Source organism: Sciurus vulgaris (genome assembly GCF_902686455.1).
Source record: "Sciurus vulgaris genome assembly, chromosome: 13".
Taxonomy (NCBI): domain Eukaryota; kingdom Metazoa; phylum Chordata; class Mammalia; order Rodentia; family Sciuridae; genus Sciurus; species Sciurus vulgaris.
The window spans coordinates 27811444-27883532 of record NC_136474.1 but is presented as its reverse complement, the minus strand read 5'-3'; the positions used below and the strand labels follow the sequence as shown (position 1 = coordinate 27883532).

Genomic DNA, 72089 nt, shown 5'->3' with positions numbered 1-72089 from the left:
TGAAAGGAGGAGGAAGAGGAAGGCACCGGATCCCAGGATCCCCTTCAATAGCCTATCCCCAGTGACCCAAAGACCTCCTGTCAGGCCTTGCCTCCTAAAGTCCCACCAATCCCCAATTACACCACCCTGGATACCCAGTCTTTGACCCATACACTTTTGGGGGATGTTCCAGATCGAAATTCATTTAACAACTATTGTCCTGAAAGGGAAAGACAGGATGAATAGAGGGGTGTAGGACACAGATCAGCATGGTAGGCATGATGGACTACGAAACCACAAAGCACAGTGTCCAAAAAACAGTAGCAATGCCGTGTACTGCAGAGCACTTGTTTCCCCTGGTGATCTTCTGGTGACTGGCAGCTGCCACTCACTCACTGATACTGTCCAGCAGCACAACAGAAGATTGTACCACATATCCCTAGCCCAGGAACAGATCAAAATTCAAAATCTGAAATCTAGTTCCTACTGAATGCATCATCATAAAGAAAAAAAAAATCCTAAGTCATACTGTCATTCATCAAGGACTACCTGTATTAGCTTGAGCAGTAGTTAGCTTCTTTATGATAAAGATATTCATATTTTCTGGGAGAAGGATGTTTTTCCTTGAAATCAATTTAAAAAAGGAATACTCACCAAAGATGTAGTTCCATGGTAGAACACGTGCTTAGCATGCGCAAGACTCTGGGCTATGTGTACAGATTGGAAAAAATATAGTGTAAAAAATTTTAAGCCACACCGAAAACTAAATGATAAACAAATGGTTCAATAATTTGATTTCATGCTCTCCTGGGAGAATGGAGATAGCAGAGTGTTGAGAATGTGTACATGCCCCCAGTGAGCTCGCTTCTCCCACCCAGGAACTGTTCAGGCAATTCATGCGAACAGGTCCCAGAGCCCGCTGAGACTGCTCCTAAGGTGACCTCTGATGAGTCCACACTGGTAACCCCACCGCAGGCTCCCACGCAAGCACCTGAGTTCCCTCTTCCTCTTTCCTGCATCACTGCTCTTTCTGCAACCCTCTCTCTTTCCATTTTTAAAGATCTCTTACTATTTGTATCTGCAGGGACAACATGAAGTACAATATTATTGTGACATTTGGGGATCGTAGGGAGAAATACTGAAGTACTTGATCCTGGAGCGGTTGGCATGCTTCTTGGGTCACTGTCCCCGTGCTTCACTTGTGGAGAGCCACAGGTCTATACTGCTTTCTCTCAGAGGTTTGGAACTGTCACTTCCAAAATGTACTTCCCACCCTCCGCCACCACAGTGCTTCACAAAAATTAGAGAACAATGGGTTTTTCTCCAGCAGAGTGGTTCTCAAAGTGTGGTCCAGAGAGGCCTGAGGGTCCCCAGGATCCTTTCAAGGGATTTGTGAAAGCAAAAGTACTTTCATGATAACGCTAAAAGGCTGTTTCCCCTTCCCTTGTCCTATTACGGGTCGACAGTGACTTTTCCAGAGGCTACATGATGAGTAATATTAGAATAGACTGAGCACAGAACGCACATATCTCACAGATATGAGCTTCCAGCTGCACTTCAGTAAGGCAAGTATCAAAGGTATTTGAAAAACGTAAAATCACATCATGGTTCACACTAAGTGTTTTTTAGTTAGCTTTTTCATCACCGTGAACCAAAGACCCAACAAAAACAACACAAAGGAGGAAAAGTTTATCTTGGCTCGTGGTTTCAGAGGTTCAGTACATGATTGATCGACTCCATTTTTCTGGGCCCAAGGTCAGGCAGAACATCATGGAGAAAAGATGAGGCAGAGGAAAGAAGCTCAGCTGTGGCAACAAGGATGCGGAGAAAGCTTCACTCACCAGGATCAAAATACAAACCCAAAGGCACACCCCCATGACCAGCTCCCCCGACCACACCCTACCTGCCTTTTGTTACCATCAGTTAATCCATACTGGTGGACTAATCCAAAGATTAGATTACCCCTATCATAACCTAATCATTTCGCCTCTGAAAATTCTTGCATTGTCTCACACATGAGCTCTTGGGGGACACCTGACATCCAACCCATAACACTAAACATTTTTTATTTTAGAAAATGTAGTTATTTGTATAAAAATGGTATTTATATTAACATGTAATGGTTTGTTATTATTTTCAAATAAACTAATAGGCAAATATTCTTAGATTTGTTGGCTGTAATTTCTAAAATAATATCAATAACAAAGTTTATGTGCATGTATAAATATGCCACAAGGAGACCCTGTTCTGTATAACTAATATGCATTAATAAAAACAAAAACAAAAAATAGCCATAATCAATATAAACAGAACCTCTTTGGGGTCTTCAGTCATTTTTAAGAACATAAAAAAGGACTGAGAACAAAAACTTTTGAGAATCACTCTTCCAGGACAATTCAGACAAATAAATGTTTTAAATGGTCTCATTTTATGTAGGCTTGTCTGATACAATCCGTTTGGAGCTAGGTGTGATGGCTTTGTAAAATGTTCTCTTGGGAAGGCTGAAGTACATTCCCACAATTCCCTTCTTAGATGGTTCTGTGGAGAGCAAGCCACAGAGAGGATCCCCTTCAGTATTTGGAAAGAAAAGAGAAGCAACTGTAGCTCACACGCACCCCTTACCCACTGGTGCACCTCCAGGCCAGCCAGGCATACTGCTGGTCTACCCTTCCTGGAATCCTCCTTCAGTCTCTGACTTCTGTACCATGAACGCCCCAGCTTCTGTAGGGCACACCATCAAGGACAGGAGCAGTAAGAAGGGAGCTGAGTTTCAGTCTCTTCTCGCAGGCTCCATCTTGCAATTGTGGGTTCCGGCTTCTTGTTGTCTCCCATTTTATAACCATCTTCCCTTCCAGCTGCCCTCCCTGTGAACTTCAAGCTTGAGCACCAGACACAGAGATAGCCGCCTCAGCCAGCTCCCGACGGGGTGTGAGGTCAGATTCCTGAAATGCCATACGATACACCAGGGCACTGAATAACTCTCACGCAAGGCTGGGGATAGAGACAAGAGGTCGTGGACATTTACTTTGAAAGGTACCTGACCCCTCCTCCTGGTTGTGAAATCGGCCTTTTCACATGTAAGTGTCTGGGGTCGTCACTCTGAAAGTTTGCAAAAACCAGAGAGAATCACATCCACAAAGAGAAGCCGACTGATGGTGAGATGGTTTTGTTAGTATATATTTAGTTCCAAATTCATCAATGTACAGCTTATTGTGCTTCATCGATACCAAAGTCAAACGGTTCGGTGACTTAGAGAGAGAAAGAGAGGAAGGAGGGAAGAAGGCAGAGCTTGTTTAGGTTGTCAACCTGAAGGACATTTGTTATCAAGTCATGGAAGCTGAATTAGAAACCTCTGTGGTGCCTTCTGGTCACCTAGGCCAGACAAAAACAGCCAGGCTCGCCCAGGTACGTGACACGTGTGCCCGTGTGTATCACACTTGTCACTACTTCTTTCACTTTCACTTTTGTTTTTCAAATATTTGTTGAACTAAGTATCCTTCATGTGACCAGCACTGAAAAAATGTCAAGGGACAATACATATATTTTTGATCTTGGGGAATGCATTCCTCGCCTATGGTTGCATCATGTATTACCCCACACTTAGAAGCTGAAATCAACAAACGTATGAAGCCACAAACCTTTAGAAATCCTGGAGTGACTTAGCTGGCTCTCAGGGGCTCAGGGGCTCATGAGGTTACAGCCCAGTGGTCCTAAGCACAGCTGCCGGAAGGCTTGACTGGGCAGGAAGATCTGCTTCCAAGGAACAGCCACACAACCCTGCTTATTGTCACAGCCACTGGGGCTTCTCCATGGGACCTTTAACCAAGTGACCCCTGGTTTCTCCCAGAATAAGTGATCAGAGACAGGCAGAAATGTCTTTAATAGCCTGATCTCAAAAATTATTTGTCACCAGGCACAGTGGCACATGTCTGTAATCCCAGCAGCTCAGGAGGCTGAGGCAGGAGGATCTTGAGTTTAAAGCCAGCCTCAGCAACAGCAAGGCACTAAGCAACCCAGCAAGACCCTATCTCTAAATAAAATGCAAAATAGGGCTAGGGATGTGACTCACTGGTCAAGTGCCCCTGAGTTCAATCCTCAGTACCTCCCTCTCAAAAAATAAAAATGATCTGTCATCATTCCTACCATATTCTATCAGTGGCAGAGAATAATCCGGAAGGTACCATACAAGGGCAGGAATCCAGAATGTGGGATCATCGAGGACCATCAGGGAGGCTGACCACCATAAGGAATTCATCTCATGTGGCCCAGGGAAAAACAGAATACACAATCCTTGGGCCATGCAATTAATTATCCTTTATATTTATTAGTTCATTCAATTTTCATGGGAAAATTGTGGTATGAGCAGAGGACATATTACCAGCTCTATTTTGGTGAGGAAAAATAAGGCAAAAGAGCTATCTCTGTCACACCAAACAATGGTGCTGTTGTTGAGACTGGATTTTTTTCCCCTCTGCTTCCCCATGACAGGAGGAACTAAGACTCAAAAATAAAGTTGCCTGTGGAAGAGAATGAAGAATGATGGCCAGCAGGAAGGAGATGAGAAGAGGGCTTCTACCGCTTGAGAATTTCCTACAGGATCCTCCTCACTGACCTTCAGATGAGTCCTTGTCAACTAGTGCCCCTTCTCCCTACCCAGAACAAGAGCTCCTGCCACTAAAATTAAATTAGGCCAAATCCTCTTTTGTTTGTATAATGCACTTTGATACATCATATATAATGAGGTATAATTTCACATTCGTCTGGTTACACAGGATGTAGAATTCCCCCAGTCATATAGTTACATATGTACATGGGCTAATAATGTCTGATTCATTCTACTATCATTAATTCATACAGACACAAACATTCAACAACATTTTCTCAATTTTAAGCTTTTGTTCCCTGAATTTTTCTTAAACTTAGGAGAGCTGATGGGAAATAGAATGAAAGAAGAACAACCACTAATGGAGAAGCCCAGGGGCTGAGGTTGTAGCTCAGTGACAAAGCACTTGCCTAGCATGTGTGAGGCACTGGGTTCAATTCTCAGCAGCACATAAAAAATAAATAAATAAATAATGGCAAAGCCCAGACGCCACCAGTATGTTTGATTAATGCCTTGCGGTATTTGGAATGTATTTTCACATGTGCTGGAGGTTATTTCTTATTACACAAATTTATTTTCCTAATTTTGCCTAAGTTGTGCGTTTTGTTAAATGCATTGGTGCTTCCAACGGCTTGCCAAGAAGCATGGTGGTCTGGCCTGAAAGCTGGCCTCCTAAGTGGCATCAAGACCTCTGAAGATGGGACTCCTTCTAACTCACCACCTCTCCTGGTCACCAGAGGGCTGATCATTGGCTTCCATAAAAATATATACCAGGGAGGAAAAAAATTTAATGTTATTCCCCAGAAGTTACAGATTTAGGAAAATGTCTACCTAGAGTAGCATCCAGTCAGTTTAATGTTCTGGGGCTGCTCTCATCTTTGTGAGACTTCTAAAGAAAGAAGAGTCCTTCCTGCCTCCTAGAAATCCTTTCTCTTGCTCTCTGATGGTGTGGTGAGCAAACCTGTCATTAGCAACCAGTGCAAGGCAGTTAGCCTCCCCAGGTAAGAATCCTACATCCTTAGCCTCCCACGCAGTACCTGACACAGAGCACCTGGCATTGAGAGGAGACAAATAATTGTCTGTTGAATATAGGGCCAGTTCAGAAAGGTCGATTCTGCTCCCAAAGCTTTCTCATTACTGCCTTTCTCAGCCAGAGTTCCAGAGAAGAATCAGCCTACAAAGATTTGAGTGTTTTCTAATATTTACCAAGAATGCTTCACACCTGGTACCACTGTAGAGGGAGAAGACAAGAGCTAATTCATTATGTATGTTGGTTGCCTAGGGGGTGGCTCTTTACCAGGAATCCTCATTGAGAAGGTTCAGTTGAGGTTTCCAAGCTTTTGTGGCAGAAGAACACAAGTGGAAGGTGGATGTGGCACCTGTGGTTCTACCTGGGAAGAGACATGGAGCTGTACTTGAGTTACCTCAGTGACACAAAACCTAAACTCCATGAGCATAGAAAGTAGAATAATGGTTTCCAGGGACTAGAGGAAAGGGGTGCTCAGGAAGGAGTGTAGATGGGCAGGAGGCAATGGGAAGGTTCTAAAATCGGGCTGTGAGGATAGTTAAAACTCTCCATAAAAATAATAAAAATCACTAATTTTATACTTAAAATAGCAAACATTATTGTATATAAATTATACCTCAAGAAAAAAACATTTTTAAAAAATCTATTTACCCATAAACATCTACTGTAGAAACAACTAAGGAGACAGGCATGAAAGAGAAGCCCTCAGGCAGAAATGAGCCACAGGCCAACCCACAGATAGCAACGCCACACTGCTGTCAAGAATAAAGATGGTGGACTCAAAAAACACCAAGAATACAAATAACCCAAGCAAAATGGGCCAAGGAACTCAACAGACACTTCACAGAAGAAATACAATTGATCAGCAAATATAAGAAAAAATGTTCAACATCTCTACCAATTAGAGAAATGCAAATCAAAACTACTGTAAGATTTCATCTCACTCCAATCAGAATGGCAATTATCAAGAATACAAGCAACAATAAAAATTGATGAGGATGTGGGGGAAAAGGTACACTCATACATTGCTAATGGGAATGCAAATTGGTGCAACCACCATGGAAAGCAGTATGGAGATTCCTCAGAAAACTTGGAATGGAACCACCATGTGACTCAGCTATCCCACTTCTCAGTTTATACCCGAAGGACTTAAAAATCAGCATATTACAGTGATGCAGCCACATAATGTTTATAGCAGCTCAATTCACAATAGCTAAACTATGAAACCAACCTAGTTATCCTTCAACAGATGAACAGATAAAGAAAATGTGGTAAATACACACAAAGAAATATTATTCAACCTTAAAGAAGAATGAAATCATGGCATTTGCCGGTAAATGGATGGAGCTGGAGACTACCATGCTAAGTGAAATAAGCCAATCCCAAAAAAACCAAAAGTGGAATGTTTTCTCTGATATGCAGATGATAATTCACAATGGAGTCGGGGGCTAGGGAAGAGTAGAGGTGCATAGATTAAGTAGAGGGGACCGAAGGGAGCAGAGGGGTATGGGCATAGGAAGTAGAGTGGAATGAATCAGACATTATTACCCTAAGTACATATACAGATATATATAACTATATGACCAGTGAGATTCTACATCATGTATAACCAGAAGAATGAGAAATTATACTTCATTATATATGATGTATCACAGTGCAGTCTACTGTCATGTATAACTAATTAAAACAAGTTTAAAATAATTTTTTAAAAATGATACTTTTGAAGAATATAAAAAAAGGATGCAGGGGATGAACACACCTGTGCTCAAGTGGAGCATTTTAAGCATTCCCTCTGCAGTGGTTTCCTTCCCACATCCCATGAACGTATTCCATGTAAAACTCCTTTAAGCTGCGCATGCTCAAGGCGCCACACCTCCTCCCTGAAGGGCCAACGCTTCACAAAGATAAGTTCACACTCAGCTGCCTCTGTTTTCAAGGCTCGCTGACTAATGCATCTAATCATGTACAAAATATTGAACGAAACCTATTATGTGACCAATAGTTTGCTCAATGAGTACTAAGCAAAGCACAAGATCTACGTCCTCAGGAAACTCACTCCTGAGTGGTAACAGCAAAATGGCAGCTGGGCCAGCCCCCACCAGTCCACCTGAAAGCAATGGAAAGGGATAAAAGGCAGAATTGCCCTTTTCTGAACTTTGTAAATGACCTCAAATCTTGCCATAACCTGTGGAGTGCTTACTTATTCAGAACATATATTGAATCTAAGAAAGTAAGAAGAGTGAGCATTTTGGCATTTTTTTTTCAATCCACAGCAACAAAAAAAAATTTTTTTAATATCAAGTAGGTAAAAAAATTGGTGCATTTCGGCATTTTAACTTACCTCATCCCATCTCCTGCAACCGGGCTGAGCAGTAGCCCTGAAAATAGCAACCTGCATTCCAGTACAAATACCAGAGGGATTGGAATGGACCTTGTTGTCAAAGAACTGACATTACTTAATCTCTCTGGTGGTTGCCTAGAAGACATGTTCAAAAGGCTTGGATTTATTTCTCCTGCCTGTGAAATAAATCCTGAACTGGGGTAGAGCTGGTACCCTAGGACTATTTGTCAAAACCTTTACAGGCAGATATTTGAGTCACTGCTGCATGAGGCAATGAATAATAGCACACAACAGACTAAGCCACAAGCGTGGGAGGAAAAGCCAGGAAATGAGGAGCTTTGGGGATCATGAACTTGGAAAAGCTCCCACATATTTCTGACAATCTAGAGAGCCACGAGAATGCCTATGGATGTCTAATCACATGCTCAGGAAAGACTTGAATGTGTTATTAATTTATTTTTTGTTTTTATAGTGCTGGGGATTGAACCCAGGCCCTCAAGCATGCTAGGAAGGTGCTCTACCACTGAGCTACCTCCCAGCCCTCTGAATGTCGTAAGCTCTAACTTCTGACTGACCTTGAGGCTCTGCAAAGGGAGAAAGTGAAAGCTAAGTCATAGTTGTCAACTGGTTGAGTATTCAATGTGCACACACACCCACACACATACACACACTTTAGCAAAAACCAGAAGGTATTTTGGTCCCAGTCATTTAAGAGACTGCAGTGACTACATATGACTAGAACATAGAGTTGAGGAAAATAAGTTCAGAAAAGTCACCAACCAACCAACTACTACCACAAGGAGCAACAACAAAAAACCTGGGGAGGAGGTAAATCCAGAATTTCCAACTGAAATACATAAAATGACTAGGCTTCAAAAAAGTTTACAGAATGTGAAGAAATAAGAAACTATGAGCCATACCCAGGGAGAGAAAGCAATCAATAGGAATTCTGAACTAGTTCTGAACTTATTAGACAGAGCCTTCCAATCGGCTATTTTAAATATGCTCAAAGAGGGAAGGGGAAAACTGTTTTTAAAAAGTTAAAGGCTGGAGCTGGGATTGTGGCTCAGTGGTAGAGGACTCGACTGGCATGTGTGAAGCACTGGGTTCGATTCTCAGCATCATATAAAAAAATAAATAAACAAATAAATAAAGGTACTGTGTTCCATCTACAACTAAAAAAAAAATTTAAAAAAAAGAAGTTAAAGGCTAGCACTAGAATGATGTCACCTACAGGATATCAGTGAAGAAATATAGATTGTTTTAAAATTAACTGAAAATTGTGAAGCTGGAAAGTATAATAACTGAAATGAGAAATTCGCTACAAAGGTTCAACTATAGATTTGAGCTGGCAGAAGAAAAAAAAAATCGATGAACTTGAGATAAGACAACTAAGAATATCCAATCTAAGAAACAGAGAGAAAAAAGAATGAAGAAAATTAACAAAACCTCAGCAGCTTTGGGACAACACCAAGCATACTGACGTGCAGCCTGAGATTCCCAGGATGAAGAGAGAGAAAAGGCAGAAAGAATATAGGAAGAAGTAATAGTTGAAATCTTCCCAAATTTGAGGGAAGTCAGGAATACATATCCAGGAAGCTTAATGGACATGATGGCACACACCTGGAATCCCAGATACTCAAGAAGCCGAGGCAGGAGGATTGCAAGTTTGAAGCAAGGCTGGACAACTTAGCAAGACCCTGACTCAAAATTTTAAAAATACAATAAAGGGCTGGGGATGCAGCTCAGAGTTAGGGTACTTGCCTAGTATGTAAAAAGCCCCGGGTTCAATCCCCAGTATCACAAAATACATCCAAGAAGCTCAGTAAGATCCAAGTAGGATAAACTAAGATTTTACCCAAGATATAATCAAACGATGAAGAGTAAATAACTTAAAATATTGAAAGCCACAAAGAGAACTGACTCATCCTGTACAAGGGATCCTCAAAAAGGATGACAGCGAGTTTATTATCAGAAATCATAGAGGCCTGAAGATACTGAAGTGATGCGAAGTACTGAAACTCAAAAGACTGAAAACCACGAAGGAAGTCTACGTCCATCAGAACTGCCCTTCCAAAGCAAAGGAGAGGACCTTTGCCTTCTAATCCTGGGTATGGAGCTTGAAAAACATTACTGTTATCTTCACAAAAAGAAACTGAAAATCAGGAACTAGTCTTAGATCCATCAGAGAATTGAAGTCACAGGACAGCTGACTGCTCTTACTTACTGCTTAATAGAGCAGAAACCCAGGAGCAGAAATCCACAAAAACCAATAATGGGGGCAGGGTGGGGGAGACTTAAACCACTATACCATACTTAAAAACTTGCTGGAGGTTTAGTGTGGACAAGTCTGAGAGTTGAAAATTACAGGGAAACTGGGTCTTGCCCGAGAGGCAGGCTCTCATGAGCGTTACCCCAGGAGCCAGGTTCTGATGGCAAACCAGGGAAAAATCACCTCATTCCTAGGACGGGGTGGGGGAGGGGAGGCAGCCATTTTAAAATACACCATGAGCATTCTGATCTTCTTTGCATGGTCTGCTCTCAAAAGAAACTCTTTTACCTAACTGAGGATTTATCAGAGGGAACTTCCTGGAGGGATGAGAACACACAGCTGTGGCCCCCGCTAACCTTCCACCTTGGGGAAGGAAATGCCCAGTCCCAGTCCCTTCTAAGGAAGTGCCCAGGGAACACAGACTCATTAAGGGGCTGAAACCTAACAGTGGGTGATAGGATGCTTCCTCTCCTCCCACACCCATCCACAAAGCTCCTGTTGAAATGGAGGAATACCCTGCGCGGAATCTCTCTGCTCAGTCCTATTTTAAGAGTCTCCAGGGAAACCCAAATGCACAGGGGAGACAAAAACAAGGATACCAGAGGAACCTTTAACCTCTGAAAGCTAGAGTAACACAACAGTCACACCTATGCAGACAAACATAAAAACTCGCTCAGCTCCTTTAACTCAGCACCTCATGTCCAGTTTTCAGGGGAAAAAAAATTAAGACAAAAATCATAGTTTGAAGAGACAGAGCATCAGAACCACACTCAGATATGGAAAAGATGTTTTAAATCCCATTTGGATGATTTCAACAACTATAATATGCTAAGAACTCTAATGGAAAATGTGGATAACATGCAAGAACAGATGGGTGATGTGAGCAGAGAGAAACACTAAGAAAGGATTGTAAAAGGTGGTAAAAATCAAGACAGAACTGTAAAATGAAGGATGCCTTTGATGGGCTCCACAATAGACAGGGGGAAACAACTGAAGGAGGAAAGAATAAGTGAGCTTGAAGACATGTTGTAGAACATTCCAGAAATGGAAATGAAAGACAAGGAAGAATGAAAGGAATGAAACAGAAGATCCAAGAATTGAAAGAATTATAAAGAAAAAATGTAATGGGAACATCAGAAGAAGAAGAAAAGAGAAAACAATAGAGGAATGATTGGAAACAAGTCAAACAAATTTGATTTGAAAGAATTTTCCAGAATTAATAATATACACCAAACCACAAATCCAAGACAATCAAATAAGAGCATGCAGCATAATGAGCAAAAAAGTTTAAAACTACTCAATCACGTTGAAACTGCACAAAATTAAAAACCAAGAAAATACCTTGAGATAAGTTGATCTGGGGAGAGAGCATCTTTTTTACAGGGAAGTAAGAAAAAGAATTAGATTGGACTTCTCTTCAGAAACCACACAAGTAAGAAGACAGTGGCATAAAATATTTTTAAGTGTTAAAAGGAAAAAACACCAACCCAGAATTCTGCATTCCACAAAACTGTCCCTCAAAAATGAAAGAAAAATGGAGGGAATTCCTCACCAGTACATTTGCCTCCCAAGAAATGTTAAAAGATAATCTTCAAAGAGAAGGAAACTCTAGGTCAGAAGCACAGGTGTACACAAAGAAAGGAAGAGGGTTAGAAAAAGGATAAATAAAGGTAAGATAAAATATTTGATATTCTTATTCTTAATTGACATCAGTCATGAAGGACATGGAAGACTCTGAAATACAAATTACACAGCCGGTCCTACTCTTTAACTGGGAGAAAAAATATGATCTCAAGAAAAAATGAGGTATGAAACATTTTGGGTTGAAAGAAGTCAACCTGAAAAGGCTGCATATTTATATGATGTCAACTATATGATATTATGAACAAACCTGTAGAAATACTAAAAAAGAGTAGTGGCTGCAAGGGTCTGGAGAAGAAAGGCAGAAATTAATAGGGAAACCACAGAGCAGTAGGTGTATTCTGTATGATACTGTAATGGTGGATACGTATCATTATACGTTTGTCAAAATACATAGATACACAACACAAACATCCTGATGTAAAATATTAACTTTAGTTAATAATAAAGTGTCAATAGTGTCTCATCAATTATAGCAAGTGTACCACAAGAATCCAAAATGCTAATTATAGGGGATCCTGGGGGCCAGAGGGTGAAGGCATAAATAAGAAATCTCTATATTTTCCAATTCAGTTTTTCTTTACACCTGAAACCGCCCAAAAAAATAAAGTCTGTTAATTTTTAAATGAAAAATTAATCAACATATCCTGAAAAAAAAAAAAGAGGGTAAACTCAAATTATTAAAATCTGGAACAAAGGAGGGGATGTTACTACTGCTCACACAGAAATAAAAGGTATTGTAAAGTAATGCTATGAACAACTGGATACCAACGAATTAGATAATCAAGATGAAATGGATAAATTTCTAAAGACATAAAAACTACCAAACTTAACTCAGAAAGAAATAGAAAATTTGAAGAGAACTATAAAGGAGATTAAATCAACCATCCAAAATCTCCCAATAAAGAAAACCAGGAAAAGATGGCATCACTGGTGAATTCTATCCACCGTTTAAAGAAGGATTAATAGAACCTTCCAGAAAAAACAAGAGCACTTCCTAACCCATTCCATGAAGTCAGCATTACCATAACAAAACCAGATGTCATCACAAAAAGAGAAAACTGCAGATCAATATCCCTTATGAGTACAAATGCAAAAACACTTGGCAAAACACCCATCCATTGGTATCCGCATGGTATTGTTCCCAGATTCCCTATGTATACCCAAATCCACAGATGCTGAATATAAAATGCTATGGTATTGGCATATAATTCATGCACATCTTCCCATACACCATATATTATCTCTATATCATCTCCAGTTTACTTTTAATACCTAACACAACATAAGTGCTCTGCAAATTGTTGTGTATTGCCTAAGGAAAAATGACAAGGAAAAATGTCTGTATATGTTTAGTACACAATTTTTTCCAAATATTTTTAATCAACAGTTGTCGCCGCCCGCAGTAATTTGTTACCGCCTGCAGCAACAATTGCGCGGATATTTATCGGAGGTGGACTGGAAACTGAGCTACTTCTACTATCTTTCTCTTTAGTGGGCTGCTTGCTTGCTTGTTTGCTTGTTTATAGAGGATAGAGGATATGAGGCTTACTTGCTTTGAGAGGAGACAGAGAGAGAGAGAGAGAGATTGCATAAAGAAAGAAAGACTTTGCTTAAGAGAGAGACTACACTTTCAGAGATCTATATCTTCTTAGTTCTGCTGCTTCTTCTTAAAGGTGCATCCTGCATCCTGCATCCTTCACTCTGCTATCTAGAGGTGTGGCTTTACTTCTCCGTTCTGCAATCTGCAACCTGCGTTCTGCCATCATTCAGAGGTGCTGCTTAACCGTTGCTTATCCTCTCTGCTAGCTACTTATCTGGTTATCCCTTCTACTAGCTGCTTATCTGGTTGTCTTTCCTATAGGTGTGTCTTGTATACCTAAGGCAGCCAATCAGCTTAGGATTAGCACAATTGAGGCATGCCCCTCGGTACCAATCAAGAAAGAATGAGGAATATCTGTTGACCACTAGCACAAAGGAGACATTAACTAATCAGGCAAAAGTAGATCACGCCGTGTTAACATTAATTATGCGCCACCTCTTAGCTCAACGCCAGCCGCCATCTTAGGGTTTCCCAAACATGTCTTCTGCAAACAGTTAGTCAGATCCATGGATGTGAAACCTAAAGATACAGAGGGCCAACTGTGTCTGAATACAGGAAACTGGACACAGGAAGACATTAAGAGGATCACACACTAGGACACTTGAGGTCAACCCCAAGAATACAAGAGTGGTTCAACACATAAAAATCAATCAAATTTCTACACTATATCAATAGACTAAAGGAAGAAGCGTTCCTCTAAGTGCTGTGTCTGGTACAGTGCTTTCCACCCCACCAATAAATGCCCCTAAGATGAGAAATTACATGCTCATTGTAGAACTTACTAGATCTTAGTCTTTCTCTCACTTGAGCCCTTGAGGATCTGTGAATCACATGCTTCTGTCTAAGTCTTTCCTTTCAGACTTTTCATGAGCCTTTCTGTGTACCTCGTGAGAAGTGACCTGTTCACACTCTTCAACATCTCCCTGAATACAATCAACCATCCACTCTTCATATTTATACCTCAGGATTCTCCCTTGCCATCTAGAGCCATGTAACTTTCCGTCCACTGGACAATGCAAGCTGGGTACTCCCAGGTTACTCAAGTTCAACATGGTTAAAATCCGACTTCTCATCTTCTACTCCAAACCATCCACTCTGCCTACACTCCTTGATCTATTTAACAGAATAAGTACTCACTCATATTAGTCCAACCTCCTCATTCAAAGCACAGCCTTGAAAGTCACTACTGTCTTCTTTCTCTTCCCCAACACTCAACATCCAAATGGCCATTAGATTCTGTGGATTATTCTATCATAGCTTTCTCAGATTTTCACTATGTTTCCTATATTATCACTTTAGTGTTCTGAAAGGGTTGTTCTCTCTCTCTCCCTTCTCAATTCCTTCTCCAGATTTGTCTCCAAAGTGATCTTTCCAAAAGTAATGTGATCCTGTTCCTCCAAATTATAGTATTCAAGGTGCACGTGTATGCATAGGTACATGTATTTGTACACACAAAAAATGATAGAAAATGCATTATTTCAATGCTTAAACATGGCTGAATACTGGAATACTTAAAATGGATTGTTTTGTGTATCTTCCAGTTAATGCCTTCTCTTAGATACAATTGAAATATCCCACTTTTTGTAAAAATTTAAAATCTTTCTTAAACTCTATAGATATGATGGCATCCTCCTTTGTGCCCCAACCTTGGCCCCCAACACACACACACCCACACACACACACACACACACACACACACTCACTCTTAAAATCTATACCTCAACAATAGCTATAGTCAACCATTCAATATCCATCTTTCCTATATGATTTCAAAGTCCTTGAAGGTTGGACTATTGTATTAGTCAGTTTCTGTTACTATAACAAAATATCTGAAGACAGGTTCTCACTAAGAAAGGTTTGTTTAGCTTACTATTCTGGAGCCTCAAAGTCCAAAATGTATAGTGCCAACTCTGGAAAAAAAACCCTTAGCTGCATCAACTTCAATGGCAGCTGCATATGTGATATGGAAAGATCACATCACAAGACAGGAAGCCAAAGAGAGGAGAAGGGCCAGGTTCACTCATAAGAACCCACTCCAGGAGACGAGCATTCTCGTCAAGGACATGCCTCCAATGACCTAAGGACCCCTGTTAGGCTCCACCTCTTAAGGGTTCCATAACCTCTCACCTTGAACACACTGGGGCCCAAGTTTCCAACACATAAAGGCTTGAGGGACAAATTCAAACCATTTTCAAAGCATAGAAATAGTATTGTTATTCACTTCTCTATGCTTAGAGAATATATCATGGTCTGACACATTATACACTGAGAGCTCAAGAAATTTTTATTTGCTTAATGAATTACCATGAATTATACTACAACCCCAGATAGTATTAGTTAGAGCCTGCTCCTTCTTCTGAAGACAGCACAGGACATTATAATTCAATCTGTACACTGAGACAGAAGAAAGAATATGAAGAAAATGTCTGAAATATACTTATTGGGAAAAGCTAAAAATCATCTCAACTTGACAAATGGAGGCTGAAGGAGGGGTTTAAATATATCTTCAAACAAAGCCATCATGGTAGACAAATGCTGTTCCGGCCCAGGAGACCAGGCCTTCCCGTCTGCTCCTAACCAGCTGTGGGAACCCAGCCTTTCTGGGCCCAAGCATCTGTTCCTGTTAAATTCCAAGACCGGGCTCAAAGCTCCCTTTCTTCACAGCACTTGTGCGCTGTGATTCTGAAGCTATGCATTAAAAACAGAAAAAGGGGAAACACACAGGAACAACACCGGGGACTCTGTGAGAACCAAGAAAACATTTTCCACCTCAGGTCGGGTTGGGAGCAGGTGACTCTGGCAGGGATGTGGAGGGTGCTTGCCCAGCTGCCTGAGCAGGGGCGTTTTCCATCTTCCTGGAAGATTTATGCTGGCTCTGTCCCAGAGGTGGTGAGGAGGCTGGAGGAACAGTTTGAATCAGATTGCCCAATCCTGAACTCTCCAATGTTTTGATAGACACTACACATCTGAGAAGGTCTTTCTAAAAAGATGCACCAATGCCTCTGAGCAGGTAGCAAATACCAATAAGATGCACCATCCTGGGCACTTCTTGTCGTGAGAATAATGATGAGTGTCAATCTATGAAGGGCGGTATGTTACAAGGAGTGGGGCAGAGGGGACTGTTATAAGAAGAGGAGAATTTTGTACTTGAATTCTAGAAATCCAAATATAACTAGGGATTCATTTTCACAGTAGCTTGAGCTTCCCTCCAGAAATCAGCTAGACATGACCCCTCGAAGGAAACTGTGCTCAGGGAAGGACTTTCTGCTGTCTGAAAAAGATTCAGAAAAATCCAGATGGCAGCTCCTGGTCTCTATGGACGTTTTGCCATGACTCTTCTCCAAATCTATATTTAGCATGATCTGATGGAGTCGAATCACATGCTCAGAGTAAATGCAGCCCAGAATATCACTGTGATTTACTTCCAGAGGCAGCAATAAATTTCCCAGTTGGGATTTTATACTGTTGCTACTGGCTAGGTTCTTTGTCCATTTGTATCAGGCCTCAAAGCTATAAAGATGTAGCATGAAAATGGAAAGAGCTATCTATTTTTATATCTTTAATTATATCTATCTGCCTTACTGATTGCATTCTGTAGAACAAGCTTAATTCCTATAAAATATTATCATTATTATGGTCATTTGTTCAAGGATTCCAACAATATGGGGAATGGGGAGCGGCTTCCAGTAACACTTATTTCACTGTGGATTTTCCATTGAGAAAAATAAATTCTGAATTTCTCTCAGCTACTGAAAATGGCAACTCCACCCCAGCAGCAGAAAAATGACCCTAGTAGGTAAAAATATTTAAGCCATGTTAGACTTTAGGAACATAGTGACCTGGTCTTGAGATGAAGCCAGGGGAATTAGCTCCCTATCTATTTATGGAAATTGAAGTTGAGCTGGGAGTGTGTGCGCCCACACACATGGTGGAAGTGACAAGTTCAATGTTAACATTCCAGCCATCACAATGCAACCTGTCCCGAGATGCAGACATGCAGCTGTCTTTACCAGGACAATGGTGGGTCCTTGGCTGGCCTACGTAAGCATCCTTCCCCAGTAGTTCAGGAAAGCCTGGATAAGAGAGGAGCAGATCTAGCCCCAACTAATAAGCCCAGCCACTTTGTCAAGTTCATGGTGATCCACGTTTACGCCCATTCAAGGGCGGAGAGATATTTCTTCCCAGGTAGAATGGAAGACCCTCTTCTACCTGAGTACTGAGACTGTGAGCCAAGTTAGACGGGAATCCTCAGTAGACCCTTCTCAACAATGATTGCTGGCAAAATAAAGCCCCTGACCCACATAAGTAATAAATTAGCTCACCTCTTCTCCAGCTACAGCAGCGGTAGCTACAGCACTCCAGGAAGCTGCAGAATCAGTCACGGAAGTCATTCATCTCTAAGGACACCCTGATTGGACGGTAAACAGGAAGTTTCAGGAACAGGTCCAATACCTCTGAGACTTCTGAGCCAGACCATGGACTCCAGTCTAGAAGGCAGATGGAGGTTGGGGCTTTGTCCAATCTTGGAATGGACAAAGACTTTTGCCACACCGGCCTGCCAAGATTGCTGACTTTGCAATTCCAATGCAGGTCCATTGCCATTACTCCTGCTGCCTGGGATAACTGGGCATATTGAGGAAGCATATTATTGATTGATCTTGGTTTCCATTCTGTGTATAAGAACTCAGAGTCAGTTCTGTGGGTTGACCCACTTGTTAAGATCAAGCATTATGCAGATGTGCTTATACCATTTCTTGTTGTATAAAAATATGCTCTCATGGGCTCCAGGACCTAAGCATAGGTCCTGGAGACAGAGAGGACTGAGTCTAATGTTGCTGTCTTACGAGCTCTATGTTCTTGGAAAAGGTAATTAGCTCTCTAGAGTGGACACAGACAGTGAAGGACAGTGACCCATGGGAAATGGGAAACAAGGTGAGTCCTCAGTTGCCCCAGCTTACCAACTCAACAGCATTCCCAGGGCATGGGGCAGGGAGGAAGAACCCAGCAGAAACTTGTGGATTCCCTGAGTTGAGGATACATCTGCCTGCATGAGTAGGCAGGAGTCACAGGAGTAGTGACAGAAGAAAGAGCTGCATAGAAGATTCTGGAGATCTGCAGAGGGTCAGTCCACCACTCGGCAGAGTAGCACTTTTCCAGAATTAGAGGTTTGGAAAGAATGGAACACAAGGCTCACACCAGACCAGGACAACAGTGCACCAACCTGACCCAAGAGTCTTGTTAATCTCAGGTAGAACTCTCCGAGAAATGCCACCACTGTAGTGTGGAATAATTAACTCTAAACATTGCAACTAACAAATGGAAAGAATGAAGCTGTTGTCTCCAAAACTTTACCATGCCCTGAAACAAGGATCAAGCACCCAACAAGGTTATATCTAGTGTCTTGCATCCAATCAAGTCTGTAAAGAAGCTTAAAAATACAATCTAAAATGAAGAGAAAAAAGTAAAATAAAATAAAATGAAGAGAAAAAACAGTCAATCAAAATCAACCTAGAAATGAACACAGATGGGAAAATTAGCAGAAAAGGACATGAAAATAGTTATTGTAAATGTATTCTATATTTTAAAAGTTAAGTAGAGATATGGAAAACATTTTAAATGCCCAAGTCAAACTTTTAAACAAGAAAACTATAATGTCTAAAGGAAAAAAATATCATAGATGAAATTAACAGGAGATAAACTGGGCACAGTGGCACATGCCTGTAATCCCAGCTACTAAAGAGGCTGAGGCAGGAGGACCATAGGTTTGAGGCTAGCCTGGGCAACTTAGCAAGACCCTATTCTCAAAATTAAGAAGCAAAAAGGGGTGGGGATTTAGTTTAGTTATAGAACACTTGCCTAGCATACACAGGTCCTAGGTTTGATCCCCAGTACTGAAAGATAAAAGAAGTAGGTAGAACATTGCAGAGAGAAAACTTAGTGACCTTGAACCACAAATATAAAGCTAATGAAAACGCTAAAAGAAAAAATAATTCAAAAAATTAAAATATTGCCAAACACACTGGTGCACCCCTGTAATACCATCATCCCAGGAGGCTGAGGCTGGAGGATTGCAAGTTCAAAGACAGCCTCAGCAAAAGCAAGGCACTAAGCAACTCAGTGAGACCCTGTCTCTAAATAAAATACAAAATAAAGCTGGGGATGTGGCTCAGTGGTCAAGTGCTCCTGAGTTCAATCCCTGGTACCTACCCCCCCCAATTAAAATATTATAAGTAGGTTATAGGACAACTTTGAAAGGCCTAATATACCTTTAATTAGAGTCTGAAGAAAAAGGAGTGGGAAGGACAGAAAATAAAATATTTGAGAAGACAGTACAAAGTTCTCCAAATTTGATGAAAACCCACCAAGGCAAGAAACTCAGTGAATTCCAAATACAAAAGACTTGAAGAAAACCACAACAAGGAATTTTAATAATCAAATCATTCAAAACCAGAGTTAGAGATACAAGTCTTCAAAGAAGTCAAAGGAAAAAGAGAAATAGTATGTGCGGAAGGAAGAGGTTAGCCTGATGGCAAATTCTGCATCCAAAGCAATACAAGTGAGTCAACATCAATGCAACATTCTTCACGCGGGGGACGGGGAAAGGGCCCATCCAGAACTCAGTACTCAACAAACATATCCTGGATTTTAAGAAGGTAAAATTCAATTTAAAAAGGTAAAATTCAGGCTTACAACAGCGTAGTGCATTCCTCACCAGCAGACCCCCACTTCAAGAAATGCTCAAGGAAGTCCTTCAAGCAGAAGGATGATGGTCCAGGTGAGAACAGGAGTCATCCAGGAAATGAGCATATCAGGAATGGGAGCTTAGGAGCAAATGTGTTTTTCTCCTCCTATTTAAATCTTTCAGAAGGATAATTGTTCCAACGAAATAATAATGATGCATTTTGAGATTGACAACATACGTATTAGAAAATACACAGTGACAATCACATAAGGCTAGGAGGAAGCATACTACCATAACATTCCTGTGTGATACGTGCAGTACTTTAATGACATTTGCTAAGTGTGTATAATCCCCAAAGCGACCACTAGAATAATCATCCAGCAAAGAGCAAAGACACAATTTACTAGAATCAGTAGTGATAAAAGTGGCATTACTACAGACTCCACGTATTCTTAAGAGATAAGACAAGCAACTTTGGGCTAAAAAGTTAGATAGAGTGGCAAATTCTTTAAAATGCACAAGCTACCAAAGCTCACTAAAGAAAAAAACAGATAACCTGATAGAAATAAAAGCAATACAGTTTAAGCAAATATAACTGCTTCTTCTGAGTAGATTCAAAGTGACTCTCTGGAGTTTCCCCATAATATCAGAAGTTGATGGCTGACTTTTGTATTGATTCACTATTTAATTTGACTCTTAAATGCAATCTCATTACCATGAAAGTTGGTGTGAGTTCCCACAAAGGCAATTTTAAGAGGAAAAAATATGTCCAAAACTAGTCTATAAGGCCAGCACTAACCTGATACCAAGACCAAATAAAGGATACTGCAAGACAAGAAAACAGAAGACCAATATCCTCATAAAAATAGATGCAAAAAATTTTAAACAGAATTTTAGTAAATCAAAGCCAACATTGTATTTAAAAACACAATACATCATGAACAAGGGGGGTTTACCAAGAATGCAAGGTTGGTTTAACATTTGCAATCCATATGGTTAAGAATATAATTAAGTCATAAAATGTAAAGAGTTAAAAATAAAAAACCTATATGATCATTTCAAGAGTTATGGGGAAAGCATTTGACCAAATCCCAAAATTATTCATGAATTTTTTTAAAATCTTACAAAATTGACGCTAGAGAGAAAAGTCCTCAATCTGATAAAGGACATTGCTAGAGATCAAATATGTGCCCTCACCCAAAATTCCCATGTTGGAAAGGATGATCTTTTCAACATTTGAGTATGAAATAAAGTCATGCACCTTGGTACATGCCCACAATCCCAGTTCCTCAGGAGACTGAGGCAGGAGGATCCTTAAGACAGGAATTTGAGACCAGCCTGGGCAACACCATGAGACACTGTCTCAAAAAAAAAAAAAAAAAAAAGATGTCCAAATAATCGAATATCTGTATGTAAAAAAATATATATACTTCAATTCATACCTCATGCCATATACAAAAATGAACTCTAAATAAATTACAGACATTGATGTAAATTCTAGAGCAGCAACAGGGACTCAGATATTTGAGATGGAGGTGATTCCTGGTGGTACCTCTCACACAAATAAATGTTCCGGGATCTTTCAAAGTTGTGCCATCATGGACTGAAAAGCATCAGGACAGTTTCATCATTCCAGGAGGCCAGGGTCTATGTAAATAAAATGTATAGGGTTTCTGTTTTCCCTAATTTCCTCAGAAGGAAAAGCAAAAAAGAAATAATTCACTATTAAAGAAAATCATAAAAAATAAATAAACTGATTGACAGTTGATGGCAACATATTTTTTTCTATAAAGCATAATGGTGATGTACCTCAAGCATTAAAAAAATTTTCCCATAAATCTAATGCATTTTTATACATAAGTGATGAATCTTTGGAAAGAATAATCAGGAAAACTACCCCATTCACAATAGCCTCGAAAAAAATAAAATACTTGGGAATCAATCTCACAAAAGAGGTGAAAGACCTCTACAATGAGAACTACAGTACACTAAAGAAAGAAATTAAAGAAAACCTTAGAAGTTGGAAAGATCTCCCATGTTCTTGGATAGGAAGAATTAATATTGTCAAAATGGCCATACTACCTAAAGTGCTATACAGATTCAATGCAATTCCAATTAAAATCTCAATGATGTACCTTACAGAAATAGAGCAAGCAATCATGAAATTCATCTGGAAGAATAAGAAACCCAGAATAGCTAAAGCAATCCTTAGCAGGAAGAGTGAAACAGGGGGTATTGCAATACCAGATCTTCAACTCTACTACAAAGCAATAGTAACAAAAACAAAAAAAATGGTATTGGTACCAAAATAGAAAGGTAGATCAATGGTACAGAATAGAGGACACGGACACAAACCCAAATAAATACAATTTTCTCATACTAGACAAAGGGGCAAAAAATATGCAATGGAGAAAAGATAGCCTCTTCAACAAATGGTGCTGGGAGAATTGGAAATCCATATGCAACAGAATGAAACTAAACCCATATCTCTCACCATGCACGAAACTAAACTCAAAATGGATTAAGGACCTCAGAATCAGACCAGAGACCCTGCAGATTATAGAAGAAAAAGTAGGTCCAGATCTTCAACACGTCAGCTTAGGACCAGACTTCCTCAACAGGACTCCCATAGCACAAGAAATAAAAGCAAGAATCAATAACTGGGATAGATTCAAACTAAAAAGCTTTCTCTCAGCAAAGGAAACTATCATCAATGCGAAGAAAGAGCCTACAGAGTGGGAGAAAATCTTTGCCAATCATAGAGCACTAACCTCCAGAATCTATAAAGAACTCAAAAAACTCTATACCAAGAATGCAAATAATCCAATCCATAAATGGGCTAAGGAAATGAATAGACACTTCACAGAAGAAGATCTACAAGCAATCAACAAACATATGGAAAAATGTTCAACATCTCTAGTAATAAGAGAAATGCAAATCAAAACCACCCTAAGATTCCATCTCACCCCAATTAGAATGGCAATTATCAAGAATACAAGCAACAACAGGTGTTGGCGAGGATGTGGGGAGAAAGGTACACTCACACATTGCTGGTGGGGATGCAAATTAGTGCAGCCACTCTGGAAAGCAGTGTGGAGATTCCTTAGAAAACTTGGAATGGAACCACCATTTGACCCAGCTACCCCACTCCTCGGCCTATACCCAAAGGACTTAAAATCAGCAGACTACAGAGATACAGCCACATCAATGTGGCTCAATTCACAATAGCCAGATTGTGGAACCAACCTAGATGTCCTTCAATTGATGAATGGATAAAGAAACTGTGGTATATACATACAATGGAATATTACTCAGCCATAAAGAATGATAAAATTATGGCATTTGCAGGCAAATGGATGAAATTGGAGAATATCATGCTAAGTGAGATAAGCCAATCTCAAAAAACCAAAGGTCGAATGATATCGCTAATAAGTGGATGAGGACACATAATGGGGGGAGGGAGGGGTTAGTGTTAGGGTTAGAGTTAGGGTTAGGGAGGGGGGCAAGTATGGAGGAAGGAAAGACTGTATAGAGGGAAAAGAGGGGTGGGGGGGGTGGGAGGGGTGGGGGGAAGGGAAAAAATAACAGAATGAATCAAACAACATTACCCTATGTAGTAAATTTATGATTACACAAATGGTATGCCTTTACGCCATGTACAGAGAAACAACATGTATCCCATTTGTTTACAATAAAAAAAAGAAAATACTAAAAAAAAAAAAAATTTTCCATATTATAAGTCTCAAAAATCTCAAGGAGAGGCTGGGATTGTGGCTCAGTGGTAGAGCGCTTGCCTAGCATGTGTGAGGCACCCGGTTCTATTCTCCGCACCGCATACAAATAAAAAAAAAAAAGATTAATCAACAACAAATAAAAAATATTTTAAAAGAATCTCAAGGAATATCATGAAAATAAATAAATAAATAAACTAGCAAACAAAACCATTAGTTACCTGTCTGACTTTTTGAAACTCTGTGGAGTTTCCTGCAAGGTCAGAACATCAAGACTGAATTCTGCATTCGTTTTCCATTTAATTTAAATCCTTAGAACAACCTCGTCCCCTCCGTGAAGTCCTCTTTTTGTCCAATTTTCACACTGACCAGAAGCCACCCCAGGCTCCTTCACTCACCCGTTCCTTCTCCCTTGCTCATCTGAGTGTATTCGGGGTTAGTAGAAGGAATTTCCCAAGGAAGAACAATTTGCTGAAGCAGATGCTCCAAGGACCCTGTCACTTCTCACACGTCCTCTGCAGGGCTCTAGATAAGTAGAGTTGCAGTGGACTTAACATATGTGTTAACATCATATCATTTCTCTGTTCTCTGTCACAGCAGCTCATGTCAACAGCTGTGTTCTTGCAGAATTTAAACTTCATGTGGTGATAGCTGTAACCTTAAACAAACTGTCCAAGCCTTTATGGGAGACATGATGAGCAGCTGCCTAGGGGCCACCTCTCCGTCTGTGTCCAGTGCTCAAGCAACGCCAGACTCTACCAGTAATTGCGATTGACGGGCAGATGGGGGACACAGAGCTGCCCTGATCCTAATAGAGTACAGGCAGCATAGGAGAGAGCCCTAGATCGCTCTTTCTGCAGCTTTGGAGTACCTCCCTAAAGCTGGAATGCAAATCTCCCCAAGTTTTTAAAAAATGCCCCAGCCACCGTGCAGCCAATGTGGTCATGTGACTGCTCTCCACCAATCAGATGCAGCTACGTAGCGGGCTCCTGCTTAAACTAGTGAAGGGAGACCCACTGGGCATTAGTGATCGTCCTCTGTTGAAGACTAAGATGTCAAGGTCACGAACAGCAGAGAAGGACTGAAGAACTGTTCCAGTTGAAGGACAATAAAAAAAAATGAGAAAACTGAGTGTAAATATGCTGCAGATGGGATTCCAAGATCTATTAGGGTCATTCTGAGGCAAAGCCTGATATTGGGTGTCTATGTGGATGAAATAATATCATGACTTTATTTTACTAGTTGTACTGTGTGGTCATGTAGAAAGGTACCTTCTTTTTAGGAAACGTACGATGAAATATTAAGGGGTAGGGAGATATCAGGTCTGTACCTTACTCTCAAATGACTCAAAAAAATGTAGTTTTGTGTGTGTGTGTGTGTGTGTGTGTGTCAGTGTAACTGCAATAAGATAGATGTTTTATCTTTGTCGCTGGTCTCTGCTCCTAGATTCATTTTAATTTCCTGAGTGATTTAAGCATTTTTCTTCTAACGAGATGACTTGCTGGGCTTCAGGATGGGGGATGGTCAAAAGAAGGAGTCTTCAGGTCAAGTCTGGAATTTTCAGTCCCACCCCAACCCCCTCGGGAGAGAAGAGGAGATGGAGGTTGAGTTCATCACAAAGGGCTGATTACTTAATGGGGAAACCTTCATAAAAATCTTACAGGTTGGTAAAAGCATGGAGGTTCTGGGAGGGAGGGCACCTGAAGGTGTTGTGGAAATTCCTTGCCTTCCCCCCAACGCCAGACCTATGCTCTAGCTGTTCCTGAATTGTATCCTTCATTAAAAAAAAAAAAAAAAAAAAAAAAGACCAGTAATAGTAAGTGAAACACTGTCCTGAGTTCTGAGTCATTCTAGCCAAGGGGGGCAGTTGTGGGAACCCCAACTTTGTAGCCAAGTGGTGCCGGTAACCTGGGGACCTGTTCTTGCAATCTAAAATTGGGGTAGTCTTGTGAGACTGAACCCTTAATGGTGTGGGATTGCGCCTACCCTGCAATGAGAGTAAACCGGCTGGGTGTAGTGGCACATGCCTATAATCCTGGCGGCTCTGGAGGCTGAGGCAGGAGGATCGAGTTCAAAGCCAACCTAGCAATTTAGAGGCCCTAAGCAACTCAGTGAGACCCTGTCTCTAAATAAAATATTAAAATGATCTGGGGATGTGGCTGAATTGGAGAGTTCAGGAAAAAACCCACACAGCAACAGAAGTGTCCCAAGCAAGGACAGACCAATGTGGGAGTGTGTGTTATCATTATGCCTATAGTTACAGAAAAAATGATAAGGCACGTAACTGTGGAATCTGGATGAAGTGTTGGAATGTCTTTGCATGGTTTTTGCAATTCTGCATTAGAGTTTGGACCTGGAATTGTCCCTCAAAGCTCATCTCAGGCAAGCAAAACATGTCACACTCACAGCCCCAGGAAGGACATGTTACAATTCTCCCTACCACAGAAGATTTATAAATAAGAATGGAACATATTTTTAAAATCGCAAGCCAAAATGTAATGGATGAGTGAATACATGCTGCTAGGAATATTATTAATCTTATTGGAAAAGAAGTCAGTTTGGAGCCTAACTTCATGGTACATAGGAAAGTAAATGTTGAAGGGATTAAGAAGTTAAATAGAAAACTGATATCACAAATATATTAGAACAAAGTAAGTAAGTAGCTATCTTCTTTGCACAGAGGAGATACACCATAAGCAGATTCTGTACCATTTTACATACAAGGCTTGGTGTCTTGGCGGGGGTCCTAGAGACATCACCCCGTCTACCGAGGGACAATGATATATTTCAAGGGTTCACAAATTAGCTGGGGAAAAAACTATTTGAAAATAAACAAAGAAAATAACCTTCAAATAAGAAGGAATAGGGGCTGGGGCTGTAGCTCAGTGGCCTCCCTAGCATGCACAAGGTCCTGGGTTCAATACCCAGCACCCCAAGGGAAAAAAAGAAAGAAACATAAACATGCAGATAAAGGTTTGTGACAATGTTTGACCTCAGAGTTATTAAATAAGTAGATTTGAACCAAACTGAAATGGCATTTTTTACCTTTGAAACTGTAAGCATTAAAAGTGCTAGCATCCCACGATGGAAAGAAGGCACCTGTAAGTCCACCCCACACACACACACACACGACTGCTAGTGAAATTATAAATTGGAGGAACATGCCCCAAAATCAGAATCTAACATTGTGTTTTAAAAACACTACAAATTCTTTAAATCTTCTGACCTAATAATTTCACTTCTAGGAATAAATGCAAAAGAAAGTGAAAAGGAGATAAAATTAAGCCAGGTCTGGTGGCACAGTAATCTAAGTGATTTGGGAGGCTGAGGTGGGAGGATCACAAGTTCAAGGCCAGCCTCAGCAACTTAGAACCTGACTCAAAATTTAAAATAGTTTTTTAAAATAAAAGAGGCCTGGAGATATATAGCTCAGCAGTAGAGCAATCTTGGATTCAATTCCCACTACTGTAAAAAGGAAGGAAAAGAACATAATCCATACAGACATTACATGTTACATCTAATGATCAAAAAATGGGAACCATCTAAGTATCCAACAGTAAGCTTGGGCTCAACAATGGAGTATTATGTAGCCATTAAAAGAGAGTTTGGGAAGAATCGCATGGGAAAGAGCTTTTGAAAGCTACACACCTGAGAAAAACTGAAAAAGCAAAATGTTCTCCATGACAGCTGTGGGAATATGGTTTTGTTTTATTTCTTGCTTTTTGTGAAATTTTCTCTTGGGTTACTCTTAGGCTGGAGTTATGGGCCCCCTGCTGGTGGAGTCATCTCTACAAACCCACAGAAATTGTCAGCGAACCATGATGAGTGTGTGTGTGACTCCCCAACTCGGGGACAAGCTCCTGGGGTGCCAAAATCATATTCCATCTTGGCTCTGGCCATGAAGAAAGTGGAGTCGGCTCTTTTTTTACAGGAAAGCAAAGCCCATGAAGGTCTCAACTTTCATTCCCTGCTACAGCCTACCCCTGCCAGCACAAAGGCACACCCTCTGCCCAGGCAGGGCCTGGAAATCTCTGCCCCAAAGAACCAGCCTCCACTGCAGGGCCTAGAGGCTGTGGTGCCTCCCGGGAGCTCTGGCCCAGGCAAACCCCCGACCCGGGACCTGCTTCCTCTTCTTGGTTTGGTACCGTTTGCATTTACTTACATTTTTTCAGAAGGTGCGGATTTCCTGGCTCACTTCTGAGTCTGCCTGAGAGCTGAGAAAAGACACAGATGGAACCAGGTCCCTCATCCCCAGGGAGAAGTCCTGCAGGGCCTGGGCCTCAAATTCTCCACACGTCTTCTTCAGAGAATCACAAGAATAAAAACTACGCAACCTCCTCTTTGTCTCCTAAGTGACTTTCAAAAGGAGCAAGGCAGAGGCCTGGGATCTCCCTTTTGCCCTATAGACCCAAGGGCAGCAGCATGTCCCCCCACCCCCCAGGCCCCCCCGACTATCGCTTCTGCTGTGCTGGGCACTCTTGGACAGTTGTGAATGAGCAGACAGATGGACGCAGTCTGAGGGGTGGAAGGGACACAAGGACCCTGCGCCCGCCTACGGGCTCTGCCAAGATGCCTGAAAGGTCACCTTTAATCATGGCCTTTGATTCTGGAACTATAGGGTGCCTTAGACACCAGTCTCATTGTGTGGATAGTCCAGGCTTGGGAAATTACAGGGCTGCCTGGAAAGAAGTCACCCTGACCCTGGCTATCCCAGGGGCCACAGTCCTCTACACTTGCTGAATAAGAATGAAATGGTCAGCAAATCAGGCAAGGGTCCCCGAGGAAGGTCGTGTTCAAAAGAGAAGCTACAGAAGGAGGTAGAAACAGTAATGGGCCCCATCAAGGCCTTTTTCAAATCTGAAAGACCATGAGGCTCAGCTGTGGGAACAGTCCATCCAACTCCTTTATGTGGGTGCAGGTGAACCCAGAAGGGAGTTACGGGAAGGATCAAAACCCAAGCTAATAGACACAACCAGTAGGGTAGGTACTTTTTGGGGGCCTAGTCAACATAGATTTTGATCACGTTCATACCCCAAAACCACATAAGTCCCTAAGCCAGTGCACCAAAATGGGGTTTTCCTGCCATCAGACCCCCTCCCACATCTCAGGAGCTATACCTCTTCTCACGTAAATAAATCCTACTCCGTTTAGTCTTCAAATTTTTGAGACAAGAACCCAGGAGGAAACTGGTGATGTAGGAATCTCATCTCATCTCACACCTACGGTCTCCTTGCTGCAGAGGGATCCGGAGCTTCGAGCATCCTCTCTCTGTGTCTTTGGAAAGCCCGAAGCTCTGTCTGAAGTCCATCACTAACAGGCTTTGCGTGTGAGCGGGTGTCAGATCTGTGAGGGCGCAGAGCCCAGCCGGAAGAGCAGGGCCCTGGTCTCCAGGTGCCCTGGGGGATGGGGATCCAGGGAGCTCAGAGCTTCCGGCGCTGCTGGGGTCAGCCTTCCTGGGGGTGAGGGGACCAGAACCACACCAGCAGCTCCCGCCTTGATTTGCTTATTCATTCCTCTCTGTGCCACCAACACCACTGCTTCTCAGGTCGGCATGATCCCCACAGTGGAAGCAGAAGTCCCTTTTTAAAATGGAGGCCTGACACTGAGTTTGAATATGTGAGGAAACTGCCCTCCCCTACTGACCTCTCCAGTATCAAGAGGGGCAAAATTTTATTGTTACCAGCTCCTACTCATGACTCTGACCCCTGCTTAAGGCTAGAACTCTGTCCTACACTGGAAGAAATCATTCTGGAACATACCAGAAAGTGCTGGGACCTTGTCACCACTGGGCGCTTGGTTAAGACAGGGTTTCAGGGGGTTTTTTGTTTTTTTTGTTTGTTTGTTTGTTTGTTTTTTCTTTTTTTTTTTTTTTTTTTTTTGCAGTGCTGGGGATTGAACCCAGGGCCCTGTGCTTGCAAGGCAAGCACTTTATCAACTGAGCTATCTCCCCAGCCCCAGGGTTTCAGTTTTTAGACTGAAATGAGAAGGTGCTCCCCTCAACGCTGGGTTCGCAGCCCTGCCCACCCCAACCTCACTCACCAGCCTTCCCTCCACCCCAAGAACCCCATTTTTTAAATATCTCCATTTCTATTTAACCCAGGTCCCCGTTACACCTTGGGACACTGAGCAGTCCTGGCAGGATGTGGGGTCAGGAAGAGGCTGAGGAGTAGCAGAACAAGATAAGATGGGGGCCTGAACTCAGTTTCCCTCAAGGTGCCCCCACCTTCCTAACCAGGCAGTCCCAGTCTGGACACACGCACCTCAAATCTGGGACGGCACAGGCCATAGTAGCTAAAGACACAAGAAGGGACCCAGTTCCCTAGGGTGACATCCTGCCCACAGCTGGTTTCCTTTCCCTCCTACCCACAGGGCAGGGTCTGAGACCCAGCTGCAGCCTGTTCCTCCACCCAGCAGGTGGACAGGTCCAAATCAAGCCTCTCGCCCCTACTGTGACCAGCGTGGTCGTCTCTTCCTACGCGTTCTGTGGGCAGACCGGAGAAGGCATGAAAGTCTTTTCCCCTCCATGGGGGCCCCCAGGTCTGGAGGGAGCCAGGGCTCATTCTACCCACTCAATTGTGACCAATTGAATTCACAAAGATTTAAGATTTTTAAAACCAAGGCGTACGATGACTTGGACCGTTGTGAAAGAAAGCCATAGCAGGAGGAGAATGTGGCGTGTCAACTCGCAGCCCAGCCATTACCGTGTGTCTGTGGGGGTCAGGCAGGAGAACCACACTGTTCCTTCTGTCACCCTGTGTCATCCTCACTCTGCCACCAACCTCCCCAGGGCTTGGGCTCTGTTCTCTGGAAATCTCAGCTCATAAGTAGTGTTTGTTCATAGCTCAGTTCATTTGTGTTGTTATAACAAAATATCAGGCTTGGTGGCTTATAAACATCAGAAGTGTACCGTTCATATTGCTGTTACACAGCTGGGGTCTTCTGAGAAACTGAAGCAGGGCAAAGCACAAGCCCTTGTTCTTACGAGCCAGAAAGGTTTCAGATGTGTCGCTCAGAGCAACAGGCATGAGTTTACTGAAGGGACAGGAAAAGGGGAAGGGGACACTCTCAAGGGACAGAGTGGGTCCTCTCAGGGAGGAGAGGAACCTTGTGCCCCTCCTGCACTCCAGTTTTATTGGGGATCCCTGAGAAGTTTTCAGAGAGTCCCGCCCAGGTCTCCTCTTGACTTTTGACTGACAGCAGGGTGACATCAGACTTTCAAGTCCCTACTGCCATGGCAACTCTTATGTCACCTTGGCCCATGCTGACAAGTTCTAATTGGATTCTTAATCATTCTTACAGGTTTTATGGTTAGGAAGAATCATCCTTATCTTCCAGAATCTGGTCTGTGAAAAGCATCACAAAAGACTCTCTCTTCAAAGTAACTTGGGTTCCTCTTACCAATGTAATTTCCTGCCTGCATGTCCTTGCAGATAACGGGTAGCTTGCTGAGGAATGTGACATAGCCTGTCCGCTGGGGCCAGGCGGGGCTGCAGGTAAATTGCCTTTTGGTAAAGAAAGCGCGCGGGGGTCAGCCCAGCAGGCCCATTTTAGATTCTTCTCTTAACCTCGTGTTCCCGCCATCCTCACCTGTATAACCCCTGACAGTTGGAGAAGCCGGCAATCCAAGATGAAGCTGCCGGGATTTGGCGTCTGGTGAGGTCTCTTCTGGTCAGTGCCTCCTGGCCGTGACCCCTCAGGGGAGGAAGGCTGAGGGCGTTCCCGGAGCCTCTCCCAGCGCACTGATACCATCGAGGACTCCCTCCCGCGTGCTGCTCATTCCCAAAGCCCCGCCTCCTAATCCATCACCTGGTGTAAGGGTCCACTATGTGGGGACATGCAGACCCCAGCAGTCCCTTTCTCCCGATCATCAGTGCATTGACCTGGGGATCATCACACTCATCACCTGGTGCCACAAGAGAACACGGAAGCCCTCCTGGGACTCAACATGGCTCATCCAGAAAACAGCCTGAGCCAACGTTGGGCCTGAATCTACTCACCCCCTGGGACCCGGGACTGAGGCCGCCTGGGTCTGCAGACACCTCGAGAGCCTTCTTCTGTCTTCATTCTGACAGGCCTTCAGAGAAAAATGTGTTGTTAATAAAAGACATGAGGATGTAGCCAAAAGAATTAAAAGTAGGGTCTTGAAAGGTATCTGTACAGCAGTGTTCACGGCAGCATGATTTGCGAGAGCCAAAAAGTGAAAGCAACTCAAGTGTCCACTGACAGATGAACGCATAAGCAAAATGTGGTCTATTCATACAGTGGAATAGTATTCAGCCTTAAAAAGGAAGACAATTTGAACACGTGCTATAACACGGATGAACCTTGAGGACGTTCTGCTGAGTGAAAGAGGCTAGGCACAGCAGGACAGATGCTGTAGGATCACCTCCGTGGGGACCTACAGTAGTCAAAATCAGAAAGACAGAAAGTAGAATAGTGGTTTGCAGGGGGAGTGGGAACAGAAAAAAATGGGAAGATATTGTTTAGTTAGTAGAATTTTTCTGCTTGGGTAGATGGGAAAGTTCTAGAGCTAGATAATGATGGTTGCACAATCTGTTAATGTCGACTTAAAGATGGTTAAGGTGGCACTATGGTAGTATCCCCCAAGGTATGGAGAGTGTCCCCAAAAGGTCCCTGTGTTTAAGGCTTGGTTACATGAGGTGGGGCTGGGGCTGGGGTTGTAGCTCAGTGTTTGAGTGCTTGCCTGGCACATGTGAAGCACTGGGTTGGAGCCTCGGCACTACAAAAAAGTAAATGAATAAAATAAAGGTATTTTGTCCCTCTACAACTAAAAAAGTAAACTTAACAATTGAGTGACTGTAAGGAAAAGGCTCTGGTATCTTGGAGAGCAACAGGAGGACCAAAGAATCAATTCTCTTTGAGACTTTCAATTCCATTTCATTCTCTTTTTTGTATTTTTTCTTTTTTGTAGTTGTAGATGGACACGACTTTATTTTATTTATTTATTTTCATGTGGTGCTGAGGATCAAACCCAGTGCCTCACATGTGTTAGGCAAACCCTCTGCCATTGAGCTACAGCCCCAGCCCTAATTCTTTGTTCAATAAATATGATTTACATTAATAATAATTTCAATAAATAAATATTTCCAAAGGACAATATTTTCCCAACGAATTTGTTAATTTCAACAATTAAATATTCCCAAAGGATTTAGTGCCTGTCCTTTGGAAGCCCTGCCTTTAAAAAAGCAGAAAAAAGTAGAGTACCACATGGAGGTGAAAGGGGAGCAGTAAGTAACAAAAGCCAGGGGGCAGGGCACAGGCACAAAATCCAGGCAGAAGGAGTATGTTAGTTCCCATTACTGTGACAAAACACCTGAAATAATTAACTTAAAAAGAAAAAGGGTTCATTTTGGCTTACAGAGATTTCAGTCCATGATTGATCGACCTTGCCACTCTGGTTCGATGGCTAGGCAGCTCATCGTGGCAGGAGCGCATGGTGAAACTGTTCACCTCATGGCCATGGTGTGAAGGAGAGGAAGAGGCTGGGTCCCCATATCCCCTGCAAGGGCCTAACTTCCTCCCACTTGGCCCCACCTCTTCAGGGTTCCACCACTTCCCAGTGGTGCCACAGACTGTGACCAAGCCTGTACAAGTGTGCCTTTGGAGACACATAAAGACCATAGCAAAGGAGATGGCGAGGGCAGATACAAGCACCCAGAGAGGTCAGAGGTCAGTCACAACTCCTCGACTCTGCTGGCTTCTTTTCTTGTTCTGCCAGTCAGGGCTGGAAAGCGCTGCCCTCCAGTGACCTGGACGCCTGGTGGAGAGTGGAAGTTGCTCTATCACGTGCGACTGCGTGGATGCCCACGACAGGCACACATTCAGGGAAGCTGCCAGGAGAGCCCAGGAAATGCAGGTCTCAGCAGGGAGCAGAAACACGGTTTCTGGAGACAAGGCTGCATACGACCATCACGGGTTTGTCTGGATCCAAAAGGCTGTCAACAAAGTCTCTCAGGGGAAAAAGAATTATCCAGGATGATTGCACAGAACTGACCATTTTCCCAGACAACCATGGCAGAATTTCAGCTCTGTCTAGGCTGTACGTGGTGCATCTGGTTCAAACAGCTTCAGGAAATGATGACTCAGTGGGAAACGCAGTGGCCAGGCCAGGGGGTATCTTTACACACATCTGAGAAAGGATATAACTATGATAAACTGAAGCAAGAACACACCTTCTCATTATTCTGTCAAAAGTTTGATGTTTTGTTTTTGTTTTGGGTTCCAGGGATTAAACCCGGGTCACTTTACCACTGGGCCACATCCACAGCCCTTTTTATTTTTTTATTTTGAGACCAGGGTCTCGCTAAGTTATTCAAGTCCTCACTAGACTGCTGAGGCTGGCTTTGAACTTGTGATCCTCCCGCCTTAGCCTCCCAAGTTGCTGGGATCACAGGTGCACACCACCAGGCTAACGGTTTGGTATTTAATGCCTTATAGGCAGTGATCGTTGCATCTCCCCATTGGGGTTCGGCATGTCCTGAGTGTACTTGAAGGAGTCTGCATGAAGCTGAAGCTGTCAAGGCTAACCATCCACCCTGTTTATAGTTTACCACGGGGGCTCGTGTAATGGGGGGTGAAGGGCACAGTGTCAATAACCACCCAGACACTGGAAGCCAGGTAAGAGCAGGCGAGAGCTGCTGACTCATTTATTGCAGAAGCTCTTCTTCTTTTATTGAGTTCCTATCCAATCAGCACATCACTCAGCGCAGCACACCTCCCAAGACCACCAACCATTTAGTCTTCTAGAACCACCAATCATTTGAGGGTTTTGTATTTTGCACCAATGGGGATAGATTACTCCACACCTGTTCATCAGGACCCGCTTCTGAACCTCCACAGAAGGGCAGCAGGAGAAATATCTACCCTGAAGGGACCTACCCCGGCCTCACCTCCAGAGGCGGGTTCTCCAGTCCTCAGAGCCGTGGGACTTGGGTAAGCAGCTCATGTGATTTGGACTCCGAGGGTTAACGCTGGATCCTCCCTGAGCTGCCAGTGGTCTCTTAGCTCCAGATTTGTTTTTTTCCCCTCTGGGTACTAGATGACCATAGTATTCTGCTCAGACTGCCACAACAAAACGCCTCAGAGGGTAGATAAACAACTGACATTTACTTCTCACACTTCTAGAGGTAGGGAAGTTCAAGGTCAAGGTGCTAGCAGATTCGGTCCCTGGCTTGCAGACAGCCACATTCTCAGTGTGTCCTCTCATGGTAAACAGGGGAAGGCACAGACAGGACCACATGCTGATGTCTCTTTCTCTTCTTACCAGGACCAGTTCTGTAGGTGGACAACACCCTTATGACCTCATCTAACCCGAATGACCTCATAAAGATTCCTTCTTCAGACACAGCCACATTGGGGATCAGCAGTTCAACATATGAATTTTGAGGGGCTCAATTTGAGGTCCAGGACAATGGCTGAACCACCAGCAACCCCCCACCACCACTGCCAAAGTCTCGTTTCCATCATGATGAACCAGAGAAGCTCCATCCCAGCACCATCCTGATATCTGATGCCCCAAGAGTGGGAGTGCGGTGTAGGCTAGAGGTCACCAGAAGATGCTGGACTCCTCGGTGATGCTGCCCAGGGCCCAAGGAGTACTGGAAATCCATCTCGAGGCAGAACTAACACGCAGCTTCAAATACCCTCGTTCCTGCACTGTGGATTGAGGGCATTTAGGGAACGTTCCCTCTCACCCTTAGAAGTTGTGCCCAGGTGAAAGAATACACCCTGATATTCCAGAGAAGGAAAAATGTGCCATCAGTCTGCCGGCATGCCAGGAGTTCAGGTCTTCCTAGTGAGGCTGCTGAGGAAGCTGATTTGCTCTGTCTGATGTCACCACTGACAACCTTTCTCAACTTTCCAAACTTTCCACTAACTTCTCTCATCACACGATAGATGCCAAAGACATCAAGTGAATATTCTGGTTTCCAAGGAAAGAGTAGGGCAGCCATGCTGAGAAGATGGCCAGCTTCCATTCAGAATGGACGCTGAGTAGCAGGCAGGACCCATGGGAAAGGGAAGCACCCCAAGGTGCAGAAGCAGGTGCCACACCTGCCATGGAGTCCTTGGTGCCAAAGCAGGACTTTCCCAGGCCACAGGCAGCTATGCAGGCCAAGTTTCTCCAAAGATGGGAAAGAATGTCCCAGGACTCCTGGGAATCCTGCCAGGCAAAGGCTGTTCCTTAAAGACCCGGACCAGAACCAAGAGAACATTGTCTATTAATAGTCAGAGCAGGTAGCATCTCCTGAGGCTCACGTGGTTGAGTGCTATGCTGGGCATTTACAACCATTATGGACCAAATTATGTCCCCCTAAATTCATGTTCAAAGCCAGGCACGGAGGCACACACCAGTAATCCCAGTGGCTCAGGAGGCTGAGGCAAGAGGATCACGAGTTCAAAGCCAGCCTCAGCAACGGCAAGACACTAAGCAACTCTGTCTCTAAATAAAGTACAAAATAGAGCTGGGGATGTGGCTCAGTGGTCGAGTACCCCTGAGTGCTCTCCCTGGTACCAAAAAAAAAAAAAATTCAAAAAGCGTAACCCCCAATTTGATGGTATTTGGAGATGGAGTTTTAAAGAGGTTAAATGATGTCTTAAGAGTGGAGTTCTAATTCCACAGGACTGGTATCCTTTCTTACTAGAAGAAAAAGAGACACAGAAAACTCTCCCTCTGTCTCTCTGTCTCTGTCTCTGTGAAGGAGGCTGTCTGCAAGCCAGAAGAACCACCCCAACCAGGAACTAAAGCCTGCTGGAACCTTGCTCTTGAACTTCTCAGCCTCCGAACTGTGAGTAAAGCCACCCAGCCTGTGGTGTTTTGTTACAGCAGGCCTCGCTGATAAACACAGCATGACATAGTTCAAGCACAAGTTGGTTTCCTTGACCACGCAAAGCCTAATTAATTTAAACATCCTACGTTCCCTGTGCTGGTTTTGCCATTACCTTTTTTCTTGCTGAGAATCACTTGATGAGCACCTGCAGGGGCCAGTGGCCAGGGAAATCCAGTTATCAAAATTGACTCCAGGAGAAAGAACCCGACAAACCAGCAACAATGGAAGGAATGGGGAAAGCTGCCCAAAAGCTGTCATCCCCCACACCACCAGGCTCAGCTGGGGTCAAGGTGAAAGACAAATCCCTCACCAAGAAGAAAGATCTTAAGCAGCACGATGGATTCAGAAGCTCATGAAAAGAGGCCACAGATCCTGACGTCTTCAGAACAAGACATCTCAGCTCGTTACGAGTGCTGGTGAGAGGAAGCCTGCGTGGCTGCTGGGTGGCTTTCAGCAGCGTAGCCCGCGTGTTTCCCATTCACAAGATCCTCTGTGGCGGCAGCTCTCTGGACTCACAGCCCACGATGTGGTACGTCAGTGGAGGGATGGCTTTGAAAACTTGCATTGCAGGACCCTTCCCCGATTATTGCAGAAAACAGCCACCTGGCATTTACGTTTGGTCTGTGTGAAGATTTGTCCTGCCTCCTCCAAAGGCACGTCCGTGCCTCAGAGTGTGCCACCGGGGCTGGTGGCAGCAGCGCCTGCAGGGACAACAGAAGCCATTTTACTCCTTTGGAAACACCTCAGACATGGCTTCCAGACCACAGGCCTTGTGACGAATTCCCAGGCACTAATCAGGCTTTCAGGACACTGAAATGCCATAGAATTGGAGAGTATCACAGAGGTTTGGTGCCCATTCTTTTCCATAATGGATTCAGCAACATCCTTTTCTCTGGCTTTCGAGGCCCCATAAAGGAGAGTCTGCCTACTGCAGTGTCTCACCAGCCCATTTGTCAACGACTTTGTGGAGGTCTGTTGGTGCCACGTTGGAATTCTTGGTTTTTTCCAATTAATGTTATAAAAACTTGCATATAGTCTCAGATTGGTAGGGAATTTCAGTGTCTCCCCAAGGTTTTCTAAACCATCTGGCTAGAACAGGACAGGAAACTGACATCTTTCCAGAGGTGCCCATCTGGACCGTCAGTCTCTCACCTCTTGGGGCATAATCAATGCTACTGATGAGTTCCTGCTAAAGGTTACATGAGAAGAGTCTCTGGCAAAGTGCCATTCGTCAGCCAAATAAACCTAAGAATGCAGCTTGGTCTTATTTCTAATCAGCTCAAATATAAATCAGTGTCATTAAGTCCAGGCAGCATGAATTATAGGCAAAGTTCCTTAAGCCTCAACAACAATAAAAACAATAAACAATTTCTGTAGGAAATTAAAAAAAAAAAAAAAAATCACTTAATGACATGAATGTCCCCTTGCAGAGACACTGAGATAAAAGGATTTCCATGGCCTTGCAAAGAGACATAGCTGGAAGGTTGCAGAACGTCTGCCCCAACCAAGCCAGCATAACTCCAGAGCTGGATCCTCCTCCTCCTCTCTCCTTCCTTCCCTCCCTTCCTTCCTTCCTCCCTCCCTCCCTCCCTCCCTCCCTCCCTCCCTCCCTCCCTTCCTTCCTTCCTTCCTCTCTCTCTCTCTCTCTCTCTCTCTCTCTCTCTCTCTCTCTCTCTCTCTCTCTCTCTCTCTCTCTCTCCTCTCTTATTTCTAACTCTATATCCAAACTATAGGACCAGCTCCAAAAGAACATTGAACAATAGCACAGCTCTTTGCCATGTGTCCCCAGAGGGGACAGTGAGGGGCCCAACCACAGCAAGCTTCCCACACACCCTCACGGGACATCCCCCCCAGCTCTGCACAGCTCCTGAGCAGAGCCAACTGCCTTCTCAGTGGATTGCGAAAGTCACCTCCCACATGCACACCCCAGGCCACCTTGTCCCACACCCGTGTGGGCAGAGTCACCAGCAGACTCACAGCACAGGTGACACAACAGACTTGAATATCCGTCTGGAATTCCAGAACCACTATGGGAACAAGCGCAGTGGAGACAGCCAGAGGAGAGCAGCAGAGAAAACCAACGTGCCCACCTGCCCGACTGGCCCAAGCTGGAAGAAACGTCAATCAGCTCCTAGAGACAGAGGCTAAAGAAGACGGATGTTGTTCCAAGTCTCCGAGCTTTGGGATGCTTTCTTATACAGTAAAAATTCCCACTTAGACTGCTGTCATATTGAAGAACACCTTCCCCTTCCCCAAACAAAACTGTTTCTTTTTATAACGACATGGCCAGGGAATAACAAGGAGCCAAACCTTCTGCAACTCACATATAGCTGTTGTCCCTTGTTATCCCAGGGGTACTGGGTCTAGGACTCCCTGAAGATAGAACACCGTACGCGCTCAAGTCCCTGGTACAGAATGGAGGAGCCTTTGCCTGTCGTCTATGCACATGCACCACATACCTATGTGTGTGTGTGTGCACTTGACTGTTAGACCACACTGGGGACAATGACGAGGAAAATGTACTTTTCAGTACCGGTACAGTGTTTTCTTTTTTCAAATATCTTCCACCAGAGGTTGGCTGACGCTCCAGATGCAGAACCCATGGATACGGAGGTTCAGCTGTGCTCTTCCAGAATCCAGGTGACGGGAGGGAGAGGTAGTGAAGGGACACTTAGCGGGAGCTCTGAGGAGGGGGAGGTGACGCGTGGGAAGCAGGGCCCCTTTGAGATTTGCCAGAAGCCACTCCTCTCCACGGGCTTAGGTGCATTGTGCCAGCCATATACCAACACAGGACCAGTGAAACTCCACATCACGTACAACCACAAGAATGGGAAGTTATACTCCATGGAGGATATGATGTGATGTGTCAAAATACACCCTATTATCATGTATAACTAAAAGGAACAAATTTTAAAATATGCTTTTATTCATCTGCAAAGAATGCATTCATACATAAATAAAACAGTTGCTGCTGTAGTTTGGATCCCAGGGCCTGTAGGCTAAAGGCCTGTCATCAACCTGGGGCACTTCTGGGAGGTGGTGGAACCTTTAGGAGGCAGGGCCTAGTGGGAGGAAGCTAGGTCATGGGTGGCATGGCCTTGAAGCAGATATTAGGACTGCAGCCCCTCCTTTTCCTCTAGTTTTCCTTCCAGCCACCATGAGGTGAGCAGCTTTGCTCCTCCACCATGTGCTCCTGCCACGCTGTGCTGCCTCACCACAGGCCCAAAGCTACCAGAGACTGGAATTTCTGAATCATCAGCCAAAATAAACCTTTCCTCCCTTTAAGCTGATCGTGTCCGGTGTTTTGTCACAGTGATATGAAGCTGACAAATATAGTAGTATCTGTTAAAAGTACTCATGTCAACAAAAAAAGGGTGGTACTCTGCTCTGATTGCCTTTAGCCCACCAGTGTTAACGCTCATTGCCAGGAGCTCCATGCTGAGTCTGGAGCTCTGCTTTGATTTCTTGGCTTCTGTGCAGTTCCAGATATTCTGCCCCTCTTCCTGGGGTGGGTAGGTGGGCTGCTGAAGACAAAAGTTCCCTCAGGAGGGGCTGCAGCAGCAACTGAACAATCAGGCCAAAAAAAGACCAGCGTTGAGAAGCCAAATAACAACCGTACAGAGGAGACACCTGCAGAGATCACCTGAACCAGGCGACACCAATGAACACCATCAGTCACACCACATTGTCAACCTCACTCACACCGAGAGGGACACAATATCACTTTTATGATATTCTTCCCAAAGTGCAGGACCTAAGTTTAATCATGAAAAATATCAGACAAACCCAAATTGAAGGATGTGCAACAAAATCTTGGCTAGTACCCTTCAAAAGTCTAAAGATCATTGAAGACGTAAATAAACAAACAAACCAACAAAAACTAAGGAACCACTCTAGAATAAAAGAGACCAAGGACCCTTGACGAGTAAAGGCAGCAAGACACTGGGCTGGGTTCTGGTCGAGCAAAACACAGCAGGACGCCATGGAGGAAATGTCACTGGGTTCATGGCTAGTCCTGCTTCAGGGCCGACCCCCTGGAACTGGCCATGAGGTCACCCTGTGAGCTATCAACACTGGGTAGGATGGGCTAGGGCAGTCGGGAATTCTTTGTTCTATTTTTTGTATATTTAACTCCAAAATTATTCCAAAAGAAAGTTTAAAAAAAAAAAATAAAAGCTCTTCAAAATTTAACAAGAAGATAAAAAGGAGGAGGAGGGGAGAAAGAAAAAGAAGCCACCAGTACTGGCTGACATGGATCCCCTTTAAAATTAGAGGGGGGCTGGAAGTGTGGCTCAGTGGTAGAGTACTTGCCGAGCTTGCAAAAAGCCTTGGGTTTAATCCTTAGGAAAAATAAATAAATAGATCTAGGGAGTAGAGAAAGGGTGATTTTTATTTATTCTGCTGCTGGATGTAGTGGCTTATGCCTGTAATCCCAGTGACTTGTGAGGCTGAGGAAGGAGGATCATGAATTCGAGGCCAGCCTCAGCAACCACGTGAGATCCTGTCTCAAAATAAAATTTTTAAAAAGGGTGGCTAAGGACAGAGCTCAGAGGTAAAAGGTAGAACACTCCTGGGTTCAGTGCCCACTATGGGAAAAACAATATTTCATTCCACGGCCAGTCCTCCAGGATTGAGGGATAGCCATCGAGTGGATATCAGCTGTTCTGAACCATTCTGAAACACTGACCTCCTTTTGGTAACTAGCCCTGAGTTTTTGCCAAGGTATTCCCTTGACTCACAGTCTTGGGATTCTGGCAATGATGTCGCTGATGCCAATTCTAGAAAAGAAGCAAGTGACCCAGCTCCACCCAGCAGCATATTCTGTCTCCCCAATCATGGTGACTCTCCAAGAAGGGAACATGGCCCAAGGGTGGAGGCTGAATTCTGAGAGCTTTATTTGCGACATCAGAAAGGCCAACCCTTGTTCCCAACCCCCACCTCCACCGGACTTGAATAAGAACCAAGGAAGACAAATCCGCTGCCGAGACCAGCACAGCCAGGAGTCTATCCAAGGAAGCAGCCAGCCCCGAAGGTGCGGAAATCAGTCCTGCCGATGGCCCTTGGTCCCATGGAGCCACATATCTTGTCCAGCCTGTGGACTCTTCAATTATGAAAGCTAACAAAGTCTTGTCTTCTTCTGGAATTGTGGGTTGTTGCTGCTTCGTGCAACTAAGAGAACCAAGGTTAGCCAAGCTTTGTCTGCTGATGAAAAAGGAAACATGGATTCAGTTGTACACCCCAGGTCCTGGGGTTTAAAGTCAATCTCAGAGGGTGGTGAGGAAGAGGGAGAGGTATCCCACAGGCGTGTGCGTCCCCCAGAGTTGCTTCTGGGAGAACAAGGGTGTTACATTGACCAATGCCTCCCCAGATCTTGATGTTCTGAGAACCCAGCCATTAAATTAGCAGAAAATCAAGTCTTTGCTATGATCTCTATGTCCCATTCACCCCTTCTGAGTTCCAGGGTGGGGAATGGGTGGCCATCACATAGACAGAGACAGGGGTGGCCCACCTGCCACCTGGATGCTTGGCTCCAGGATCTAGGGCCCTCTTCTCTGTCCACTGCTGTCACTCTGCTGCCCTGCACAGGCTGGTGCTGGTCACCTCTAACTATGCAACACCTTAGTGAGGGCCCACACAAAGTCCTAGAGCACCAGCCTCTCCCATAAATAAGTCACCTTCCTTCATGGGCTCCAGTTTGGTCTAAAAGGCTCATGGTTGGTGCCTGTGCCCCTGTGAAGGCAGAGCCCCTGGCTGATCCCTGCATCCCAAGGAACTCAGTCAGAAGATGAGGCTGAGCACCCTGCTCTTCCGAAGGCTGAAGGTGCTGCCCAGCATATGACCACCAGGGGGCAGTGTGAAGCAGTTCCTGCTGCAGCTCACTGACCCTCCTCCAGACGGGCCAACCTTGAAGGAGAGAGGCAATCCAGTCAGCTAGCATTAGCCAGCCTGAGTGGCAGCTTGCACATTATCTTTATTCCCTCTCTGTCCCCTTATAAAGTTCCCAAATTTCTTACAAATGATTATTACCAAATAAAAGTTATTAATAAAAAGAAAGAAGGCAGGTCAGCAGACGTCCATTTTTCTGCATCAACTGTACCCACATTTTCCTTAATTCATACATTCATCCAACCACAAAGATCTGAGAAAGGCGGCAGGGACCACTCTGGGACCACCCTGAGCAAGGGAGATTTACACTCCTGAGAGTCACTGTGCCTGCCTCTCTGTGGCTCAGCCCCCGCCCTGGAGAAAGGTGGCCCCTTGTCCTGGGTCCAGTTACTTTTGTTGCAGCAGAATCCCTTTTCCACTACTAAACGAGAAGCATGGCCCGTGGACCCCTGAGCACGTTTCCAGAAGCACTCTGCCGTTCCATCTTTCACTTCTCATCCAGCCAGTACTTCCTAAATTTGTAGCCATTTTATGTGATGCATTTCCAGTTCCTCAGGATCCAGCCTCAACTGTGAAGAGGGGCGTGAACCCAGCAGGCAGTGAGAATGAGTCTGCGCCTGGGCAGAGCGAGGCTCCCACTGCAGCCTCCCGCGCGGCGTCCAGCCCTGGACTCCGGTCTTCAGCACTGTAGTTCTCCACCGGGGTTCTTGGCATAAGCTGAGTTGTGTCCTCCATAATTCCTCAGTTAAAGCCCCGGCCTCCGACGTGGCTGTTTGGAGACAAGGCCTTTGGGAGGTGATTTAGGTTACATGCTGTCATAGGGTGGGTCCCAAATATGAGAAGACTGCATCCTTGAAGGAAGACCAGACCTCTGTCTCTCCACGTGCACACAAAGGAAAGGCCACGTGAGGACACCATCTACCAGCCAGGAGGACGGTCCTCACCAGCCACCAGCACCTTGATCTCAGACTTCCTGCCTCCAGAACCATGAGAAAATTAATGGCTGCTGTTTAGCAGCTATAGAGGCAGAGACAGCCATAAGCAGTCGCCTCCTGGGCTCCCAAGACTGAGAACAGGCAAAAGGTTTCCTTGCCCCACAGCCACCTGGGCTGGACCCGCAGGGCCCAATGCTGCCCGCGGCATGACGGCCAGACACACCTTTGCCCTGATGGTAGCGAAGGAATTGGGGAGTTAATTCCTCCTAGTATTGAAATTGCTCAGGAATCCATGCGCTTCCCGTCTCCCCTCTGCCCAGGACTGAGGATCTCCAGCTTCCCCGTGCTGCTGCTGATGCACTGTGACATGCTTCTGCAGGATTTTCTCTCCCCTTCCCTTCTCTCCCCTCCTCATGGCTGGGACAGGTCGCAGCCACCTCTAGACATGAAGAGCCTCTCAAGGAGCGAGGAGGTCTCAGAAGACACAGTGGTCGGGGTTGGGGCACAGGGAGCTGGAATTCTCCCCAGCCCCACTTTGGGGTGGGATTGCAGGGGACACACTTTTGGGATCCCTTAAACATGGCCTAGAGAGCCACTCTGGCCATGTAAGGACACCCTGGCAGGAATAAGGCAGAGCTGCGTCCAGGAAGGCTCCGGCCTCAGCCGCCTCCCACACCGCCCTCCGGAGGGCAGTGCAGCCCTCTCCAGAAGCCTCCTGCCTCCCCAGCAGGCTGCCACCCATTTGCCCCCACAGTCCCAAGAGGACAAAGCTCTGCCTCTTCCCCACTTGGGGAAGACCCACGTTGAAGTGCAGCCGTCCCAGTGCGCGGGGCTCAAGGAAGATGGCCACTGGCCCTCCTCCTGCTCCTCAGCCACCCTGCCTCCTCTTCTCCCTCCCCGTCACCTACTAGCACACTGGGCACTGCTGTCCCCCTCCTGAAAGTGCCCACTGGAACCTTTATCCTCAGGAGACCAGGACTTTGCTCATCCTGCAGGGAGAGGGTTAGGGGACGTCGGGGTCACCAGGAAACCTGGCCCAGGTGGGAGCGGGGAGGGCAGAGCCCCTCCACACGCTCAGAGCCCAACATGAGAAAGGAGGGGTCCGCTCTAGACACAGGAGCTAAAGGAGCTGAGAGACGCCAGAGGTGGGTTCTATGCACAGCGGTGGGCTCGCGCCGGGGGGCCTCCAGCATGCGGTCCTGCACACGGACTCCCAGGACATGGTACAGGGCGCCTGGTCACCCTCGGCTTCACGGAGGGTGTCCAACCCTTCCTTCACGTCTTTCCCTAATTCATCAGAATAAAGGGGAAAGCTTAATGCCACCTCTTTTCATATTACTTTTACGATTAATAATAGAGTTTTAAAATCAGTTGAAGAACTGTGTCAAGTCCCGTGGTGCACACTTGTAATCCCAATGGCTCAGGAGGCTGAGGTAGGAGGATGGCAAGTTCGAGGTCAGGCTCAGCAACTGAGCAAGGTCCTAAGCAACTTAGCGAGATCCTGCCTCAAAATTAAAAATTAAAAAACGGGCTGGGGCTGTAGCTCAGTGCTTGAACATCCCTGGGTTCAATCCCTGGGACCAAAATAAATAAATAAATTATACGCACTCTGTGTGCGCAAGGGCCCACCCCAGCCTCTGTCTGATACTTCACCGGCCCCACGGAGTCAAAAGGTGTTTGTCCTGAGTGCAGACAAAGACCAAGAGTGCAGAAACCCCTTGGTAATATTAATAGAGTCAGTAAGTACAAATTTCAGGAACAACCACAACAGAAATTTAACAAGTTCTGGTGCCGTTAAAACTTGAACGTGGTACCAGCTCTTCAGAGACAAACCAACCAACGGGGAACGCACTGTGTGAGGAGGCGGGGCTGGGGTGCCAGGGATGGGAGGCGCCACCTGCCTGGCCTAGGCCCACAGCCTCAGCCTCTGCACAACTGCTCACCTTTCCTTGGTTTGAGGACCAGAGGCCACTGAAGTGTGCAAGGGAATCGGCCACTAAGTCTGATCAGACCCTCACTCGGCACCAGCGGCTGTCACCATAGCAATGGGCACACAGCAGGATCCCTGCCCACCATCACCCACTCCAGAGGTACCGTCCCCTACCGCAGTAGGAGAGAAAAAGGATTCCAACCAAGAAAATGAGAGCCGAGTTCTGATTCTGCCAACTGGCTCTAAGATTTCTTTAGGTTTTCAAGGGTTTCCATCTGCAGGCCTCAGGTTCTTGCCTGCATAAAGGAGGCTCCTTCAGCTCTCATTGTCCGTAGGCATCAAAACGATGTTGAGATACTACTGGCATCCTCTGAAGCTAGCCAAATGACTAAGAATTAATCCTACTAACAGAAAACACTGACGTAATCTTTACCAGGTGCTGGACACCATCCTAGAAGTTTTCATGTATTCGCAGTCTGCCCAATCCCTCCGCAACCTGTCGAGATGCCATCAATCAACTCCATGTGACAGATGAAGGAACTGGGCATGGCAAGGTGAATAAACGCAGCACCGAGGTCACATCTAAGTACAGGATCCAAACCCAGTATGGTTCCATACTCCACTCTCCAAAGAAGAAAAGTACAAGGCAGGTGGGGTGTCGCTCACCCATAACCCCAGCTACTCAGGAGACTGAGACAGGAGGATCCCAAGTTCAAGGCCAGCTGGGCAACTGAGCAAAACCCTGTCTCAAAGTAAAAGGGCTGGGAATGTAGCTCAGAGGTAGACTGCTCCTGGGTTCCAGCCTCAGTACCGCCAGTAAATAAATAAATAAACAACTGGAAATTACAAAACAAAACCAAAAGCTACATTCTAGGAAAAACTGCCTTGGGCAGTGCCAACTGCTCTAGTGGATGGATGAAGCCCCCGTAGGCAACGAGGTCTGCAGCCAGGAAGCACCTTGCACAAGTCGGCAAAAGCAGTGGCACACTTTGCTCCACGCAATCCATCCTTCTTCCATTCTTCCCTTACTCCCTCTCCCCCATTATGTATCAGCAAGTGTAGAGGGAAGGGAAATGAGGGGTGGGGAGGGGGCGGGGAAAGGAAAGATAACGGAATGGGACAAACGTCATTACCCTGTGTACATGTACTATTACACAAACGGTGTGACTCTCCTTCAGGTACAACCGGAGAAATCAAAGTTGTACCCCATTTGTATACAATGAATCAAAAAATAATAATAAAAAATAAATAAATGGTATGAATCTACATCATGTACAACCGTAGAAACAAAATGATGTACCCCCTTTTGTGTACAATGAATCAAAATGCAGTCTATAAAAAATAATTAATTAAAATAAGTAAGTAAATAAATTTTTAAAAAGTACTAGCTACCCTTCAAATGCTCAAAGAGTTCCATGTGCCTCCTGGCTACAGCATTAGACAGGGCAGAAGGGAGAATTCAGGCATTTGATCACCTCTAGCTTAAAAACAAGTCATTGCCAGGAACAGTAGCACACGCCTATAATCCCAGCAATTTGGGAGACTGAGGCAGAAAGATCTTGTTGCCCCGCCTTGGCAACTTAGCAAGACCCTGTCTCAATATATAAAAAAAAAAAAAAAAAGATTTTTAAAAGGCTGGGGGTATAGCTCAGTGGTAGAGCACCCCTGGGTTCAATCCCCAGTACCACTACCCATCTCCCCCAAAAAAAGAGAAGTCACTCCCTCTGGGTTTTCCCCAGCCGGAGACCTGGCAACCCAAGTGCATAGGATGCAAAACATAAGGAGGCGTGGGTGCTCAAGGTCTGTGAGTGCAGGTCCCCTTGAATTCCCAGCACCTCAGTCTGGTCCTGTCCCTGTGGTAGGGAATGGATGGCAATAGGATGGAGAGAGACCAGAGCCAGCCCGGCCTGTGGGCTGCACCTCACTGGATTTTTACAGAGAAGAAAAGCCCAAGTGTGTAAGTCATGGCTCGGTGCCCTCACTATTTTAAGGGAAGATTAGTGTCTTACTGTACTAGTAGGAGAAAGATTATTCCCTAAGTAGGGATAGGAAAACTGGCATGCCATTAAGAAAAATAAAGATGGATTTTTTTTTTTTTTTTTACTCTTTTGCCAATTCCTTTACAAATTAATTGTATTCCAACAAAAGTCATCGAAGGCATATTGCAGTAATAGTTAAGACTGGCATTGTGTCCATCAACACAGGACTGGATAGAATAAATTACACTGCACCCACACATAACATGTCAATCAGACATTAAAAATAATTCAATGAGGCAATAAAGAGCCATAGGACATCTACCATGTATCAGTTCTTTGGACAAGACAGGTAGAATTTCGGTTCTATTCTGGCCAGGGAGAAAGACAATATACATGAGATATCATTTACAATAGCGTCAAAAAATAAAACCCTTAGGAATGAACTAAGAAGGTGAAAGACTTGAAGGCCTGAAGGAAATTAAAATGATGTATTCTATGAATTCACTGCAAATGCTTACTCACGAAGTAATAAAGTTTTAATCCTGAGGATCTGTATTTACCCAGAATAATAAGGGCTCTTTTATATGAAAGATAAAGGAGACATGATTTGTGTGTCCCTGGCCAGGCTTCTCCCTGTTCCTCCACAGGCAGAAAAGGGAAATGTATTTTTGCCCCCTTAGACTCTCTGCCTCCCATCCACCAGGAAGATTTCTCTGGGTCCCCCGAGTCCCAGTATCAGGAGATGCAGAATCCAGAGAACAAGTAAAGCAAAGCAAATCCAACCAGAGAGCCTAAAACATACTACATAACAAGGAGTTCAGAAAGAGAAGCGTAGGGCGTAGAGCTGGTGCCTGGGCCTCAGGGACCAGGGCAGATGAAGGACTCTAGAGGGAGAAAGTTATTAGCTTTCCATCACTATGACAAAATGCCTGAGATAAATCTACTTGAAGAAGGACAGCTTGATTTTGGCTCATGCTTTCAGAGGCTTCAGTCTACAGTCAGTTGACTCCATTGCTTTGGGTCCTGTGATGAGACAGAACACTGTGGCAGGGAGGAGGCTGGGAAACCCAGAGGAGAGGCTGGGGTCCCAGTGACCCCGTCAGGGGTACACCCCGGTGACCTGAATTCCTCCACTAGGCCCCACCTCCTAAAAGTTCCACCTCCAATAGTGCCACCCTGGCACATGCCTTAGGGGATGTTCAAGTTCCCAACTGTAAAAGGCTGGGGAGTTTTTCTTTTTTCTTTTCTTTTTTTTATTGGTGCACTCTAATCATACATAGTAGTGGGATTCATGATATCTAGTCACACTCGCATACAACATGATTTAGTCAATCCCAGCCTCTAGTACCTTCCTTTCCCTCTTCTCTGTCCTCCCCTGACCCCCTCGCTCTACTCCACTGATGTCCCTCTATTACTATCAATATTATTTTTTAATTAATGCATTACAATTGTATATAAACATGAGATTCATTGTGGTGTATTCAAATATGGACATAGCACAATTTGGTCTCCATTCCTCAGTACTTCCCCATGCCCTCTCCTCCTCCCCCCTCAATCCCCTTCCTTTACTTCTATTTTCACAAGATCCCTTTTTTATTCTCCTTTTCCCTCCCCTAACTTCCATATAGGAGAGAACATTTGACCCTTAACATTCTGAGTCTGGCTTATTTCATTGAGCATGATGTTCTCCAGTTCCATCCATCTACTAGCAAATACAGAACTCCATTTCTCTTTTTTTGAGTAAGATTCCATTGTGTATATATACATTTTCTTTATCTATTCATCGATTGATGGGCACCTAGGCTGGTTCCATAATTTGGCTATTGTGAATCGCACGGCTATAAACATTGGAATGTATGTATCACAGATTTCAGCTTCTTAGAGTGGAGTATCTGGGTCAGATGGTGGTTCTATTCCTAGTCTTTCAAGGAATCTCCATACCGAGTGCCACAGCAGTTGTATGAATTTGCAGTCCCACGGCAATGTAGAAGTGGACCTTTTCCCCACATCCTCATCAGCATGTATTGTTATTTATATTCTTGACGATTGCCATTCTAACTGGAGTGAGAAAAAAAACTTAGTATAGTTTTGATTTGCATTTCCCTGATTGCTAAGGATGTTGAACATTTTTTCAAGTACTTGTTGGCCATTTGTATTTCTTCTTTTGAGAAATGTCTGTTAAGATCATTGGCCCATTTATTGATTGGGTGCTTTGTTTTTCTAATGTTTTTTAAGTTCTTTATATATTCTGTGTATTCACCTCTTGTCGGAGGAATAGCTGGTAAAGATTTTCTTCCGTTCTGTAGGCTCTCTCTTCACCCTCTAGTCTCCTTTGCCGTTCAGAAGCTTTTTAGTTTGATACCATCTCATTTAACTGATTCTTGTTTTTACTTCTTGAGCTTTTGGGGTCTTATTAAAGAAGTGGATGCCTATACCAATATGTTGTACTGTTGACCCTGTTTTCTTCTAGGGCTGCATCGTTTCTGGCCTCATTCCTAGGTCTTTGGCTCATTCCTACATCTTTGGCCCACTTGGAGTTGATTATTTTGCAGGGTGAGAGATAGGGATCTTGTTTCAATCTACATGTGGATGAGCAGATTTCCCAGCACCATTTGTTAAAAAGGCTGTCTTTCCTCTGATATATGTTTTTAGCATCTTTGTCGAGGATCAGATGACTGTATCTGCGTGGGCTTGTTGTTGTGTCTTCTATGCCATTTGTCTTCATATCTCTTTATGCCAATACCATGCTGGTTTTGTTACTATAGCTCTGTAGTATAGTTTGAGAATGGGCATTGTGATGCCTCTGGCATTGTTCTTATTACTCGGAATTGCTTAGAAAATCAGGGGAGATTTTAATGTGGAGCTGCAAATGATGGAAGGGATCTCCTTCATTATTTTTCAAATTATGGAAATAATAATTGGAATCATTTTTAAATTATAGACTACTGGGATGTTGTTCTTTGAAGGCGAGACTAGGTCACATGGAATGCTGGAGTGGATCAGTTTGTTCAGGGTAGAAGGGCACCATCCAGGATTTCAGACCCAAGGCTCACAGCTAGCTGTGATCAAAATAACCCCTTTAGATCTTCATCATGGGCAATTTTGCCACCCCTTCCCATTTGTGGGTTGGGTTCATTGTGTACAATTGTTACCATCCTTATCCTCCCATGGCAAAATTAAAGACATATTGTAGAAATAAAATTGAACTTGTAATTCCAAGTGTGGAGGCATTGTAAAGGTTAGGAATTCACGTTTAAAGCAGAAAACTAGAACCACAATCACATGGCATTTTGTGAGTTCACTGAACTAAATTCAGTTTTAAAAAGGAATCTTCCTTGCTTTGCACCACAGACAAAATGAACTTCCCACAACAAAAAGGTAAAAAGGCAGTTTGAACACATGCATTTACTTTCACTCCCTAATAAAGTCATTAAAATGACTTCAAAGGGATTTTTTTTTTTTTTTTTTTTTTAGATTATGGAAAAAGAAGAAACGAGAACAAAGGCTTGTACAAAGGCCGACTCGGTAGACTCACAAACTAGACCCGAGCTGACACTGGGAAGAGTAAGAACCTCCTGGCTTACACCACAGGACCCGTGTCTACACGCACCCCCTTGAGAACAGGCCAGATTAGGAAGGGTGCAATCTGTTCTTGAAAGGGTCAGATCTCTATAGTACCTCCCTTTCTACCCTGGGTGACCGACCTTCACCACCCCTGAGGAGGCAAATGGGGGCTGTCTTGGGAGAGATGTAGCTGAAGTCAGGCAAAATGAAATCTCATTTTCATGAAAATGTATGTTACCAGTCAACTCACAGAGTGCCAACAGACAGCCATCCCACCTCTGATGGGAGATGAGAGGATGTTTTCTGATAAATATGGTCAGCCCAAGAGATAATTCTCCCCGATCAAATGGCCTGAGAAATATCGTTCTATAGTGGAGCTCCAAGTCACCAAACCCCACTGACATCCTACTCAGTTCTTCCCAAAACAAACAGCAGGGAGAAGTAACTTGGGAACAACATAAACCATGTGGAAATAAGACATTTTAGAAATCTGGTTAATGTCCTTCAAAGGTATGAGAAAATACTGCTTTTATGGAACTACAGCAGAATGCTTTGAGGGAGAGAGAGAGAGAGACAGGGAGAGAAACTAATTCAGAAACCCTTGAACCCCTTAGATTAAAATTGTGACAGCTGATAAAAGGGATGGAAGATAGGTTTGAGGAAAGTTCCAAAACAGGAGAACAAAAATAAAAAGAGATGAGAGGTAGAACAGAGAAATATAATGTGTACATTTCTAGATCGAGCAGCTTCAGAGCCAGGCACTAGGGTAAAGACACAAGCTCACTAAACGATGGGAAAAGTGTAGAAGCGCAGGCAAGGGGAAGACCTGGCATGTTCTGAGAGAGAAAAATTGGCCTACTCAGAGAGTCAGAGGTCACCCTGCAGTCAGACCTGTCAGCCATAACAGAGACAAGGAAACTATGGAGCAGGGCCTTAAATTACTGAAGAAAAACTACTTCCAACCTAGAATTCTACACTCAACCAATTATCCATTATGTACATGTTGAATGAAGGTCTAAAAGTTTACACACCTCAAGACAGTATTAGAGGATGTATTCCAACAAAACAAGGAGGTAAGCCGAGGAAGAGAAAGACGGAGGAGCTCAATGCAAGAGAGGTGTGGAGCACCCTCAGGATAACTCCGAAGGGCAGTGTCAGGTTGACCACTGGGCTCTCCATGGACACCTTGGAGAGGCTGGAAGTCTCCAGAAGAGATTTTTCAGGAAGATGAAATAGATATGCTACCTAATGCAGGTGTGTATCTCCAGAGCAGAAAGATATAAATAAGAGGAGACTCAGATAACCAGGGGAGAGTCAGGTTAGATTACTTACAGGTTCTGTCTTAGTCTGTTCAGGCTGCTAGAATAAACTACCACAGACCGACTAGTTCATAACAATAGAATTTTGTTGCTCACAGTTCTGGAGAATGGAAGTCGAGAATCAAAGTGCCAGCATATTTGGCATCTGGAGAGGTTCTTCTTTCTGGTTTGTATATCGTGCTTTCTCCCTGTGTCCTCACAGGATGAACGGGGCCAGCAGGCTGTCTGGGCCTCTTACAAAGGTGCTAATCTCACTTCTGGGGTGGGCACCCTCATGACCTAATCACCCTAAAGGCCCCACCTCCCAACCCACTCACCTCCAGGGTAAGGTCTGACACACGGGTTCCAGTGGGGACACACACATTCAGACCACAGCAGACAGGCAGAAAAGAAACAGGAGAAAGAGCAAACAACCCAACAAGTCAATTCTTGACCAAAAATGCAGGAGAGAAGAGAGTAATTCCAGAGAGATCCCAGGGCCAAGGGCTCTGAAGAGCTTGCAGAGGAGGTGACTGTACACTGAGAATCCTTTCAACCACAATTAGCATAGGACGCTGGGAGCATGAAGCTGTGGACGTGTAGGGCCACCCAAGGCCAGTGTGTCGCCGAGTGTGTCAAGCCAGCCCCGATCAGGCCCAACCCACGGCATCCACCTCCTGACTGGCAAGCCCTGTTTTCCATCTTCCTTCCTCTGGGGACATGAGTGTGTGCTGTGCTATTTTGTAGTGTGTGTGGAATATGCATTTGTGGTGAGCGTGTGATGTATGTGTGCGGTGCGTTGTGTTGTATGTGGTGTGCGTGGTGTGCAGTGTGTGATGTGTGTGGAGGTTGTCTGCTATGCATAGAGCTGTGTGTGTGGTGATGTGCGTAGTGTGTGTGTATCATTGTGTTGTGGGTGTGGAGTGGTATGTGTTGTGTTTCCAGTTACAAGGGCAACTGCGCCTGCTCACAAGTACAGTGACCATCATTTCCTTGAGTGTGTGCACAGAGTGCTCCTGGGGTTCCTGAGACCTGCAGGAGTCCCCAGCTGGGCCTCTTCAGGGAGAGGAGCGGCACCTGCCCCCAGGACTGCAGCCTATGGATTTAACACCATGATTTTGGGCTCGCAGGATTGACTTCAGCTGTTTGCCCACAGGCCACCTTTCCGGTCTCCGATGCCAGCTCCGGCTCCCGTGGCAGTCTTGGCCAGAGGCAGTCTCTGCCCCCCGGGTGCTTGAGCCCACCCTGCGGCTGCTGGCCTGAGACCACACCAAGGGTGGCAAGGTCGTAAAGACGAAAATCCAGGCGTGCTTACTGAAAAGCAGCAGGCAGGCTTCAGGGACCATATCAACGTATCAACCCATCCACAGCGGCTTTCCTGCTAGACGACGGGATTTTTCTGTTTTTCATGGTAGGAACACACTGCTTTTGTAACACAAGTCACACGTGGCACCCGCAGGAACGGCACCAAATTCGACAATTTTCTGAGAGAAGGCAGAATTTACCTGATATTTGGAAAAACGTTGCAAGTTCAAAGCCAGCCTCAGCAGCTAAGCAAGGCCCTAAGCAACTTCAAAAGACCCTGTCTTAAAAAAAAAAAAAAAGCGGGGTGGGGGCACATTGGGGATGTGGCTCAGTGGTTAAGAGACCCTGGGTTCGATCTCCAGTACCAAAAAAAAAAAAAAAACCCACCATAATCAAATGAACCTGCTATTTCTCGGTTTGGAAGAGAACTGCACTTTGACACGATTTGTTTTGGAGGAAAGTATTGATCACATTAGCTCCATCCAGTAGTCATTCCTCAATCCATAGGATCCCAGTGAAGCAGCATCTTGGTTTTCAGTGAAATTAACTGATAGAGGAGGTGGTGAGAGGTGGAAATGACCGCTCTAATTCATCGTCTGTCCCCAACTGCAGCTGTGTGCTACCACGCACACTGATCCTCAGCATAACCCACCGCGTTGCTCACGACCTGCTCCTTGTTTGGCAATGCTGGGATCCTTGGTCCTCAGGGCCAGCTCTGCTCCTGATTCCCAGCTGAAGGGCCTAGCAAGCCAAGGGAATTCAATGACAGGAACTGGGTTAGTGGAGGGGATCTGGTATTCTCACAATTCAAATCAGCCGGATCAAAATGAGATTGGGAAGGACAGTGGCTATGCATGAAGGCAGTCAGCAGGCGGCCATGCGGGGAGCTGGTGGTCTGGACAACAGACAGCACAGGCTGCTTGTGGGCTTTCGGTTTAACTGGTGGATTAGACTCTTTCAGGAAATGTTGAGATTTAACCTTGAATACAGTGGAGTGTGTTGCTTAATGACAGGGACACACATGGGAAACACACAGCTAGACAACTTCATCACCGTGCAAACACCACAGACTTCACCAGGTAATGGGAATTTCTTCACTCCATTGTCATCCTGCGGGACCATGTCCTATATGCCGTTCAACACTGACCAAAATGTTATGACACTGACCAAAATGTATAGCCTTGGAAATTTCACTTCATTCCAGATGTACACAATGTTATTAAAAGTCAGTGTGAGAAAGAACAAAGGGGAAAAAATATCCCAAGAAGGCACATAATTAAAAACTACCACCTCTGACCAATAAACCGTGGAAGGTGCGTACGCCCTGAGTAACTCATTTTCCTCCTATTAGCATCTTGGTTTTAAATGAGAAAGAAGGAAATCAGGTTTCTCGGGTGTAAACATTTGTTTATTAAAGCACACAGTCAGGCTGGGCACGCAACTGTGGAACAGCACTTGTCTAACATGGGTGAAGCCCTGGGTTCTATCCCCAGTACTGCCAAAAACAAACAAACAAACAAACAAAAAAACCAAGAAACCATACTGTCTGCAAACTTGTTTAATAAAGAACTCATGTAAAACATATCATTAAAATGAGACAGACACCAGAAAAGTTATCAATAAATTGATCATTTTACCTGAAGAGACTTGTACAAGTAAATGTTTGCATAGATTTCCAAAGCTATGCAAAGAATAAAAATAACCACGAAGTAGCGACAGGATCCAAATAGCGGAGAAGGAGGGTTTTTTTTTGTTTTGTTTTTTTCCTGAGCAACATTTATTTTCTGCCACAGCTTAGCCCTTCTGCTCTGAAATAAAATGAAACGCTGAGTAGAGAGAAAGAAAGAAAGAAAAATGGGCTCCTCCTTCCCTCCAGGGTTTGCCCTGCAGGAGAGGCACCTGTTCAGGCTCTGTGGTCCCTCTCCCAGTTCAACCTGAGAAATTCTGGAACACGTCGGCTGCCGCCTCCACCCAGTTCTGGAAGCAGGCCAGCCCCCGCTCCCGGATCTGCTTCCTCCCCTTGCTGGTGATCACCTCCCCGTTTTGTTTCAGGATCAGGAGCCTGGGGATGGCGGTGATGCAGTACCGCCTCTTCAGTTCGCTGCAGGAGAAAACAGGTTAGCAGAGGTTAGCACTTCTGCAGGGACATCTCAAAGGAAGGGGCCCTGGGGTCCTGGCTGGCAGTACAGCCCACTGCCAACCAGACCACTTGTTGGGCTGGCGAGTAACTTTTCTACTTGTTGCTACATTTCTAAGCCAGTCCAGACCTGCAGAACCATCCATCTGCAGAGCTGTTCTTGATCCCTGCTGCCAATACTGTGGCCACCAGCCACTTAGGCAGCTTGTGTGTTCAAAAGGTGGCGAGTCTGCCCAAAAAAACAGAACTTCTTGTTTGGATTAACTGCTAAGTTAAAATGTGTGTGCGTATGGTTTTTTCCCTAGGACTGAGGATTGACCCCCGAGCCTGGTTATGTACGAGGTAAGCACTTGACCACAGAGCTACACCCCGCAGCCCTGCTAATTTAAACCGAAGTAGCTACATGCAGCTGGTGGCCACAACATCAGACAGTTCAAAATGTACATGTAAACCCAGTGACTTTTTCTAGTCTTCTCTCAAGGAGAAAAAGATCAGACATAGGTAATGGTAAAAGTTAAAATTCCACGAGTTCCAAATATATCCAAGGCCTTTACATGTTACAAATTCAGTGATGCACCAGCTGATTTGGTTGTGGATGGAATATTTCTTACTGCCCTTCACCATCATCTCTAACCCCAGGAATGGCCTTTTTACAATGTTCTTTGTATTCATTTAGGGAAAGAAGCATCAGCCTCCTTAATTCTGCAGGGTTCCCCCGATTCCTTCCGGGGATTACCTCCCTTAGGGCAGAACAGTGGCAGGCGGCAAACAGGGGAGCCCATTCCTGTTCCTGACAGTCAGTCTCAAGGGCCTCATGCCAACAGTAATCTGATTTCCTTCATCTGCAGCCCTCAGGATTAGGAGGCTGAGAGGAAGGACAGCCACAGCCACATTGGAGACGCTCCTATCACCAAGTCCCACCCCTGACATCTCTAACAAGGCCACCTGGCAGCTTTCCAGGACCAGGTCAAAGGTCAACATTCATTCAAGCATGAAAAAACACACATCCCTCAGGTTCAACAAAGACAGCGTACACTTTGTTTTCAAACACCCGTGAACCTGTGACAAAATCAACTGTGTTCTCAGCCACAACACTAGTCTCAACAAATTCCAAGAGATCACTTAATCAGACAGACCATCACGTAATGGAATTGAAAACCAATAAGAAATCATGATTAAGAATGAGTTTGAAAACTGACTATATGTTGTATGTGAAATAGCCATCTGGATTACCAAACATTTAGAACAATATGAATGTACAGTCAGCCCTCCGTATCCGAGGGTTCCTCACCGATGGATTGAAAATATTCAGAAAAAATTACATCTGAATTGAACATGTACAAACCTTTTTTCTTATTCTTATGATTCCCTAAACAATACAGTATAACAACTACTTACACAGCATTGACTTTGTATTAGGTTTTATAAGTTATCTTGAGATGATTTAAGATCTACTAGAGGATGTGTACAGGTTATGTGCAAATTGTGTGAGACAGGGTAAGAAAGTTTAGAGTTGAAATGATTGGGTTGTGAGAGGTTTAACCTAATCAGTGCATTCATCTACTTAAATGGATTAACTGTAGGCAGGGGGATGTGGCTAGAGGAAGTAGTGAGACTCTGGGGTTTATATTTCGTCCCTGTGAGCAGAGCTCTCTCTGCTTCTCAATCACCAAGTTCTAAGCTGCGTTTTTTCATGCATTTCTGCCTTGATGTTCTTCTGCCTCACCACGGGCCCAAAGCTAGGAAGCTGGCTGTTTGTGGATTGAGACCTCGAAACCATGAGCCCCCCAAAACTCTTCCTTCTCTACATTATTCTTGTCAGGTCCTTCGAGCACAGTAACAAAGAAGCTGACTAAACACAAATACCACACTACTACACCATTTTTTATAACAAATTTGAGCATCTTTGAATTTTGTACCTTTGGGAGATTCTGGAACCAATTCACCCTGGATACCATAGTACAACAATACTGCAAATGCAAACTTAGGAAGTTATAAACTTAAATATTCTTATCTAAAACTCATACAGCCTATAGTTGCAGCTGCTTGAGAGACTGAGGCAGGACAATCACTTGAGCCCATGAGTATAAGACCAGCCTGGGCAACACAGCAAGACCCCCCAAAAGAAAACACAAACAAAAAATGCTAAGTTCACATATGGATGAGTTACATATTTAACTCAAGAAGCTGAAGAAATAATGATTGAGAACAGAAATAACTGAAAAAGGAAATGAATCAACAAAAGTCATTATGGGGTGAGCATAAAACCCCATTTGACTCTGGAAATTCTAAAATGTGAAACAAATCTTTACTGAGACTGAACAAGAGAAAAAGAGAGGACATAAGAATATCAGGTGTCGGGCAGGTCGGGCAGGTCCAGCTAGCACACGGGCCCAGCACGGACTTAACGGGTCCTGGCCTGCCCCGGAGTTGGGTCCCAGGAAAGGCCTGTTTCCAAAGAAACAGTGCACACAGCCTGCACCCAGTCTCTCGGGAAGCCCTTCCCTGTGATGTCCAACAACAGACTCTAGGAGGAGGGCAACAGCAAACGTGGTACAAGGAACATGTTAACTATGACGTAGAAACCATCATAGGGGTTTGAAAAAAAAAAAAAAAATAGAGGGCACTGTGCACGTGCAAAGCCACAAGCAGAGCAGATGCAAGTTCAGGCTGAGAGGACACTGGGTCTGTCAGAAAGAGTCAGTCAAACTGAAGCCCAGAAACCTCAGCAGAGCGGGGCCTGCACAGGTCCAGGAACCAAGCTGTGGGCCTGAAGGGGGAGGGGGAGGGGGAGGGAAATTCTGTATAATGCCTGAAACTTGACTGTCTAAGAAACTGGCTTTTCTCAAAGGGATGAAATCAAAAAATGAAGAGCAACAACCCAAAAAGCTTTTTGAGTGAAAACTACAGCAAAATGGCAGTTTTGGCAAGTGGATTTATTTCAGCACCTGTGCTTTGGGTAGTGGGACAGGGCAGGACAAAGTCCAACATGTTTCAGAAGGGGACTCCGAGGTCTTCCACCCAGACCTGGCCGGGCTATCATCCCAGGGATTTGGGACCCATCCCCCAAGCCAGGGGGCCTGGCAAGCTTTTGGGTGGGGAGAATCAATCAGGAAGGCAGAAGCAGCATCTTCCCCATAGATGCCTGAGCACCTGCATTCCTGACTCGTTCCTGGTGACCAACAGCATTATCTGCTTTTCTCAGTGGGGTTCCCAGACAGCAGCCTCGGGAAGACCCAGGAGCCCTTACCCTGAGGAGGCTACGATCTGGGTTTGAGTACCCCTGGTGGCTTATGTGTGCTCAGGTTCCCCAGCCTGCTGGAGTCTCCCAGAACTCTCTGCATCCCTCCACCACAGTGGCAGAGGGAGGAGGTGGGGAGGAGCTGAGGACAGTGCCCGTGACAGCCTAAGTAGCAGGGGCCTGCAGTTCACTGCTTGGCATCCATAACTTTGTTTTCTAGCATGGATTATCTGTGTGACTTAGGCAAGCTAATTAGTCTCCTTGTGCCTCAGATTCTTCATCTGCACCATGGGAATAACTGAAACTGAACCTACCTCCTGCCGTGCAGATTAAATGATAAATACGTGAACAGCCTAACACTGAATGGGGCTCACCACGTAACTACTCAATAAACACTTCCACACAGGGTGGGAAGGACCCACCTCCAATTCCAGCCAGGCTGACTGCTCGATCAACATAACCCCTGGCCCCAATAACTGGGTAACTAGCAGATAAAGAACAAGCAAAGCTCTGCGGAACATTTGCCTGTGTGCTCAAAGGGTGAAGATGTACAGTCGGAGACACTGCAGTCATTCTGCCACCATGAGGAGAAAGTCAGTTTGCCAGGCAGCCACTACCTCTAGCCTGAGCTCCAAGAAGACGTGGCGGAAGGTAACTCATAGAGCTGTGACCCCAGCGGCCTCCAGCCTGACCAAAGACTAGCTCCTGGCTTCAGGGGCTCATTTAAGTCATTTTACTTAAGCACTGTTATTTTAATCACCTGCAATACTAAATCAAGTTCTGACTCAATCAGAGGGAAGCCAGGCGAGCTCTGAGGGACAGGGGCCCGAGGGGTCACCGACGTACTCTCGCTTCCCTTTCAGACACACCCAGTGCAGGCCCTCAAATCCTCACCCTGCAGCCTCTTCCTGGAAACATAACCTCAGAACCACGAAGGAGAAGTAAACAGTCACTGTCCCCTGAAGTCATCTCAATCCCCTACGCGCTGAGCTGTGTCCACAGAGAACAGAAGTGCTTTGCAGGAAAAAGCGTCGTGGTAACTCAGGAGTATTTTTAACCACTTTGGGAAAATCCCAGAGCCCGGCTCATCCTTGTCCTCAGTGCTGCTGCAGTGTTTGTCCGACCTCTCACTGCACCCAGCCACAACCTTGTCCCTGACCTAAGTGCTTCCCAGTTGCCATGGCAACACCTGACTTTCTTTCCATCTTGGCCAGCAGCAGACTGTTGCCAAGCAAATCTCTCTAAAGCACTTGCTTTTGCTCACTTGCTTCAAACACCCATCAATCGTGCACCCTGTGGGTACCAAATACTGAACCAGGTCTGGCTTGGTCCTGGGGGCAGCAGGATTCAGGAAATCCCCAGGGGCTGGAGCAAAGTACTGCTGGGCCAGAACTGTCTTTGAACCAACAGCCAATAAGATGGAGGACAGCAATCAGCAGAACACTGTGAACAGTCCAGTGTCTGACTGGACTGAAGGACAGCAATGAGCAGAAAGACAAGGATCCAGGATGGAAGAACTCAACGGATGCCTTGAGTCTGGGGGGCCCAGGGGGCACTGAACACAGGGCTGGAGAGAGGCAAGGGGCAAGGGGTGGTGAGAGAATCAAAAACAGTCTACACAGGCACTAACTCCTCCCGACTCGGTCCACAACTCTACCCCAGCCATTCTCTAACTAAGGCATGAAGTCCATCAAATAAACAGCTAGCCTGGGAGGCACAGCAGGTGCCAAAGGCTGAGCAGACAGGGGTGGGTACCCCTCCAGACTCCCTTGGGGTCCACTCACATTCTGGTTCAAGAGGCCGAGCAGGATGAACATTTTTATGAGATGATTGTTATAAAATTCTGTAGATCAAGTGTCCTGTGAGTGGCAACCTGCAATAGTAATTCCTGCTGGTGAATTTAGAACTTACTCCTTTCTTCTTGAGTTTGACCCATAAACTTAGTCACAAAGGAAGACAGTGGTGTGGGATGGAATGTCATCCTGAGAAAAAGCCTCCAGGGAGCAACAGCATCTGTCCCTGGTGCCATCCCCACATTCAGGTGCCACCTACAGTTGGCACTGGGAGGGAAATGGACACCTGGGCAGGGCAATGGACCCATAACTCTAGTTTCAGGGTCACTAGTAATAATCAGCTACTTCTCTGGGCTGCAGGCAGGGCCCCTGCATCAAGTAGGGGACACAGGCTGAACTGGAAAGCACATATATAACTTTGAGAAGGTTGGGGTTTTGGCGTCTTCTCCCCCTCCTATAGGTGCATCTGCAGCTGTCACCTGCCTCCAGGTAAGGGGTAACCCCAAGTGTCCTATGGTGATTTCCTTGGAAACCTCAAACTTTCTTCTCTTCCATCATCTTGGGTGGTTCTCCAGGAAGTCAGTGGACACTGTGATAAGCTCAGGCCTCTGGGAAAGGCAGCACAAAGGTTACCTCCCACTCATCTACCAAGTGGAGATCCTGTGACGTCAGGGTCCTGGGCCTCCTCTCAATGGTACCGACTGCCAAGTACTGTGTGTCGCGCACATGAACAATTTTTCCCAATAACTCTTGGATGCTTCATGCATTTTTTAGTTCTTCTTGGTGATGGCTCCTTCTGTTTGGCTCATGATCTGATTTTGTAAATCCAGGCTGGGATAAGGAGAATTGAGGGCATAGCTCCAACAATGCCCACGGAATATTCATTCCACTTCATAGTTTATGAATGGCTATGTCAGGGTTAACAAAATTCAGTCTGAGGTAGGAACAAAATGCTAAGTTCACAGAAAAAAAAAAAAAATTCCCCTGAAGAGGAGGGCCAGGGAGACCAGGCAGAGACGGCCAGAGCCCAGTGCCACCCCATACTCAAAGTGGCTCATCTGCCTGCAGCTAGTACAAACAGGCTCTGACCAGATGAACTGGTAGACAGATTATTTTGCATGGCCCCCAAAGTGATACCCTTCCTGAGTCAATCCCTGGGGGATACAGCTTATCACCCCCTAGGAGAGGAACGGGGTCAGGGCAGAAGGATAGCCCCCAAAGCCAGTAGAACTGAACTCTGTGCCCCAGTGACAAGTATGTAAAATGGGGAAAGAGACCAGAGTGCTGGCCCATAACCAGCCCACACTGCCAGTAGCCTTTTAATGGATCAGAGCACTTCACTAGATTCCGCTCAGCAGTAAAACTCCCCGACCTTCCCCCATGGGTAATACCAGAGCTGTGCTCTCCCAGGGCCTGAGCTCTCTGCCTAATTGCTAATACTACCCTTTCACCTTCAAAACAAGTGTGTCCTTTCAAAAGTGTACAGCTTCAATACCAGGGAAGTCCAATCAAGCACACCACTTGAAGAAATTCTCAAATGAATCTTCATGTAAAATTAACCAGCCATCACTTAGACATCGTCATGGGGAGGTGAGTCTTCACACACCTCCAAGGCTGGCTTCCTGCGGGATCCTCCACCTCATTGGGGATCACCAAAAAGCATGTACTTGGGAGAATAATCAGACTTCTTCCAGTTAAGTACACCTCTACTGGGACTCCCCAGAGTTAACTTTCATTTTCTCAGAAAGAGTATCATCTCGGGATAATTAAGTTAGGGGGTAACTTCACAGTGAATGATAAACCCAAGGGGCCAGAGTCTAGCAATACCCGGATATTCACATCTGATCTGCATTAGAAAGAGGGTGGGGCTGGGGCAATGCGCTTTATGACATGTGATGCAAACCTCACTCTGGACTCTTACATCACAGGAGACCCTACATGCAGGAACAATCGGTTCCCTGCCATACTGCACCTCCCTAATCCCCATGACTCCCTACTCCTCTCCAGTCCCCCTGCTGATCTAGTGGAGCCTGTGTGCTCCAGCTGCAGGCAGATGAGACACTCTCAGCACGGGGTGGCCTCTGATCATCTCCGCCTGTGAAGCTTCCAGTTCCTTCACAAACTCAAACATCCAGTACAGAGATAAGGATCTAAACAAGGGCTGGGGCCAAGGTCCCTTCCCAGAGCAGGTTGTGGCTTCCAACATCTGCCTCCTCCTGGTTCTTCCTGCATTCATAGCAATGACACTTACAGTAGTGAATTCGACAGTTTTCGAAATTCCTTCACTACTGGTAAAACCGACATCGCGAAGTTGGTCAGCACCTGGGTTCCTCCAGCCCTGGCTCCCCTGCTGCCCACAACCACAACCGCTTCACAATTCTGATCCTCCCGGGTCCCACTCACCAGCTCCCAGACCCAAGGTTGTGGTCTTACCGAGCCTCCCGCCCACTGACCAGGAGAAAGTAAGGAAGTAACTCCCGCCAGCATCAGCATCACCAGCCGGAGCTCCTCCACAGAAATTCAGATCCCCCGAACCCCAAGATCTGCAAGTCTGAGACTCCAGTGGGCCTGTGAGCGTGTCCAACAAGCCCCGGGGATGCTAATGCGTCGCGTTTTCGAAAACTGGGGAAGCTGGAACAGACTTAAGTGCAATTTACCTGAACCGGGACCTGAACAGGAAGCGGGGAGGGAAGGAGAAAAGGGGCGTCTGGAAGAGCAACAGGGTGCGGGAGAGGAGACCTGGGCGGACAGGGCGACGCGCGCGGCGGCCCCGCCCCCAGGGCCCGCACTCACTGCCGGTAGGGGTCGTGGAAGGGCAGCGCCAGCCAGGCGCCGTGCTGCTGGCGCATGAAGTCGCGCATCTCCTGCGCGCTGCGGTCCGCAGACACGAAGACCACCTCGAAAGGCGCGGGCCGCCGCGCCTCGCCCACCAAAGCTGTGTAGAAGTCGCAGAGCAGCGGAGTGAAGTCGCGGCTGATGCCGCACCGGCCCGCCGCAAAGTACAGAGCCACCACCTTATTCTGCAGCGCCGCCTCGGCCTCCACCAGCGCGCCCTCGCGGGTCACCAGGCGCCGGCCCCCGAGCACATCCACCATGGCGCGGACTGGCGGTCCCCTGCGGACCGAGAACTCTTGCAAGGGAGCGGGGGTCACTTGCCGACGGAGAACACCTGCCGGCGAACGGTCACTGGCAGGCAGGTGGCTGGGAGCGGCTGCTGTGCTCAGCCTCTCCGCACTGCCTGCGACGGAGCGGCACAAGACCCGCTCCAAGGACTCCGCGACCAGGAGCTCCGCCTGAACCCCACCTCTGGCCTCGCTTCGGGCCGAAGCAGTGGAGTCGGCGCTGCAGAAGGGAGATGCACAGACACCGACGACCCCAAATGCAGCTGTAGCGCAGCACCGCCTCCAGAGCGAAGCCTGCCGGGCTTGCTACACATCCCCCGGGAAACCCTCGTCTGCGCCCAGCCCCGCTCACGGCATTCTTACCCTCTCCCCACCCCCAACGCGCCACGCCCACATCCCGCGCCCCGCCCCCGCGCTCGCCGGCCTGCGCGGGGTCGCGCACCTCCAGCCCTAGGCGGGCCCTCCACGCCGCCTCCCACCCCAGCCATTCAAGCCGATCCTGCCCACCTCTCCCGGCGCTTCCCCGCTACCCACAGCTGGTTCCACCCAGCCAAGGCCACCGTCGCCCCACTGTGTACTCCCGAGAGTGTTCTTCTGCCCCTGCGCTTTCCACCCTAGAGCACCTGAACCCTCCCATGGAACTCTTGCCCCAGCCCAGCGCCTTGGAAAGAGGAAGAAGTAATGAGGTTGAAGGCGGCAGGAAGGGGCAGGGCAGGCGGCGAGGAAGCCTGGGCTCTGTACTTTCTGGCTGTTTACCCCGACATACTACCGGCAGGGAGGGTTCCTGTGGCCAGGAAGAAATTGGGGGGTGGATCTCAAAGAATGTTTGACTTGGAGGAGACATTGGTCTGGGAGAAACGTGTAAGAGGGCGCCAAAAAACTCAGTAGTTCAGATAAAGGTTAAATTCAGTATTTTGACAATTCAAAATTAATATTAAGAAGCCCATGATGAACAAAATATTAAAAATTACAGACAGCGAAAGCAACCAAAATAAGTCACCCCAAAATATGCTGCTTTGGTATATTGGTTATTTTGAGCCAAAGGCACTTGAAAAACAAAAGCTGGAAGAAGCTTTCGCCTCAAGACAGATTCTCCAAAAGGAATTGTCACAAGTCTCAGAAGTCTCACCAGCCAGGAGAGGTGGTCAGCACAGGCCAGGCAAGCCGAGATCACCCAAACACACTGGGTCACACCCTCTCCCAGCTGTTCCTCCAGGGATCCATTCATCACAGATTACGTGCCCTTTTCCCCTACTAAGACGGAATACACGCTCTTAAAATCTCATCGCTTTTATGGGCATTCGGGGGTCTTTGTTTTTTGTCCTGCCAGCCCTCGTGCAAGTTATATTGAAAGTTAATAAATGTGTGTGCCCTTTTTCCAGTTGTCAGGTCATTTGACAGACCCAACCTTGGAACCTAGGCGGCTTCTGGGAAGGCTCTGCTCCCCCCTACAACAGGTTCCACCCCACGCCGACTTTGGAAGCCCACCGCCCCGCCCCCTGAGTTCCGCCCTAGTTTACTCTCCAGTGCCCGGAACAAAAAGCAAAGCAAATAAAGAAGCTATTTTGTAGGCGCTATAGAAAGCAGAGAGAAGAGCCGGAGGGAGGGGTGTAATTTAAAACACAGTGAGCAGGGAAGTCCGGGAAGGTGAGATTGCGCGTCCCTGGCGCTGGCTCCCTCCTGTCTCGCCGCTAATTGAAACGGAAAGAGGCGAAGGTTGATCACTGCTGGCTCAACCGGTCGGTGGGTTGTGTCAATGCACTCAGCCGGCGGAGACGGACAGCGCTGATTGATGCTGCTCTGCGAAGCAGGCTCCTCAATTCGTTGTCCTCTTGGAAGACCAGGGTAAACGGATGGACGAAGCGGAGAACAAAACGCAAAGAAGCTGTGAGCAGTCTCAATCGTGATGTGGAGTCCCTGAGTTGTTAAAACTCAGAAATATGTAGGAGGAAGGGAAAGAGGATGGACAGGGGTACAGGGTATAGGTGAAAAGGAGGGAGAGCTTCAGTCTTCTCAGTAGGGTACGGGGTATAGGTGAAAAGGAGGGAGAGCTTCAGTCTCCTCAGTAGGATAACCATGGTTGACATCAATTACCTGAATTATTTCAAAATAACTAGTATATAGGATTTTGAAAGTTCCCAGTACGAAGAAAGAATCTGTGTCTGAAGTTAGATCTGCCAGTTACACATTGTATGCATGAACTGAAATGACACACTGGGCCCCATAAATAAATACTATGTGTCAAATAAAAGGAAAGATATTTTAAATGGGAAATAAGAGTAATGAAGTGCAGCTTAATTCTAAATATCATTTAAGCTGTACTTTGATTTGTTTGGCTTTTAGCAGTGAACCAAGGCAGAGCAGTGCATTTCTCTGAGTCAATGGTACTGCTCACCCCAGGAAGTTCCCCACCACGTGTGTAGATACTGCTCACCCTCAGGTGCTGTGGGACAGTGGGTGCCCACACAGGGATCGTGGTGACGTGAGGGTGCCCTCCAGGGAGGTGTGGTTCTGGGGGCACAGTCAGTCAGCCCCCCAGGGGACCCCATGTGTGTGTGCAAACCAGGAAGTGCCCCCTTCACACGTCTGCACAGAGACCCTGGGAACAACTCAAAAGACTCATCTGGTTCCACTTCTAAAGGTCATCCTCAAGGTCAGCACTGACCCTCCTGGGGCACCCAGTTTCCAAAGGGAGTTTTGGAAGGCCTTTCCATTGCTCACTTCTTGACTTCCCAATAGGAATGGGAGTTAGGGCAAGCCCAGACACTTCTGTTCGACCCCAGGGCTGCAAAGGACCAGGCATACTGCTTTCCGATCCCAAAGAAAGAACCTGCAGGACTCAATGGAGAGGTTTTGGACGTTTTATTACTCACATCATCCTTGGCGGGGGAGGGCTGGGATCCACAGAGGGCTGCCCCAACCCTGCAGCAGGGAGAACATACAGGATGGGATGCACGCCAGGCGCGGTTCTCTAGATGTTCCCTAGATGTTCCGTGTGTGCGTTCTCCTTTACGACCAAGGTCACTCTGCTTTGATTTTCACCTTGACTGGAGATGGGCGGGGTTGTGGCTCAGTGGTACAGTGCTTGCCTAGCATGTGTGAGGCACTGGGTTTGATTCTTGGCACCACACGTAAATGCATACAAAAAGGTCCATTGACAACTAAAAAATTTTTTTTAATTAAAGAAAAAAAGATTGGAGATAGGAAGTTGCCAGATCCCCCTCTCCCTTTCTTTCATTATCACTGTCTTTAAAGTCCTTATCTTACTGCAAGCTTTCCTAGGCACTCATTAATGTTTATCCCAAGTTCATACCAAACTTCCTTCCAGAACAGCTAAAGGTGGCCAAGAGTGGCCATCGGAAACCAGCTTTACATGCACTGGACAATCCCAGGGAACTGCAGCTGAGAAGGGAGCTAAACCGCGGCCATGACAGGCTGCATTTAGGGCATAAAAGATTTCAGGCCTAGATAGCCGATTCCAGGAAGGCTACTAGATTAGGACTGGCCGTTGGCAAACAACCAATCAGGAGCTAACAAGCCAATGCCTAGCATTGCAAACCATATACGTCAAAATGTTAAGGCCTGGGAACCCTAAGCCAATGGAAACATGCCAAACCACACATGCTGAAAGATCAGCCAATTGTGTACTCTGCTTTGTTCAAATTTCCCGCTCTACTGTGGAGCTCATAAAAATCCCACCAAATGGAGACTCTCAGCCAGTACCTGCTGCGTCAGTGAACGCTGTGAGTCTGAGCTCGAGCTTGCAATAAAGACCCTTTTGCTTTTGCATCGGAGACAACTCCTGGTGGTCTCTGGGCACAACACAGCAAGTCCTGCTTTGATGCTGGCCAGATCACCCCCAGGGAGGCTCTTCACAAAGAGGGTAGAAATGAAGTCTCCACCCTCTTAATACCTCACCTTGGGGATTAAATTTCAACACATGAAACTGAGGGACACACTCAAGCCACATCCAAACCTTGGTGCCCACACTAATTGAAGGGCAATCTTTTTTTTGCACTTCCTCCTGTCCGACCTTGCCCAAACTTTAGATAGGATCCTCCAATCCTTTTTTCAAGTAGGCCTCTGCAGTCGCTGCCTGGGGCTTGCCTAAACCAGTCTCAGCAAAGAATCCGGCTAAGTCTACCCCTCCCACCTTGGTGTCTGACCTCCTTGGCCTGCCTTTAGCAAGACTCCTCCTAAGTGGGTTTAGCAAGAAACCCCTTACCCATCCTTTCCTTCCAGTTATTTTCCATCTTCACCCGCCTTGCCACAGGTAACCCCACCCTGCTCCTTGCCTGTAAATCCCCACTTGTCTTTGTATTCGGAATTGAGCTCAGTTCCTTCCTCCTTGCAATAGAACTAAAGAAAATCCATCTTTATTGCCTTGACTGGGTTCTAGCTCTAGTTTTTAGCCATTATCAAAGGCTGTAAAGCCAGGCACAGTGGCGCATGCCTGGAATCCCAGTGGCTGGGGAGGCTGAGGCAGGAGAATGGAGAGTCCAAGCCAGCCTCAGCAACTTAGCGAGGCCCTACGCAACTCAGTGAGACCCTGTCTCTAAATAAAATACAAAGTAGGGCTGGGGATGTGGTTCAGTGGTTAAGCATCACTGAGTTCAATCCCCAGTACCAAAAAAAAAAAGACTGTGACACTTTAGTCTGCAGCAGTGATACAGACCTCAGGGCAGGATGCTCCCAGGGCTGAGGATGACTGACTGGTGGGCTGGGCTTCCAAAACCCTCCAGGGAGAAAGGCCATCAGCTGATCCTGACTCTGCCTTGCCCTACTGGGCATGCGAGCCCTACCTCCTTCTTAAGCAGGGGACATTTCTGATCAGAGAAGGTCCCCTGAGTGTGGGTGATTGATAGATTCTTGGACCAGTCCCCCTCTTCTCAGTCCCCCTCTTTGTTGACACACAGCAAAGTGTTCTCCATCACAAAGGAGGAGCATGTGAACAAAATGTAACCCGTAGCTTCTTGACATGAAATTGACGCTTTCTTTTCACCACTAAGACGTGCATATGATGATTACGATGAACCATTTATTTCTAGCACCACTTATGAATATACAAATATAATTATGGAAATTTTTTTGCTCTTATCAGCATAGCAAACAAATTAGACATCCCAGTGTGCAAATATAACATTCTGAATTTCCTGGTTTTAAATATTCATGCTTGAATTATTTATTCTCCTGTGTTGATACAGTGTTTGTTCTTAGGGATTGACATAGTAAGGTCTTCATGAATTATTTTCAGAATAGTAGTCAGTCCATCACAGGGAAAGCACACAGAAGTGAGAATCAGAAGCTGAGATTTGGCAGGGTGAACTGAGGGTCCTCAGACAAGACACCCTAAGCTGCCTATTCTAAGGGATGCTTAAAGATGATTCTAGAAGCATCTGGATTGCTTCCCCCCGATGGATTTGAACAGAAAGTACAGGCATGGACAGAAGATGGCAGTTTGTATTAGTCAGTTCAGGCTGCTATAACAAAATGCTGTAGACAGGGTTGTTTAAATGGCAGACATTTATTTCCATTCCCGAGACTGGAAGTCCAAGACTAGTCCAAGTCCAGAACCCTGGTCAGGTTCTGGTGAGAGCTCTTTCTGGTTTGTAGACCACCTTCCTCCTGTAACCTTACTTGGTAGAAAGCTCCAGTGTCCTCTTTTATAAGGACACGGTTCTGTCAGATCAGGGCTCCATCTTTATGAACCTCTTTTAACCTTAATCTTCTCCCACGGAAGATAGAGGTCCCATCTCCAGACACAGTCACATGGGGTGACTCTAGGACTTCAACACATGAATTTGGGGAAGATACAGCTCAGTCGACAACACAGTGCTTTAGCAAAAGTGTATTCCATACATGGATGGAGTTAGTATTGGTTCCTCAGAGATGCTGTAACAAAGACAAGCCAGGAGGCTTAAAGCAACAGCAATGGATTGTCTCCCATTTCTGGACGCCAGCAATCAGAAGTTGGGGTGTCTTCAGGGTGCCATCTGCACAGCAGTCCTGTCTTGCCCTTCCTGGTTTCTTGTGGTTGCCAGTCCTTGGCATTCCTTGGCATGTGGCTGCATCTCTCCGTCCCCTCATCTTCACATGCACTCTCTCTGTGTCTCTGCCTTTGCCTGGTGTTCTTTGTATAAGAATGCCAATTATATTGGATCAGTGGTTTGGGTTTGGAGACTCAGTAATGTCAACCCAGTGTGATCTCTTCTGAACTACATCTGTAATGACCCTGTTTCCAAATAAAGTCAGGCTCCAAGATTCTAGAGTTTAGGACTTCCACATATCTTTTTGAGGGGAATTTACCTCAAGGGGCAGGATTGGAAAAGACTCCTTAAGAGCCCCTATTTGGTGCTCCCTCTCTTCCTGACTTTGAATATGGAGTGAGATAGTGCTGCTGGAGCTACTGCAGCCATCTTAGGACCATGGGAGAAAAGCCAAAAGAATTTCAGAGACATCTGCCTAAACCTCTGATATTATTGAGCCTCCAAACCCAAAGAGGAAATGACCAGAAAGAAAAGAAAAATAAATCCTCACTGCAAACAGTTCTCAAAGTGAACTAGTCTTTATGTCAGGGAGAGAAAATATCATTTCAGAGCCCTGGGTGATAAACCAAGACCCTTAGAGGTGGTTTGTAAAGTTAAAACTGCTTTTTAAATGACAATAAGATGAAATTTGTCTTCTTTGCTGTCTGGAAAATTTCCCTGATGACGCAAAAGCAATGGACAATACCATTGCAAAGATGGCCAGATCAAGCCAAGAACACCGAACTCTACTCATTAATTACTAAGTGCTTCACTGACAAACATTCACAATAGAAATGAGAACGTTTCACTTGAGAATGTGTCCAAGGGCCAGTAGGTGGTGTGCCTGTAATCCCAGTGACTTGGGAGGCTGAGGTAGGAGGATCACAAGTTGGAGGCCAGCCTCAGAAACTTAGTGAGACTCTTGTCTCAAAAAATACAAAGGAGACGTGGTTCAGTGGTAAAGCACACCTGGGTTCAAACCCCAGTACCAAAAAAACCCCAAGATGTTCATGAGGAAACTATAAAAAATATGGATTCTATTCAGTGTCAACCTTGAGCACAAGTCTTTTTAAGTCTGTGGGACAAAATGGGGAGTTTGCACAGGCATTTCTGCTGCATGTCAAAGTACAGTCACGCCTCCCTTGATGCCAGGGTGTGTCCTTAAGTCATTTCGTCATGGTGCGAATATCCTGGCATGTCCTCGCCCAGACCTCAAAGGCACAGGCCCATCAAGAGACAGTGGACAGCTGTCTCTTGACGTACGCGGCTGCTGCCTGTGAACCAGACACACTGTTTTGAAGTCAGCTTCTTAAAAATAAGCAGTGAGAGTCACTCTGAGGTGACAGTAAAAACATACAGTAAATACGTAGCCATGTGACAGTCATTTACATAATGTATCATGTCACGACATTACTGTGGCTGTAAAACCACCAGGAAAAAGGAATTTTTCAGCTCCGTTATGACCCTGTGGGACCACTGTCACATGGGTGGTCTGTTGTTGACCACATTGCTACGCACTGTGTGAGGGTACAGTGGTTTTCCTGAGGAAACACACTTAGGCAGTTGTTTGAGTTGCAGCTGAACTAACCATGTCTTTATGGGACATCGTTTCTTCTTGAAAGAACAATTGGTTGATGAACTCTTGAGGATTTAAACTGGGGCCAGTTACAGCGCTCCACACCTGTAATCCCAGCAACTCGGGAGGCAGAGGCAGGAGGATTGCAAGTTTGAAGCCGGCCTCAATAACTTAGTGAGTCCCTAGGAAACTTAGTGAGACTCTGGCTCAAAATAAGAAAATTAAAGGGGCTGGAGATGTGACTCAGTGGTTAAGCACCCTTGGGTTTAATCCCTGCCTTACGAAAAAAAAAATTTAGACTTGAGCTTTTGGCAGACATTATCTCAGAAATAAGCTGAAACCATCGATTCAAGAAAAGTAGTTGGTATTTTTTTGTTGTCTATGATACCTTTCAAGCAAAAACTAAAATGTTCAGCATCCACCCAAGACCACAAGCTGACAACCTCCGGCTCCTGGAAGACTTCTCCTGAGCGATGCAGCGCCGCCTGCTGGCCACCCCGGGCCCTGGGCACGCAGAGCCTTCCTGTCCACTCTGGGCTGGGCTTCCCTTGCTTTCCTCATCTCCTCCCA

The 72089-nt window shown here is 45.5% G+C and overlaps 1 protein-coding gene across 3 annotated transcripts; it reads right to left on the bottom strand.

Moving 5' to 3' along the window:
- Positions 1-35112: 35112 nt before the first annotated feature.
- Positions 35113-65168, bottom strand: NXNL2 (nucleoredoxin like 2). Of its 3 annotated transcripts, none has more exons than XM_079109026.1 (3): positions 63589-65139; positions 55524-55725; positions 55167-55427 (listed from the first exon to the last, which is right to left on the bottom strand). In XM_079109026.1, the coding sequence occupies exons 1-2, from the start codon at positions 63888-63890 to the stop codon at positions 55554-55556; spliced, it is 474 nt and encodes a 157-aa protein (XP_078965152.1). In that variant the 5' UTR covers positions 63891-65139; the 3' UTR covers positions 55167-55427; positions 55524-55553. The 3 variants fall into 3 exon arrangements, with proteins under 3 accessions (XP_078965153.1, XP_078965152.1, XP_078965151.1); XM_079109025.1 differs by having other exon boundaries at positions 55167-55432; positions 63589-65135; XM_079109027.1 differs by lacking the exons at positions 55167-55427; positions 55524-55725 and adding an exon at positions 35113-37428 and having other exon boundaries at positions 63589-65168.
- Between the last annotated feature and the right edge of the window lie 6921 nt (positions 65169-72089).

Coding starts and splice junctions, on each gene's coding strand:
- NXNL2 (XM_079109026.1), bottom strand. CDS start 63,890: ATGGTGGATGTGCTCGGGGGCCGGCGCCTGGTGACCCGCGAGGGCGCG. Junction 55,726..63,588: donor TTCCACGACCCCTACCGGCA/GTGAGTGCGGGC, acceptor TTTCTCCTGCAG/CGAACTGAAGAGGCGGTACT.